We start from the raw sequence: 72,089 nt of genomic DNA, 5'->3' as shown, positions 1-72,089 counted from the left end.
AAATTTCAAGTGATTTGTATTGTAAAAAAAAAATGAAAATTCAAATACGAAATGAGGTCGTGACCATCAGATCGGCCCAGATTCAATCTAAGTCAATAGCTGACAGGATCTTTTCCCTATATGGGAATGTATGTTGTGCTATAATGTCAGTCAATGGCCTGTCAGCCAATGGCCCAGATTGAATCTAAGCCGATCTAATGGCCACGACCTTATTTTGTATTTGAAGTTTCATTTTTTTCTACAAATCCAAATTACTTGAAAATTTTAGACGTATATTTTACTCATCACAACGCACCTAATGGAAACATAAAAAAAAATAATATGTAAAATATAAATTGACCAAAATACTTCAAAAATTTGAGGGTATTTTGGTCAATTTTTACTTTTTAAATTATTTTTTTTATATTTTTATTAGATTCCATTATTTTTTAAAAATATACGTTCAAAATTTCAAGTGATTTAAATATGTATAAAAACAATGAAAATTCAAATACGAAATGAGGTCGTACTCATTGGAATGGTCCAAGATTCAATCTGGGCCGTAGGCTGATACTGTAGCTGTCAACCCGTAGGCTGACAAGATTTTTTCCCTATATAAAAATATATATATGGAAAACGTTTATATAAGGATGCAACCTTATAATGTAGAACTACGGATGCACGTCAAAAATCTAACGGAAAATATAGTTTTAATGTTGAAATACTCTTTGATTCATCATCTCGACATCGAGATGCATGACCATGAAAAATAAAAAGATTTTAAGTCTAAAAAATAGTGCATTTTACAATATATTATCTACACCGTTCATTTTCAAGATTTTCATATGTTTATAGATCTACTTGATTTTAAACATTTTTTAAATTTAAAATTTTATAATTGAATATAAAAATTGATTTTGACATAATCCTAAAAACATTTTACATCAAAATTATATACCATGAAAAAATTTGAAGGTGCACCTTAACTTTACACCTACAAATGAATCCATATGCCAACTACACCATATATATATATATATATATATATATATATATATATATATATATATATATATATATATATATATATATATATATATATATATATATATATATATATATATATATATATATATATATATATAATCTTTGCCCATATAAAGAAAAGATGAGATTAGCTCACTAGCTCAAATGAACATATGAGCCTAACAGCCCAGATTGAATTTGGGCCGATCTGACGATCACGGATGTCCTATAGCGTTTGAATTTTTTATTTTTTTTAAAAATCCAAACAACTTGAAATTTAGGTGTATGTTATTCTCCTCAAAGCGCACCTAATAAAAATATAAAACAAATTATTCGTGAAGACCAAATGATCAAAATACCCCTCCGAATATTTTTAGGGGTATTTTAATCAATTTATTTAATGTAAAATATTTTTTTGATATTTTTTAAAGATTGACCTATTTTTTATGAACACACAGCTAAAATTTCAAGTGATTTGGATTTGTAGAAAAAAAGCTAAAATTAAAACACTATCGGACATCCGTGATCGTCAGAACGGCCCAGTTTCAATCTGAAACGTTGGGCTCATATGTTCATATGAGCTAGTGCGCTAATCCCATCTTTTCCTATATATATATATATATATATATATATATATATATATATATATATATATATATATATATATATATATATATATATATAGGGTTTGTCTAGAGTTAACAACCCCTCAAAATACAAAGGTTAAAGTTATAAGGGGTTGTGATGGGTGTATTTATCAAAAAGATCATTATTTTTGTTTAAAAAATTATTTTAGTAGTAACTTAACTATTAAGAAAAGGCAAATTTGAAGTTTTTACATAAAACACATTGGCATTTTAGAAGTTAGTGTTCTTAAATTTTATCTATAAAGTGCTCTTGCTTTTTAGTAAAAATTTTAACTTTACCTTCTATAGAGATGACAAAAACACTCATTGTCTTGTAATAATATTTACAAAATTACTCTTACTTAATGATAAAGATATCACTAAAAGTAACTTTTTTTAAATAATAGACTACAAAATTAGTAAATCCACCCTTCATAACTCTCTCTATCTTTAACGTTTTAATTTGAAGGGTTTTGAATTTTATATTATCCTATATATATATATATATATATATATATATATATATATATATATATATATATATATATATTTGGAAGATACTACAAAACGTCCTATAGGAAAAAATAAACAGTGATTTCGCCTACCCCCATCACCATTCAAAGTCCATCGCACAGTCACGATTATCTGGTAGTATTTCATTTTTCAGCTTTTTTACAAATCGGAATGACCTGAAATTTGAAAGTTGTGTTCATAACAAATAGGCGAATCTATGAAAAATATAAAAAACATATTTTACATGAAAAACATTGACCAAAATAACCCCGAAGTATTTTGATCAATTTATTTTTCGTAAATTATTTGTTTTATATTTTTATTAGATGCACATCACTAAGATGTACACATGCTCCAAATTTTAGGTCATTCTAATTAATAAAAACAAAATGAAAAATGAAATACTACCAGACAATCGTGACCGTGCAATGAACTTTTGACAACGATAAGGGTATACGAAAACACTGTTAATTTTTGCCTATAGTCATTGGGAAAAAATTTCCTATATATATATATATATATATATATATATAAAGAAGATGTTACAAAACACCTATGGGCGAAAATGAACAGTGATTTCTCCTGCCCTCTTCACCATCTAAAGTTCATTGCACGATTACGATTGTCCGATAGTGTTTTATTTTTCATTGCTTTTATACAAATTGGAATGGCTTGAAATTTGGAGAGTGTATTTATAAAAAATAGGTGAATCTATGAAAAATATCAAAAACATATTTTACATTAAAACATTGACCAAAATACCCCTGAAATATTTTTGAGGTATTTTGGTCAATTTTGTTTTTACGAATTATTGCATTTATATTTTTATTAGGTGCAGCTCACAAAAAGTACACATACTCTAAATTTCAGATCATTTTGATTTGTAAAAAAAAAATGCAAAATACAACACTACCGGATAATCGTGATTGTGCAATGAACTTTGGACAGTGATGAGGGTGGGCGAAATCACTATTAATTTTCGTATGCAACTCTTATAGATGAAATAAACAGTGATTTTTCCTATTGTAATCATCGTCCAAAGTTCATCGCACAGTCACGATTGTCCGGTACTGTTTCATTTTTTTTCTACAAATCGGAATGATCTGAATTTGGACCGTATGTATATCTTAGTGAGGTGCACCTAATAAAAAATATAAAAAATTTAATTTATGAAAAAAAAAAACCAAAATACCCCCAAATTATTTTTGGGTATTTTGGTTAATTTTTTCATGTAAAATATTTTTTTGATATTTTTTATAGATTTGTCTATTTTTTATGAACACACACTCCAAATTTCAGGTCATTCCGATTTGTAGAAAAAAAAATAAAACACTACCGAACAATCGTGACTATGCGATGAAGTTTGAATGATGATGACGATAGGCGAAATCACTAATTATATATATTAGAATGATATATTTTAATACAACACTGATCATTTAATTAAAAGAAATAGAAATACTATCTTCTATTTCTAATTCAAAGCTGTTATCAATTTACAGTTGCCTTATGTTTTAACATAAACCTATTAAATTTGAAATGGAAGGCATCTCTTAGAGGTTTTTTAAATTCTTTGAAAAACCATTATCTTATTAACCTATTTTCTTTAGAGTAAAAGTCCTTTTCTATCCATTATTTGTCAATTTCAAATTCTTCCTTTCGAATTACATTGACAACAAAATCTAGATCTGAAGGAGTTGGTTCATGTTCTTCTATTTCAGAAGAGCCTGGGGTCTCAACCCTATAAACTGGTTGTTGTATCTGGTTTGAGGTTCTATTTAATCTTTGTATAACGGCCCATCTATGAGAAGATAGTCTCTCATGTTCTGACTATGGAATTGAAGAAGTAGAACTTCTCGGAGGTTCCTTGACACTAGATTCAGCTATTCTTAATCTACTCGGGTAGGTCTACGATAATACATCCGAGTTTGGGATATTGGTCTAAAGTTTTTCCCATAATCGATCCTATGTACTTCTAAGCTTTCAGTTTTGAAAGCTTTCTCAATTTGTTTAATTTCTTCGTCAGGTGCTTTTTCTAGGACCTGAACATTTCCATTTTGAGTTTTAGCGGACTGAGCTTTATCATTAATGTTCAATTTTCTCAATCTTTTGACTAATTCATCTATGAGCTCACTGCTTTTCTCTTTTTTATTTATTCCTTGCAGGCTAAATTTCCCTGCTTCTATTGTTGGAGGAGGTTTGAATAGAATATAATTTTAGACATAACTGAGTTACAACGATTTTTGGGTTGCTTAAACTATATCTCAGATTTTTATAAAGATTTAGCAATTGATGCAAAACCTCTATTTCTTACTCAGGAAAATCTATTGTGAATTGGAATATTGATGGTATGGCAGAAAACACAAAGAATAAGGAATGAGTCCCCCATGTTTGTTTTTTAGCCTGGTTTTTACCTTTTCAGCAAATAAATGTAGTAAACCGACTATAAATTTCTCTTTCCAATGATCTGATTTACTATCTTCTCTTCACAGTAGTCATAAGAAAAACACATCTTTGTACCACTTATAATGAGACAGAAAAGGTAAAAACCAGGCTAAAAAACAAACATGGGGGATTCATTCTTTATTCTTTGTATACCTTGGGCGAGTTATCAGCAGAAATTTGTGCTGAAGGTCTGGCATTATGTACATACTTAAAACTCCGAAGGCAATTAAAAAAGCAAAGAATAACGGGGAGGAAAGAGCTAGGAGATGTTTGTGAACAATTTAGATTTAATACTTTACCCCCTTCAAAGCCTTTTCCTAAGAAAAAACATGATATCAGAAGAAGGAAATTCAAACCTTATCAAAAGGCAAAAGAAAAATCTCCAAAAAAATTTTAAAACATAAACCATCCTTCAAATATAAGGGAAAAAGGAAAATCCATGTTTATTACAACTGTGGCAAGGTTGGCAATTATAAAAACAAATGCAGAGTTCAAAAAAAAATTAATTCTTTAGAATTAGATGGCCATATTAAAAGGCAAATATTTGAGATACTCCAGATTGAGAATGAAACTTCAGACTTTTCTGAGTCAGAAGAAGAAATGTTAATATGGAGAAATCAATGATGAAGATATCATTTTCAGTAGCTCTGATTCAGATTCGGATTCTAGAGATGACCCAGACAAAGAAAAAGAAAATTGCCAATGCAACTAATATAAGGCAATAATAGATATGAATGGATTGAATATCAATACCCTTACAAAAGAAGAAGATTTAATTGTAGACCTTATTGACAAAATAATAGACTCTGAGGCTAAAAAAGAAGCCTTAATAAAATATATCAAGGTGTCAAAAGCACCATCGAGAAAACCAAATTCTTCCCTTGTCCCTACAAAAGAAGACTACAGCTTTCAAGATATTTTGAAAAGAGTACAAAATAAAACCCATACTGAAAAAAAACCTTCAATATCTGAGCTAAGTTATGAAATCAATGAAGTCAGAAATGAATTGATAGCCTTGAAATCAAGAGTCCAATCTTTAGAATTAGCTCAAGATCCAATCCGAGAAACAATTGAAGAAGAAAATATAGAAGAAGAGTTTGATCAGCTGATAACTGAGCACAATATTCCCATACCACCAGAAGTTGAAGATACCCTTCCAAACTTGAAACTTCTAAAGCTGTTATGAATATAATAGAAAAGGTTCAAACTTGCAAATATGTAAACCTAGTAGATAAAATTATAACTCAAAAATGGTTTACCAATATCACAATTGTAGTACAAAAAGAATACAGTTTCTAAACTATCGTACTAATAGATTCAGGTGCAGATTTAAACTGCATTAATGAAGGATTGGTACCAACCAAATATTTTAGCAAAACTATTCAAATCCTTAATACATCAGATGACAATAAGATGCTGATAAACTACAAGTTAACTGATACTGTAGTTTGCAATAATGGTGCTTGCGTCAACTTTCCATTTATAATGGTGAAAGGTTTAAGCCAACTTGTTATCCTAGGGACTCCATTTCTGAATATGCTCTATCCTATAAAAATAGATGATACAGGAATAGAAGCTAGCATTGAAGGGCATAAGGTAAAATTTACTTTTATTGAAAATCCCAGAGTCCGTGAGATTAACAAAATCAGAGATACAATTTCTTCTAAAGAAACTTTTTTTGTTCCATCTAAAAGAAAAAAAATATATTAAAATAGAAAAGAGAAATTGTCTCTTCTAGAAACACAAAACAAAATCAAATATTTAAAAATGAATATGAAAAAGGATATATGTGCAGAAATCGCTAATGCTTTTTTGGATAGGAAGAACCACATAGTAAAATTACCATATGAACCAGACTTTAGGGAAAACAAGATTCCCACTAAGGCAAGACCCATTCAAATGAATAATAGGCTATTTGAAATATGCAAAAAGGAAATACAAGAATTATTAGAGAAAAAACTAATAAGGAAAACTCATCACCTTGGAGTTGTTCGGCCTTTTATGTAGAAAAGGCATCAGAAATTGAAAGATGAACTCCTAGATTGGCAATAAACTATAAACCACTAAACAAAGTCTTGAGATGGATTAGATATTCAATACCAAACAAAAGAGATCTTTTAGATAGACTAGTCAATGCTTGTATATTATCTAAATTTGATCTAAAGTCCAGATATTGGCAGATCAAAATTGCTGAAGAAAATAAATATAAAACTTCCTTTAATGTTCATTTTGGGCATTTTGAATGGAATGTCATGCCATTCGGATTAAAAAATGCACCTTCTGAATTCCAAAATATCATGAATGAAATTTTTAATCCTTATACTAGATTTATAATTGTCTATATTGATGATGTGTTTGTTTTTTCAGAATCAATTGAGCAACATTGGAAACATCTAAATAGCTTTTCAAAAGCAATAAAAAATGTTGGCTTAGTAGTCTCTGCGAGAAAAATAAATCTTTGCCAGACCAAAATCAGATTTCTCAGTCATAATAGGAAGGATCATCCCTATAGACAGAGCGATAGAATTTGCATCTAAATTTTCGGATATAATTTTAGACTGAACAGAGTTACAACGATTTTTGGTTTGCTTAAACTATATCTCAAAGTTTTACAAAGATTTAGCAATTGATGAAAAATCTCAATTTCAAAGGTTAAAAAAGAATCCTCCAGCATGGACCGATGACCACACTAGTGCTATAAAGAAAATCAAAATAAAAGCCTAAGAATTATCATGTTTGGCACTTTCTAATCCTACGACATTAAAAATAGTAGAAACAGATGCTTCTGAACACGAATTTCGTGCTATATTAAAACAAAGGGTGCATAACCACACCAAGAACACTTGGTTAGATTCACGTCCAAACCCTAGAACCATGCTCAACAAAACTACTCCACAGTAACAAAAAGAAATACTCGTCATTGTTCATGCTATTACTAAATTTTAAAGTGATTTGCTTAATCAATCATTTCTTTTGAGAACTGACTATAAAGCAGCTAAAGACATTCTTCAAAAAGATGTAAAAAATCTGGTTTCCAAGCAAATATTTGCACGATGGCAAGGTATTCTTTCTGCATTTGAATTTACTATCGAACATATCAGTGGACAAAATAACTTTTTGCCTGACTTCTTGACTCGTGAATTTTTGCAGGGCGGACAACAGAAGCAACCAAAACCGAAAACAAGCGATGGACATCGTTCTAAGTCCAAGATCATCCCTGGCATCCCCATCAACACAAAAATCCTTAATAAGAAAACAAATACAAGATATTGATTTATCCCCCTCTCAAAATCAAATTTGCACTCAAACTACTAATGCAAAATCTATCTACCTTGACATTGCATATATACCATTGCTGGTCATTGAAAATGAACATCAGTCTAAACCTCCGACTGAAATTGCCGCCTTATATCTCAGGCAACATATACATCCAAATAATGGGGATAGATTTAGGGATTGGTATGAATGCATCTTAATAGAAACATAGTCATTTTTTATTGTTCACCATTCACGAAACAATGATAATGAGATAGCCAATTCCAAATTTTAAATAAAAAAGATTCTCACCTACAAAGACTGAGGACTGGACCCTTTAAAACCCGAATTATCAAAGCAAAAAGATTTAAAATCAAATCCTACCATTATTTTGAATAGATGAAAGCCTGTGATGAAGTCTTTACGTACCAAATATAAAAAATTCCCACAGTTGGTACATACAGTTTAAAATAACTGTTCCAAATGATTTCCTGAATTGGTTTAAAATTGGTTCTCCATATGAGGATCCACAAGCCAGATACTTCCAACAAAATACCAAATATCTCAAAGAAAATTCTCTGATTTTAATAAGCAAAGTTTAAAAAGAAACTTTCATTTATACTTTATGGCCCTTTATCAGATCTCATTGATCTTAAAATGGGAATACCAAATCTCATTGATCTTAAAATGGGAATACCAAATCTCCATTAAGTGGTGGGACAGTTACAAGAATGACTCTTTATCTCCTAATAAAATCAAAATGAAGTTTATCTCTTCCCCACCACCTCCTTAAATGGATATTTCCCACTATGTGGCACTCCTCGAGCATCAAAACCCAGCCATGACCGAAAAAGATCTTAAACTCAAGCTCTGGGAAGCCCTCGAAGTTACTGATGACAACATATCCACCCAAAGTGAAGATCCTGAAGACTACACTCCTCTCAATGAGGACGACTGTTACGGCATCAAATTTCTTTCAAAATAAAGCAAATTTAGAGGGGGAAGATGACTCAAAACTTTATCCAGGAAAAGTACCCCCGAAAAGCCACCGACAATCACTGTAACAAAATCACTGTAGCAAAATCATTGTAGCATGTTGCTGTAGCAGTTAATGTAGCAAAGTGTGGTTACTATAGCCACCGACAGTCACTGTAGCGGATTCGAAACGTTTGAAGTCTGCAAAAGTCTATAAAAGAGGAGGAGCTCAACCCATTCGACTATCTTGGAGTTTTCTTAACCTCTTTGCTCAGCCTCTCTGCTTAGCCGCTTTGCTCAGCCTCTCCGCTTAGCCTCTTTGCTCAGCCTCTCTGCTTAGCCTCTCTGCTTAGCTTTTCTGCTCTGCTCTCTATTCTTTGTCTTCTCTACAACTCGCTATAGTATTCTCTCTACTTTTTAAGTCTTTTCTCTGTATATCTGACGGTGTATCAAGCTACCTAGTATAGTGAGTGTAAAATTGTGCTATGTGTGATTGTTTTTAGGACGAGGTTCCTGCTTACATCCCGAAACAGTTAAGGTTTTTTACAAGTTTCTGTATTTGTCAAATGTAAGTACCTCTGTCTTCTGCTATAAGATTGTTGTATGATTTCTATTATTGATATTATCTGCTTCGTTATCTATCCTATTTTTTTTTTCTGTTATCTGTTATTAATTTTAATACTCTTGGGTTCAAATGGTATCAGAGCCATTGCCCTGAGTAGATCAGGTATAGCACTAGTGGGAACTCTCGCTTGTGACCTTTGGGTGTGGTTGGCCGAAGCAAGACTCTCCGCCCACTAGTGTAGGGTTACCTGTGTGCTGGTACCCTGTTGGTTTTGAAAGGTACCTTTTGTTGGCTGCCTGAGCCAGGTCCAGGGTTACCACCGGCCAGATCGAGAATGAAATGGGGAAGGACTCAATTGTTTCTCCTTGAGAAGTCTAGTAGGTTTGGAAAGATTTTTCTACCATGTTTACTCAAACTTTAGGATTTCAATATTATAATACTTTGCTATATATTTTAACCATTTGAAGAACTTTACAGTTGTCTTATGTTTAACATAAACCTATTAAATTTGAAATGGAAGGCATCTCTTAGAGGTTCTTTAAATTCTTTAAAAAACCATTCTCTTATTAACCTGTTTTCTTCAGAGTAAAAGTCCTTTTTTTATCCATTCTTTGTTAATTTCAAATTCTTCGTTTTGAATTACATTAACATCAAAATCTAGATCTGAAGGAGTTGGTTCCTGTTCTTCTATTTCAGAAGAGCCTGGGGTCTCAACCCTATAAACTGGTTGTTGTATCTGGTTTGAGGTTCTATTTAATCTTTCTACAACGGTCCGTTTATGAGAAGATAGTCTCTCATGTTATGACCGTGGAATTGAAGAAGTAGAACTTCTCGGAGGTTCCTTGACACTAGATTCAGCTATTCTTAGTGTGGTTTTCGTGGATGAAGGAAATCTAATTTCTATTTTCTCATCAGAATATTCAATTATTTGTTCAGGGTCTTTGTTTTCTGAAGGTTCAATTCGGGCCTCTGATTGCAAAGACCATCTCTCAGGTAATTTTACCTGGGATCATGCAACAGACTTGGGTATTACCAGGTTTGATTTTTCCATGTTTGTTTGGAAAAATATTATTTGTCCTTTGGAGTCCATTTGCCTTGCATTTGGACATAAGGTATTCATTACCTTGTAACATATTCGGTAGACAAAAGCTAAGTTTTGTGATCCTGGGTCCATATCAAAACCTTAAGTTTGAAGGTTTAGAGTTAAGATTTTTAAGAGGTTTGGATCTGTCAGGGTCACTGAAAAGTTTGGAAAACAATTGAAGTAAATGGGTCCGTTATAGAGACTCGATTCAACTATTTCAAGTAAGGAATTAGTGAAGCGTTTATGTCTGCTATACCTTAAACAGAGCAAAACTGAATTATTTAGCCATGTTTTAATTAAAGGTTTTACTGCTATTTGGACAATACCAATGTGTAAATATTTATATTCCTTCCTCTTATGATCTTCAATCATTTTTGGAGAGAGTAGTTGAAATTTATCCGGGGTTTCTATGATAGAAATACTTTGTTCTATAGTTTTAATAGAAAAACTAGTTTTAAAATCAGAAGTTCCTTTACTATATATATCTGAAACAGATACATTATGTATGTTTCAGTTTTGAATTTGTTTTTCTATGTTATCAATTATTATTTTCTCACAGTTATTCACACGTAATGTACTACTAGTAGTAGCTGACCCATTAGATAAAGTGCTAATAAAGTTTGCCATCATAGTTCGAGTCAATCGAAAACAGTCCCTACATTTTCTTGGCCCTTCCTTGGCCTTAGTGATCTTTGGGTCACGACGACTTTGAACTTATTACTGCAAACTAATCTTAGAATCTTGTAATAGTTCAGGTTCTATTAGTACTATAGTCATACCACTGTATGAACGTGGCTCTGATAACATTTGAACCCAAGAGTAATAAAATTGGTAAGAGATAACAGAAAAAGCAAATAAATGTGGTAAGCCAGCTATAAATTTTTCTTTTTAATGGTCTGATTTACTATCTTCTTTTGACAATAGTCATGAGAAAAATGCATCCTTGTACCACTTATCATGAGACAATGTTGGGAACTTAAGATTAGATAATAAATATTCAGACCTTGCTATCAATAGGGCAGTACTTCCTATAAAATGGAAGGTTATAGTATATATTAATGTGTTAACTGCATCACCCTCTTGTATTATGTTTTCTTGGCCATTTTTTTGTTTGACCATCCATTGTTTTGTAGTATTTAATATTTGGTTTTTCGAATTTTCATCCATATGGAAGTCCCACTAGCCTCTTAGCTAACCAGTGAATCCACAAATTATGGCTTTGGCTATCTCATGATCATGATTTCCGCTAGCCTTGCTGGCAGTGGCATACATTGTCATGTGTTTCATGAGATCTAGGATTTAGTTTTCTACCATACCATCAATATTTTCCTGAGTAAGAAACTCAGACTGATATTAAGTCTTCTTCGATCTGTAGGTCTACTGGGGTAGGTCAACGATAGTAAATCCGAGTTGGGATACTGATCTAAATTTTTTCCCATAATCAATCCTATTTACTTCTAAGCTTTCAGTTTTAAAAGCTTTTTATCAATTTGTTCAATTTCTTCGTCAGGTGCCTTTTCTAGGACCTGAACACTTCCTTTTGAGTTTTAGCGGACTGAGCTTTATCATTAATGTTCAATTTTCTCAATCTTTTGACTAATTCATCTATAAGCTTACTGTTTTCCTCTTTTTTCTTTATTCCTTGCAGGCTAAATTTCCCTGCTTCTACAGTTGGAGGAGGTTTGAATAGAACAACTTTTTTCTTCGTTTCCAAGCTTATGGGTTCAGGAGTTGTTTTTAATTGGTTTATGGCTTTTTCTATTCCGATGGTTTGTTTTTCTATTGTTCGAATAAAAGCGTTTGTATAATTGTTCTATTCAATGATATGAGGTATTCCATCAATTTTGGCCATGCTTTGGTCACTTTCTTTTCGTCCTAGTTTTAAAGGTGAGGCTCTAATTTCAACCTTTTCACCTAACTTTTCCGCAGTGAGTCTATACATATTCGCTTATAGGCGTTGGATACAAAAATGAACAGTGATTGCGCCTACCCTCATTACCGTCCAAAGTTCATCGCATGATCACGATTGTTAGGCAGTATTTTATTTTTCATTTTTTTACTAATCGAAATGATCCGAAATTTCGATCGTGTGCACATATTAGTGAGCCGCACCTAATAAAAATATGAAAAAAATAATTCACAAAATATAACCTGACCAAAATACCCATATAAATTTACAAGGGTATTTTGGTCAAGTTCAATTTTGTGAATTATATTTTATATTTTTATTATGTACGCCACACTAATATATACATACGCTCCAAATTTCGAGTAATTTCGATTTGTAGAAATGAAAAATGAAAATTGAAACACTACTGGATAACTTGACCGTGCGATGGAGTTTGGATAGTGATGAGGGTAGGTGAAATCACTGCTAATTTCCACCTATAGGTGTTGGGAAGAGTTTTCCTATATATATATATATATATATATAGAGTAAACCTTACATAAGCTGTCTAGCTATAATGAATAATATAGATAGAATGGGAGCCGTCAAATCTTCATCATACGGTTCAAAATGTACATCGCTATTTTAATTTTATAAGTTTTTATATAAACTTGATTAATTTGAAATTTTGGGTGTATATACCTAACACTATTGCGCATCATATAAAAATATAAAAAATTATTTTTAATAATTTAAAATGACAAAAATACCCCCATCATTTTTCAGGGGTATTTCAATTATATAATTTTTATTTGTGCACCTTATTTTTTAGTACACATGTCTCATTATGTTTCAATTTATAGAAAGATAATTAAAATTAAAATAGTGATATGCATTCTTAACCATATGAAGATCTGATAGTTCTCATTCCACCTATAATACTATTCATTATAGCAGGCCAGCTATTGTTAGCTTTTCCATATATATATATATATATATATATATATATATATATATATATATATATATATATATATATATATATATATATATATATATGTGTGTGTCTGTGTGTGTCTGTGTGTGGGGAATGATTTCATGCAACGGTTGTATAGTAGTATGATGCAACCATCTTCAAAAACCATATTAAAGACATTTGTTTGACATGAATTTTTAAATGTACACTTTTTTTTATTCTGAAGAACAATCATAAAAAAGAAAATTTTGAAAAAATGCACTAGAAAGTTTTCATTTTAGCCCAATTAATATAAGCCATCTATTTTATTCAGATGGTTAGATATAGGCCTCAAAAAAAAAAATTTATTCCCAAATTTTTTATATAGCGTTATCAAAAAGAGATTAATAGTGTAATTTTGAATTTGTTAAAGCCTAAAGGTAGAAATTCACCAATTGGATGGTCAAGATTTATTGTTGGATGGGTACTACTTTTTACTATATCTAGGATGCAAATTAAATATAATTTTTTTTAGGATTAATTATGAGGATGAAGAGAATGTGTGCGCAAAATTTGGAGTCATACAAATGCAAAAAATATGGCTTTCTAGAGGTGTGGATGTATTATATTACTATAAAACCGTTGAATTAGATCATTGCCTTATATACATATATATGAAAAAGTCTTCTCAACGCTTATAGGCGAAAACGAATAGTGATTTTGTCTACCCTCATCACCGTCTAAATTTCATCGCATGATTATGATTATCGAGTAGTGTTTTATTTTTAAAAATTGGAATAACCTGAAATTAGGAGGATATGTACATCTTACTGAGGCGCATCTAATAAAAATATAAAAAAATTATTCATAAAAAAATGACCAAAATACCCCCAAAACATTTCGGTGGTATTTTGATCAATGTTTTTCACGTAAAATACTTTTTTATATATTTTTAAAAATTCCCCTATTTTTGATGAATACATGCTCTAAATTTTAGGTCATTCTGATTTACAAAAAAAAAATGAAAAATAAAACACTACCGAACAATCGTGACTGCACGATGAACTTTGGACGCTAATGGAGGTAGACGAAATGGCTATTCATTTTTTCCTATTGGTGTTACGTAGTATTTTCCAATATATATATATATATATATATATTCATAATACCAACCGTGGTAAAATGCCAATGGATATAGTTCCAGCCAATTTATCACTCAGTTCATAATCTTCACCAACTAGAAATTTGGTACCATATTCTCCAACTGACCCAAATAGTTCAGTTTATCCCACATACTCAAGCCAACCTCCTCAATCATCTCCTCGCACACCATTATTTTTGCAGTCTTCGATACCCAGAAAACCCACATTCAAATCTCAATATGAAGCAACCACTTTTATGGATGATATCATAATAGAAGATAGTCAAGTGGTTGAAGACCCAAATATATTAGCCAGACACTATATATGCGATAACTTAAACCCTTCCTTTGGCATAAAAACCAGAGAATGTTTTGAAATGATATTGCTTGAGACTGGTTCAGTCACTATAGCACATTACAATCAAAAAAATTCTAGAATAATATCATATTCCAAATTACAAATAAGAAAGGTTTTACATTTCAATGAATGGGGTTCAGATTCTTCCAAGGCAAAAAGATTAATATCCCCAGAATTCCCAAATAAGCATTTTAGATATTCCGAATATATTGAAGCCTGACACAAAGTCCTTACTGTTCAAAACCAGTTTTATTCTCATACCTGGTTCTTACAATTTAAACTCCCAGTTACAAATCCATTCCCAAACTAGTTCAAAGACTGGTTTATGATTTGGGGTTCCAGAACCCAAACAATGCTTAAAACCTTACAGTCATCTGAAGATAAATTCATAGAATTCAATCGGAGCAATCCCAATTTGCATTATCATTTATATTTTATTACATTATATCAAGTTCCATGGATATTAAAATGGTCATATGCGATATCTCCCAATATAACAAATAATTATCAATATGTACCATGCTTGGGAAAGCAAATTGCAGTTAAATGGTGAGACGTTTTGCCTGCCACCAACTTGAGCCTGATAATATTATTCTCAAACAAATACTAAACCATATTGGAGCATAGAGATATCATGAATTATATCTTCTAACTACTAAACCAACTTTAATCACATTGACTTCATTTTTTTAGGGAAAAGTTTCTATTCTTCCCCTAGAGCATAGAAGATCTATGCTTTCCCTACCATGCAGCCGTCCAATTTTGATCAAGAGTGCCATTTACCGTTTGATCTTAGATCCAACGTCTCAAAGTATTTTTATTTTTAGTTTTTTTTACACAAATTGTATGAATGTGGAAATTTGGTACGTGCCATCTTCTCATTGGGGTGCGCCTATAAAAAAATATTAAAAATAAATTTTCGATAAAATAAAATGACCAAAATACCTCTTGATACTTTCGGTCAATTTATTTTATTAGAAATATTTTTTTGCATTTTTCGCTAGTGCAGTTTAATAGAGGATTGGACGTACAAAATTTGGTGTCAAACTAATTTATATAAAAAAATGAAAAATAAAATAATGTAGAGATGTGACATTGTGATTGAGGTAATCTTAGCAAGTTGGGTAAGAATTGGATAAGAGAAAGCATAGAAAGCTGGCCCTCTTTTTCATTCCAAACAAATTTAACAAAAACATATCTTTTGTAAACCTTGTCCTCTTGTCCTCTCTCTTAACGTGATTTTCTCAAAACTTCTCTCTTTCTCTCTCTCTTTATTTCCCCAACTCTCTCTCCACGTGTTTTCCCAAACCCCTCACTTTTTTCCCAACCACTCTCTCATTATGCAAATGCAAGCGATCAACTCACCACTATTAAAAGGGTGGTGATGAACTCTCAACTACATCGGCAAGCATACAAGCATCCACCCCTTTTCACCTAAAACCTGTAATATGCACAACCCGATTGTCTTTCTCTCACTACTTTATCACTCATCATGTAGTCGAGGGGGCCGAAATAAACTGAATAGAAACGGCCCCCACCATGACTGCCCGCTTGTGAAAATCTCTCTCTTCAGAGGCTTCTCTGAAGATCTCTCTCTTCATAAGCTTCTTTTCTTTCTAGAGACTTTTTCTCTCAAAAAGAAAATGATTTTTCTTTCTTTGTCGTCAAAACATCCGAGATCGAGTAACATCCGAGATTGAGTAACGAAAAACTTGATGATTATCATACAGGTTGGAGCAATGGAAAACTCCATCATCAAACAAGATCAAGGAACGGAAAACATGATCATCAATCAAGATCGAGAAATTCGATCGTCTTCATCTCCTCATCTGGAAACGGAACTCTTGATCATCGACTTTGATCTAGAAATTCGATCATCTTCATCTCTTCATCTGGAGACTGGAACTCTAGAATCAATAAGACCATAACTTCCCTTTGCATAGTAGTTGCACTGAGCCAGAATTTGGATTTTCTTTAGCGGTTACATTAGAGGTGTTAATTTCATCTCTACTCATCTCATCCCCATATCTCCTATACTCTCTCCCTTAAGTTGGGTGCGGATGTGAAGAAATACCCAACATGCAAAATACAATTGTTTTTTTTTTTCTCTTTTGAGTACAATCATACAAAAAAAAATGCCAATGAAATTGGACTTCTAGACAATAGCCCACATCTTAAAAAAAATACTTCCTTTTTTTTTTTTCTGTACTTCATTTTTTTTTTTTTTTCTTGCAAGATCCCCACTGATCAGCATCGTGCTTGAGAATATTCTCTTGACGTCGTATTTGCCAATGTCGAAATTTGTGACGGCGGAGACACTTCGGAACTTAATGGCTGCGATATCGTAGGCCTCTCTTCCTCTGGAGAGAGAATTTCCCTGCTGTAATCGGACGCATATGCACCTTCTCTAACCTCAAAACCTTTTCTACTTTTCTTATGATTATTTTATCTCTCATCAATGGAGCTCTCTCCATCACTTCTAGAGAGTGACGATAAAGACTCCTCTGAGGAATGACGTGGCTTTTTCCTTCTTTATCTCTTCTTCAACCTCTCTTCATCACTTGAGTTATCATGGTGAGATTTCTTCTTCTTCTCTCAGTGGGTGGACCGGAGCAAATCAAAAGTGGGTTGATGCCGAGCCCACTAGGCACTGCACAAGCCTAATTGGGTGTGGCGGAGTTGTTTATGTGTGTGAGATAGGAACAGATATGTGGGCCTAAGACAGGGGTGTGTCGGCCTCGACGGTTTCTGAGTGAGGAGTGTCGTGCTCGAGTCTGGTGATTGCAGGGTCACCGGCATTGGCTTTCTTCTTCGTTTGCTTGGTTGCTGAGCTCTGATTTGATCTGACTATGTGTCTTTGTATGGAAGGGTCTTCTGATCACATCGTAATGGAGCTGTGTGCCGATGTTGTTCCTCACACAATGCTTGGATTGGCTCAAACGAGCTGCTTCTTTGCAAAAGATTCAAAATTTCCTACTTTTAGGGTCTAAGACAGGGACAATGGGCCCTCTATACATCACGTATATCGACATCTTATAGATAATGCTGGAAAGGGTTTGTAGTATTTCCTTGGCATGAAGAGGCTTTGCAATATTTTCTTAACAAGAAGAGGCATGCTTCATTAGACCTCCTTTTTAACGGTGGGGGTAAGGTTCGAGGGGGTTCAGATAATGGAGAAGTGCTTCTTGGAGATTGTTTCTCTCTCTAGCTCTTATTCATCATATTCACAAAGTTCACCAATTTCTTTATTGGAGATGGACAATTGGCTCTCTGGAAAGAAGTCAATAGCACCACCAATGAGATCAAATAATGATATATAGCAACATACATCCATATTGATGTAAATCAATATAAACCCAAGATATCTATATCCCAACCAAACCACCACAACACCTACAATCAAACCTAAAGAAGGAAACATACTCAAAATTATAGAATAACCTAGAGAGAGAAATACACCCCAAAAAGAGGTTTTCATAAGTGAGCATGCGGGGCTACAAGACGAACATACCGGCATTGAAATACCGAGAAGGGGTGTGAAATGGAGACGAACCTTGTCTGCGCAGTATTGGCGATATATCTTCTGTTGAGGGGTGTGAAAAACTTCTAGAATTGGAGGCAAATTATATGACAAATTATATAGCATTATCGAATATCTATGCAAGGTCAAGAAGATTGGAAGAAGTGGGGAGAGCGAGATCCAAAGCGATGTTAGGCTCACCCAATTAGAGCCATCTCGCACGAATACAGATGCACGCAGTGGAACTAGGAAATATGGGAAACAAAATATAAGCCAAAATTGATGTGTGTGTTTGTGTGGGAAAATATACAATAAAGCAAATAAATAAGAATGTCTTGGTTCACCTTTTCATGCTATATCTACGGGAGAATCAAATCCACTATAAACTTTACAAAGGTCATTCAAGAAAACAAGCTTTCTTGGCTCTCTAGTTTCTTCTAAAGACTTTCTCTCCCTACTCCTTAGGTAGGCTTTCTTAGTTCTCTAATAGGCTTTCTTGGTTCTCTAGTTTCTTAGAGTGACATTCTCTCCCCAGTTTTTTTGAGATTCGTCTTCCTCTTAGAAGCTTCATTTCTTTTACAGAGGTTTTATCTTTCTAAATGAAAGTGTTCTTTCTTTTTTCTACAAAAAAAAGATCCCTCTATTTTTTTCCAATACAACCAAGAATAGTCAAACCTTCTAAGAGTCTTCACATTTCATTGCCTTTTTGTGTATAGGCAAGGGATAACTACTAAATCATCCATAACCTCCTAAAAGGAAGTCCAACTCTATGTCCTTTTATAGAAAGAGATAAAAAAATATTTCCCAATACCAAAACATACGCGAGATCCTATTTTTGTGGTATGGTGATTTGGTAATAAATCGTCCTCTTCTACTTTCCCAAACTACTCTTTCAAGATGAAAAATTCCAATGGTGTCCCTCCCTCATGGTATGGGACACCCAAAGAAATGGAGTTAAAGAAGGAGCCTGACGTAGTCGGATTGAGGCTAGGAACCAAGTTAAAGGCGCCTTGATGAAATCTAAAAAAAAAATGGCAAATGAGGAAATAGATTTAAAAAGGAGCCTGGATGTAGGGGGATTGAGGTTCGGGGCCAAGTTCATGGGTTTTTGTAGGGGATTAAAGGCTCCTTGATGAAATCTATAAAAAAGATGGAAGGTTTTAAAGAAGATTGAGGTCAAAGGCCATTGATCGGGCAAATGTTCGTTTTAGAATGAAGAGAAATAGGTTGGGAAACATAAAGAGATATTAGGAAAAGAGAGAGGGAAATGGAGAGAGGTTATTGAAGAATACGTGAAGAGAGAGGATAAGATTTATCATTTCTTTTTAAGATTTGTTTGGGGTAAATTAACAAGATCAAAATGGATAAAGTTGGTCAAAAAGTTAAAAGATATAATACATGACATGTCAATGCCTCAAGATATATTTTCAAACCTCGGTCTATTGAGAAATAAAACTTAAAATCAGGGGATATAGAGAATTTTTTTCAATAAATAATTGAAGGAAAAACTTTACATACGACCCACCCACATATAAGTTATATGTGAACCTTGCTCTTAGCTGTCCAATATGAGTAACTCTTGAGCATCAGATCTTGATCCGATGGCGCAGAGTAATTCATTTTCATTTTTTATTTTATAAATAATTTTGCAGCAAAAATTGAAGCATGCATACATCTATTAGAAACACACAAGATAAAATTAAAATAAAAATAAAAATGCTTTCTATTATAAAAATTAACAAAATACCCCTAAAACTTTTTCGGGCATTTTGATCATTTGATTTTATCCCAATTAAAAAATTGCATAGGGTTGCAACTTTAAACAATCCAATTAAGGCGTACCTCTAAATTTAATCATAAATGTAATTTTGATATCATCTCTAATTATAAAATTTTAAACTCTAAAAATGGTTCAAACCAAGTAGATCTATATATACATGAAAACCTTGAAACTTAACGGTCCAGATAATGTGTTGCAAGGTACACTATTTTGCGGACTGGAAATCTTTTTTTCTATTCTTATTCATACATCTCAATATTGAGATGATCAATTTAGAAGATTTTCCCACTTCCAAATAACCTTTTATGATAATTTTTGAGGTGCACTTTTAATTTTACATTTTAAGATTGCAACCTTATATAAGCTTTTTCCGTTTGGAAAATAGTTCTCGTTTGTTTCTATATTCTAGGATTATTTAATAGAAAAAGTTTATAGGGAGGCCATGCTCTAAACAACCCAATTAGAGCCTATATCAAAAATTTTGCTAAAAAAGGTTGTTTTGATGCCCAAATATCCTCAAATTGATCATCTTGAAATCAAGATGCATGGACTTGAGAAAGAAATAGATTTCAAGTTTTGAAAATAGTACATCTTTTAACTCATTTTTGGACCATTAATTTTTAAGTCATTCAAGTTTTCATAGACACGCGCGATCTAAACCATTTTGAAGCCGTTAATTTTAAAATTAAAGATGAAAATATATTTTAAGGTTAGTCAAAAATTTCTTCTACTTAAACCACATTTCCCGACACTATTTGAAGGTGGGATCTAATTTGATCGTTTAGAGCCTGGGCACTATACAAGCCGCACCCTTATTTAATTATGGAAATTGGAATCGAGGTCGACCAATTACATGTGGGTCACTTTTTAAAGCTTAAACTTCATAAAGTATATGCTCCTGCAAAAGCACATTATAGACTAACACTCTCGAGCAAAATACCTCTTAAGTTGAGCTCCTCAACCAAAAATTTTCATTTTTTTTTATTGAGATTATTTTATGGGTTGTATAAATTATATCTCTAAAACTTAAGATTATATCTCTAAAACTTGAGATCTAAAGAGCACCCTCAGCATGTATTTGGCTCTGGGGGACTAACTAAATAGCATACTCTAGGGGATTAGGAAATCTTTTGGCTATTAAAAAAAAGTAAGAGCCAAGCAACCATATTTTCATTTTTTACAATAAACATACTTTTATTTTCTTTGTATTTCTAATAATTGCCATATTCATTTTCAGAATATTTTCTCCAGTTATCCCTTGTACAAAAACTTCAAAAAAAACCTAGATTTAAACAAGCTAAGAAATTCTCAAGACCGGGATTGGGCATATTATTGTAGATAATCATCAAGAGGCACTAATTTACAGGGCCGTGCAGTGCTTTGATCAAATTACACGTTCAATACAATGTTTAATAAAGGTACAATTATCAATCTTTAATAGTCAAACTAAGGTACACCTCCAAATTTTATTAAAAAATTATATTTCCCTACAAGAAATCGAGTTGAAAATCTATTTTCACCTCTATGAAGTTTAAAAATTCAAAATTAGTACATTTCTATAAACACTTAAAATCTTGAAAATGATTACTACGGTACAAGATGCATTATTTTTAGAATTAAAATCCTTATCCTTTTTAAAGGTATCTTGAAATCAAAATAACAATTTCTGAGTTTTTTCATATCACAACCACTGGTTTTTTAAGATGCACCTTATTTTTATGGTTTGTTTGGCTCCATAAGTAAACAAACTCGGGTTTCGAATAAAAACTTTATTATGCCCAACTTCGGTTACTAAAACGGGAAACTGGATAACTTTGAATAGTACTAATTAAATCTCATATTTGGATCACTTTTTTCAATAACCTAGTTTTCTATTAGGGGTAATTTAGCATGCATCAAAATTCGACAGGAAAACATTTACACATGCAAACAGCTTACATGAAAAATTACTTAATCACGCCTTTTCCCATGTTCGGTAAACATAGTCCGAAACATGCATAAAGAGAGAGAACACATCAAACTTAAAATTTTGATATAGTTTTCTCCTCTAAAAATTTTGAAACAAATTTTTTTTAAAATTTAAAAATTGATATAATTAATCTCTTTATAAATTAAGAGAAAGTTTCTCTCTAAAAAATTGAAATTCGACGTAATTACTCAACCTAAAATTTCTTAGACTATTTCTCTCAGTAAATTTTTTGAGATAGCTACCCTCTAAACCATTTCAATTAATTTAGCTCTCTAAAATTTGATACAGTTGCTCTCTAAAATTTTAATATACTTTGTCTCTCTAAAATTTAAAATTTAAAATAGTCTCTCCCTAAAATTTTTAAGTTGTTTTTAATTTCTCTCTTTAAAACTTTTAAGAAACATTCCCTCTCTAAATTTAAAAATTGCGATAATTTCACTCTAAAATTTTTGAGATAATTTTTCTCTAAAAATGTTCAAGTAGTTTCTTTAAAAATTTGGATATAGTTTCTTTCTCTAAAATTTGAAAATACTTTCTCTCCCCAAAGTTTTTACATAGTTTCTCCAAAATTTGATATAACTTCTCACTCCAAAATTTTAAGATAAATTCTCTCTAAATTTTAAAATTTGAGATAATTTTTATCTAAAAAGTTTACGATTATTTCTGATTCTAAAAATGTTTATGTAATTTTAAAATATTTAGAAAGAGATGAACCTCCTTATATAATTTGAAAGTAATGGAAAAAAAAATGCTTTGTTGTGTCTCTCTCTTTCTCTCTCTAAAATTGCATAAATGTTTTGGGTTCGAGCTATCACTTTCTCTCTTCGGCCCGGTAAGGTACCAATCAGTCTCAACCAATACATTTTAGGCTTTATCTCTCAGCTAGGAAATCGATTCCTCGCCATTCCTTTGTTTGCTATTTTTTATTTCCATGTGTTTTTATTTATTTACTCAAAAAAAAAAGATTTCCATGCTTTCACTTCATAGTTTTGTTTTTGTTGTTTTTTTTTTTGTAGAGTTTCATGCATTCAATCTGTTATTATCAAACTTGTGTTTACATGGTGTTACATATTTCCTTTTATTACTTGTTTGGCCTTCATTTCATGCTGGTGTTTACATGGTGTTACATTTTTTTTTTTATTACTTGTTTGGCGTTCATTTCATGCCTATGTGCTACTTTGCGATCTGTCAGTGATGTAATATGTTTAAAGGCAATTAGGTTTGGATGGTACTTTCTTTTTGATATGTAGGGTTTTAGATAAAATTATAATGACAATATATTATTATTTTAAGCACTATCACTATCAATTTTCTCTTTTTAATTGAGGATTTGAATTTTATGAGAAAATTACTTGTGCATTTACATGATTCTAAAATCTGTGTACTATGATATAAAAGTTTTTACTTAGAAAATTATAATTAATTATTTTCAAAATATAGATTTTTTAAAATTAAATTTATTTTATTTTCTAAACTCCTTCAAAAATAGGTTATTAAATCATTAATGAAAATTAAAATCGTCAAAAATTCAGAAATAAAAATTGAAAGTATTTTAGGAGCACCTTTTTTTCTATTAATAATTGAAAAATATTTTAAAAAATATTATTAATTTATAATTAAAAATTCTAGAATTTCTCATACACATTTTTTAAGCAAAACAAATTATGTTCCACATTATAATTTATTGAAATTTGAAAAGAGTTAGGAAACAAAGCTCTTTGCTTATTCTTATGCAGCTAACATGTAAAATATTTTCACATATCCCAATATTTTACACGTCTATGATTTTAACATGTAAAATATTGGAGCTTCTTGAATCCCATGGCAATTAGGATCTCTATCGTTTTAAACCGACGATTATTTACATGATTATTTATGTGATCATTTATTTTATTCTTACGTATACATAATCCAACTAGTCTATCCAAAATTTTAAAATACTCTCTCTCTATAAGGTGAAATTTGATATAATTTCTCTCTCTTAAAATATTGAGACAGTTTCTCTATCTAAAAAGTTTTTTTTTTTTGGGGAAATTGGGCACTATTACCTAAACTTTAGTTCTTCAATATATTTATAATGTGACTACTAAATGTTAATGCTAACATCATGATGTCAATATTATACTGTTGATACTATCATTATCATTTTAGTTTTTCTTCAAATTAAGTTTTATGACTATCAAAGTTATATCATTGGGTATATTTTCAATTAAATATATATAATAAGACTATCAATGTTTTTTTTATAGAAATTCAATAAATTTATTATCGAGAGACTAGAAGGAAATTACATAATCAGAGACATAAATCTCTGTTTAAAAAGTCCTACCCTTAGCAAAGTAATCCGCCAACACATTGGCCTCCCGAAAAACGCACGCGAAAGAGAAATTAAAAATATGTAGCAATACCAATCTCAGCTCCCAAAGCAACTTCTTCTCCCCCATGCACCACTTGACGACATTCAAGGAATCACCCGCAACAACGCATTACGGACCTAAATTCTTCGCCACAAAAAGTTTTATGCCATGAAGTAGGGCCAAGAATTCATCATAGTTTGTTTTTTTCTCCCAAGAAGACATGCATACATAAACACTATATTTCCATCCCAATCTTGCACCAATCCTCCAAAACCAGTGAGACCAAGGTTCCTTAAGGACCTACCATTAAAATTAAGCTTCAAAACCCCCCTCTAAGGCAGAGCCCATCTCGCTTTAGGCCTACATTTGATAAAGCCCAATTAGAATAGGTTCGATAAGTTTCTCATAACATCAACTTCAAAGATATCTTTCCCAACTTTTGTAATCGATAAATACTGCTAGATGGAGTATAAGATCTTTACCAAAATTCTTTCAAAGGGCAAACTTCTCCCAGTGAAAAATCTTTTGTTCCTTTCCTTCCAAACCTCCCACAGAATCACACCTCCTGCAATTTGTCAAATCACCAAACTTGTCTTTGGTATAAGGGGCAATAAACCCTTGACTTCCGGTGGTATAACCAAGGCCACCCTAATATGATAAAAAAAACTACAGCCGTATTCTAAAAGTAAAAGGACAATGAAGAAACAAATGAACACATGTTTCATTATCACCCTTGCACATTAGACGAAAATTTGGTAGAATCCTACATCTCTAGATGAGATTATCAATAGTTAAAACCTTATTATGCTTTGCCAACCGCAAGAAAGCTTACACCTTTAGAAATATCGACAATTTTTAATTAATGGCAATTTCAAGCATCGACCACCTCCACCAATCATGGAAAAACAACTGAAACATTGATTTAACCGAATAGGTACCATCTTTATCAGTGTCCCAAACCACCTCATCAATTGCATTCTGAAGTATGCATACATCATTTAAAAACGACAACCACCCAGTAAACTTCAAGAAAAAGTCATCTGGAATCTTATTGTAGGGAAAATTAATTTTCCACACAACCTAATTACCCCACATCTCAAAAGTATCAGGAATAAGAACATTGGGATTATCCATCCTTTGAAAACAACTGGAAAAACATATTTCAAGGGTGATGAGCCTAGCCATTTGGGATGCTAGAAAGAGATTTTGTTGCCATTACCCATATTCCATTGAATGTCCCTATGGATGAAAGATTTACATGAGCTAATAGATCTCCAACAACAAGACATCCCTCTAGTATCATTTCTTACCCCAACCGACATCTTATATCTATCATCTTCATACTTTGAGGCAATCACTTTATACCAAAGCTGAAATTTATAATTTAAACTTCTTCACCACCATTTACAAAGTAAGGCCTGATTTACAAAATTAATTTTCCCTATCCCCAAACCACCTTCCCTTCTAATTGTGCACACCCTATCCCATCTAAAAAGATAAAACTTTTTAGAAACCACAGATTAGCCCCAAAGGAAATTTCTTATTAAATTTTTTATTTTCCTGGTTACCGATGATGAAATCTGTAGAATAGACATTTGATAAATTGGTAAGTTAGATAAACATGCCTTTATCAAAATAATCCTACCCCCCAATGAGAGGTATTTATATTTCTACAGATCAAGCTTAGCTTCTATCATTTGGATTACTTTATCCCAAATAGCCAATGAAAATCGATCATTTGAAATAGGCATACCCAAATACGTAATTGGAAAATGATTCACCTTAGAATCCAGCACCTCAACAATCTCAAGGACCATAGATTCATTATAATTTATGCCAGTCACTGCAATTTTCTCAAAGTTAACATTAAGACCTAAAGCGACTTCACACCATTTTAAGAAAGCAGCAAGATTGATAACTTGGTCCAACTCAACGTCACAAAACAACAACGTATCAATCGCTTATTGTAAATGAGAAATACAGGGTCCCTCATTCGGCAGTTGAAAGCTAGAAAAATGCCCTTTAGTTTCAACATGGCGTACAAAAAAGCAAAAGCATTCAGCATAAATAGTGAAAAGAAAAGAGGACAGAGGATCACCTTAACGAAAACCCTGATATGTACTAAAAACACCAATCGAGCATCCTTTATAAAGAATGGAAAAGTATGCAAACAAAAGGCACCCATAAATCCAGTTTCTTCGCCTGTCACCAAAGCCCATATTCTTCATAATTTTCAAAAGAATACTCCATTCAACCCTATTTTAGGCTTTTTTCATATCCAAATTAACCACAACTTCAAGATTACCAATCAAAATTCTCGAATGAATACATTCCTGTGCAACCAAAATGCCATCAGTTATCAATCTATCCTCAATGAAAGTTGACTATGGACCTATGATTATAATCCACAAAACCACCTTAAGTCATTCTGCAAGCACCTTAGCCATAGTTTTATAAAGACATGATAGGAGGCTGAAAATTCTAATATCACCTAGATTAGCAATGATATACCTTTTATGAATAAGGGCTAAAAACGTGGAATTAACCCCTTTAAATAATTCGCATCTCCTGAGGAAAGCCCTAATCAAATCCAACAACTCGCTACTAATCAAATTCCAAAAATTATAGAAAAAAATGAGAGGAAACCCATCAGGCCCCGGTGCCTTATCCACTGGCAAGAAAAACACTACTATTTTAAATTCTTCCATAGAAACATCTCCAACCAAAAAAGATAACAACTTTGAGGGGAGAACTCTAAAGCCCACCGTAGGAAATCAATGTTATACTGCTAATGTTAGTAATTTTTATAGTCATTAAAGTTATATTATTAATCATATCAATAATTAATAGCTATTGAAAGGTAAAACTATGGACCGCAATAAGAAATATTTTTTTTTTTCTTTTTTCTCTGTCTTTTTGCTTGTTTACTAAGGTCTATGTGAATTTTTTAGTCACTAATGTTTTTCACCTATTTTCTTATATATATTTAACAAATTTAGCTACGCATTAAGCACCATTGTCCTTTAATTCTACCCTACCAATTCTAAAGAATCCATGATAATCCATACAAAGAACAATTTGCAGATGGAAGTACACTTTGATGTATTGAATGAGCAACACATATAGCATTAAATTCTACTTTTACAAATACCCCATAAAACTTCATTCTATTATAGCACTACACCAAAAACGGCATGAAAGTACACATTAAACATTGAAATGGGGGTGAAGATGTGTACCTTGTAAAAGAGAAACACATGACAAATTGAATGGATAGCCCGAAAGTTAATACTAAAAAACCACAAAAAAACAAATACTAACTTTGAATTCTAAAAAAAATAGGCAAAAAAAAAAAAATAGGGAAAATTTTTATGTAATTGAAAGATAGTGTTTAAGTTTCTTTTTACAAAGAGTTTCAAATAAGCACAACATGGAAAATTTGCACAACATGGAAAATTTTCCAAAAGCAACCTAAATTTTTTATATTTTAAAAAAACGTAAAAAAGGAATATGTCATTAACAAAAGTTGGAAGCACAAAAATTTCAACAATTAAAAATATAGTGTATCAAGATTTTATGTTCTACTTTTATGGTAGGTACAAAGTTCAATTTTTCAAAAAAGGAATAAAGTTGGTTTTCTTTTTGAAAAATAACCGAAGATGATAAAAGTAAACTTATAATATCCAAAAATATTATTGAAAAAGAAAGAACTATTGTTGAATAAAAAAGAAATAACAAATATATTTTAGGTCACATAAAATACTGAAAAAAAATAGCTTAGGTCACATGCAAAAAAGTTTTGCAATAAATGTGGATACAAGTCCAAAAGAAAGCCATTATATTTGCTTTCTAATAACAAAAATATAAAAAGACAAAGTCCATATAATAATTAAATGGATGGATCAGAATAGTGTAAGTTGTATTTTAAATATGGACTAGCTTTCTATGCCTCCCCTAGAGTATAGAAATTCTATCCTCCCCCTTATTGCACCGTTCATTCTAAATAGAAAGCTAAGATTGCCCCAATCACAATGTCACGTCTCTAAACTAGTTTATTTTTTATTTTTTTTATATAAAGTATTTTGACACAAAATTTTGAACGTCCATTCCTCTATTAAACTCACACTAGCGAAAAAATATAAAAAGAATATTTTCAATCAAATAGAATGACCGAAATACCTCTAAAAGTTTCAAGGGGTATTTTTGTCATTATATTGTATCAAAAAAAAAATTTTAATATTTTTTATAGGTGCACCCCAATGAGAAGATGGCACGCACCAAGTTTCATATTCATATAATTTGTATAAAAAAACAACTAAAAATAAAATACTTTGAGACATCGGATCTAAGATCAAACAATGAGTGGTTTTCTTGATCAAAATTGGACGGCTAGTTGATAAATGGGAGGATATAACTTCGATTCTGTAGGGAAAGCATAGAAACCTTTCCAAAAAAAGTCCACATACGAATTAAATAGATGGATCAAAATAGTGCAACACATAAAATTGATGATGACAATTTCAATCAATTACCTCAACAATTAAAAAACCAAATGTTAAGAAGAGATGCAACTAAAAAAATTAATTTGGAATAATGTAAAAAGGTCAAAAAGTACAAGAGAAGGTAATGAGCTAGAAATTATTGTCTTTTAAATTAATCTCTCTTTTTCTCTCTCCACCATATCCCCACTCTTTTCCTCTCTAACAATGTATATAGAGACACACCATCCCCGGCTGAGGGAATCCTAAAAAACTGAAGACCTGAGACCAATGCTTTAAAATGCAGGATGCAGCCCTGATGCGGTGGGGGGTCGATGCGACGATGCGGCCTGAATGCGGGTGCATCGCGATGATGCAGTCAATAAAAGTAAAACAATTCTAAAAAATCTAAAACAATAAGTACATGCATAGAAAAAAATATGAAGGTGATATATATGATAGTAAGTATATTAGTTTAATGATTAACTTCAAAACTATTAGCTGTCGGAGATTCAGTATCTAGTTATCCACTAACCCCTGATAGAAACTAGAAACTTGAAACCAGCTTCATAAAGCATACAACAATCAACAACTATAAGCACACACAACCATCAACAACCATAAGTACAACCATAAGCACAAAATAGTGATATTACAAAATACAAACCAAAAGTCAAGATCAAGAAGAGTTAATGGTTAATAACTTAATACAATCATCCATTTTGAGAATCAATTTTGAAATTTGAACTTCATTTTTTTAAAATATCAATCAAACATCATCTTGAGAGTCGTCATGCGCATCATCAATATCATCCTCGACGGCCTCCACGTATTCTTCTTCATCGGTCTCCTCTGAGTCAGCTTCTTCTCGACTTCTGAAGCTAATGTGCAGGTGCGACTAGACCCAGCAGCTCCTCTACTCCTTTGTGCTCTAGTGTTACATCGATCTTCCTCATTAACTCGTGTTGCTAGCTCGACATCAAGCCATGCAAGATCCTCACCCTCAAAAACATGCTCTTGTCTTGGATCCACGATCCACTCACTTATGGAATCACCATCAGCTTCATATAATTGAATAGGGTTGAGCTTCGTGCGATTTTCATACCTCTCCTTAAGCCGCTCGTTATACCGCACATAAACCAAATCATTAAACTTTTTCTGCTCCAACCTATTTCTTTTTTTTGTATGGAGCTTTGGTAGAAATTTGAAATCAGATAAACTAGATTTTATATTAGAAAATTGTAATTCAAGAAATAAAGATTAAAGAATAAAGAGTAAAGTACTTACATGCTCAAATGCACTCCAATTGCGCTCACAACCAGATGAGCTACATGTGAGATTCAACACTCGAATAGAGAGACGTTGTAGATTTGGTGTCTCACTTCCATATAATGCCCACCATGCAGCTGCATAATATTTTATAATTTAGAATATAGTTAAAAATTAAAGGCATAAAATAAACAATGGAACTATACATAAAGTAAGAGACAAGTAAGATTATTTTTGGGCTTTTGGCCTTTACCTGGATATGTAGTGTCTCTATTTCGAATGGCAATATCTCTCCTAAAGTTTCCCAAGGCTAACTTGAACTTAATCAATTCAATGCTCTGGATCTCATCCTGGATATCTTTGTCTGGCACCAACCTCTCCAGCACATCTAAGAACCCACCATTTATTACATGATCTGACTCAATGAATAGGTGCTTGTAGTGAAGAGATGGGTTTAGAAAATAACCGGCTGAATGGAAATGCCTATGAAGCTGGGTATCTCATCTCCTATCAATAATTTCAAGCATAGCCTTGCACATATTTTCATCATCTTTTAAAACATCTTCTATTTCAGTTCTTGCCCTAGTCATTGCCTCATGTATGTAGCTCATGGCGGGCTTCGCATCACCATCAACCAGTCGAAACACTCTCACTAAAGGGCGAGCCACCTCCAATGCAATAATTTTTTGACTCCAAAAAGATGTATTCAAAATAATTTTTTCAACCTTTCTCCCATCCTTAAGCTTTGACCATTTGCTTTGACTCCATTACTCTGAAGCAAACATGGTCCTCAAGGCACTTTTTTACTTGGCTAGGCTTCGAAGAGTGAGAAATGATGTGGCAAATCTAGTGATACCCGATCTCACTAATTTTCTCTTCTTTATAAAAGACCTCATCATGCTTAAGACTATGGTGTGATTGTAAATAAATCCAACAACAAACATACCACTTGAAATCACCCCAATAAATAAAGATGTTGTACCCATTTCCTTAAGCATAAGATTAGCACAGTGAGCTGCACAATGTGTCCAAAACATATGCTTCCTTTTCACAGTCTAGAAATGCCCAACTGTAGCATAGTTGACACCATTGTCAGTCATAATTTCTACCACATTTTGCTCCCCAAAAAAATTGACAATCTCATCCATCAAGCCAGATAAGTATATACCATCATGTGACTTGTTTGATGCATCAATAAACTTAACAAAAGAGGTACCTGTCGGGCAGTTAACCAAAAAATTAATGAATGCCCTTGATTTCCCATCGGACCAACCACCACACATAATAGTGGCCTCATATCTCTCCCACCCTTCTCTCTGAGAAATCAAAATTTTATTCACATCAAATACAGCCTTTACCAAGGGCTCCCTAACATCATGTAGTGAAGGAGGAATAAGTCTTGAACCATATTGCCCAATTGCCAGGACCATACACACAAAACTATCCAGAGTTGTAATATTAAAAGGAATGTCGGCCATGTAAATCCATTTTGCAATTCACTTATATACCGACTTCTTTTGTTCTTTCTTATATTTATTGTCAATTGTAGTTTGTTTTATTATTTTCTTTCTCTTGAACCACAATTTCAAGGCTAGGGGTGAAAAAAGAATCCATTGGCCCCTTAAAGAGAGGTGTTCTTCTCTCAGCACTACCACCAATATTTATAACCCTCTCTCTTGAGGTTGGAGTATGCGTACCCTTGTGCCTCATCGCAACTTCAGACATATCATCATCATCATCATCATCATCATCATCATCATCATCATCATCATCATTATCATCATCATCATCATCATCATCAACATAATCAAATAATTGCATATCATCAAGTACTTCCTTTCTTTTCTTTTCTTTTTTCTCTTTATCTTTTTCAATCTATCCAAATATTATCTAATCTCCTTTTTTATATCATCTGTAGCTTGTGGGGACGCTCTTACATTCGCAGAAATTCCGGCTAAATGATCTTTTTATCGAAAAATACCACCCATATAAATATTTCCACAGAGCAAGCATATCACACAATTTCTATCTTTTGGATGTTTTAGTTTAGCATATTTCCAAGCCAGATCCTTGTTACTAGAAGTTTGGGAAGAAGACATTGCCCCAAAATTAAGTATAATAGTATTATTCTACAAGAAGGAATAAAAAGTTACCGACTCTGTGAAATAGTGATTGATTTCTTCACGACCTCTGAAATCCCCAATTTCTTATCACAAATTCACCTTAACATCCCCAAATCAACAATAAAAGGCATCAAATGAACATCCAAGTATTAAACAACCACCAAATCGAAGATTTGGATGAAAAAAAAATTTTCACCAAATTTTTTTTTTCCTTTGATAGTATGCAAAAAAAGCCACAAAAGTAGCTGCAAATCTTTGATTATGGGGTATAGTAACCCCCCAAACAGTTTCCCTAAACATTGGAACCAAAAAGAGACCAAAATAGAAAACAAATTTCGTGGAAACAGATGCGGGCGAGATGCGGTCTGATGCAGCCATGACGCGGCCTGATGCAACGCATATGCGGCCGCATCTATCAAAAGCGTATATGTGCCGCATCTATCAAAAGCGTATATGTGCATGAACGGGATGCGGATGCGAGCGCATCCCACATGATGCGACTGCATTTTAAAACACTGCCTAGGACCATTAGAATTGGAAGCTATCCCAAAACAAAAGATCAGTGGATCACCAGATCCCTAAGAAATCAACCTGTACACAATTCTGACGCTCAGAACCATAAAAACACTCACCTTGAAGCCCGAGCCTTATAGAGCCTTCAAGAATCAATCTTTTAGGCCCAAAATAGATTTGAAATGAATGTAACAATCACATAGCAAAAAAAGCTACACTTAAAATTGTAAGCTCTAGAAAACTCAAAAATAAATAAATCCATTTTCCCAATTTACTAGCTAAGAAAACATATTGTTCATTAATAATATTACAAAAAAATTACAAAATAGTTAAAAATATTTCAGATGGAAAGCTTTTTATAAAATAAAAATGAGAAATACTTGAGCACCCATTTGCTATTTTCAAATATTTGTAATTTTTATCATAAAAATATAAAATTAAATTATAGAATAAGCATGAAATACAAATACAAATTTCTAAAATTTCTAATCATGAATAAAATAATTGTTAGTCCTTGAAATTTTGGAAATTTATATTTTCAAATGTAGAAATTTGGATTTTTCTTATAGAATTTAAAGCTAGTGATAAAAAATATTGTATTTAACGAAACTTCCGAATTTTGTCTAGGATTACTTTGAAAACTTGAAAAAAAAAAATGTCCAAAAAACGATTATTAAAAATAAAAAATAAAATAAAATAAAATAAAATACGTAAAAGTTAAATAAGGTTATTGGTAGTCGTTTAGTGCGAGGAAGTATATTGCATGAGAATTCAATGGTTGAGCTAATTGAACAGTACATCGAATCAATCAAGAGACTTTCTAAACTTCCACATTGGATAATTTGAGCGTCTGCTTTGCTTCATGCATTTTTTTTTAGAGTAATTAGGAAAACTGCATTGCTTCATGCATTGTTATTAGAGTAATTAGGAAGAGTAAATATGAATGGATTGATTTATGAGATTCATTGGGTAAGGGAAAGGGAGGAGGGGGTAGAGATACCAAAAGGGCTTTCAAGCACAGCGGCTCCTCCATTGTAGGGTGCTAACATAATTGGAGGCCTTTGAGTTTGGCTAGAATAAAAACACTAGAAATATTGGGTTCTCCTCTAGAATAAAAACACTAGAAATATTGGGTTCTCCTAATTTAAAATTTTAACAGTACATAAAAGATAGGACAATGAACCTGTAATGATGAATATCTTAGATGAGAGGGAAAAATATCATAGTAATTATGAAATTATAAAACACAGAAGATATTATTTTGCATATAATATACATTTATAGATATATTATTCTAGACATGTGGCCTTTCTTCATGATCTATTTTGAAATGGATATTTTACTTAATTTTTTTAGGTGTATATAATCTCTAACATGAAGATCTCTACTATGTAAAAACATAAACTTTAAAAACTAGAAAAATGATTAGTTCTGAAAAGAAATTTAGAATATTGATTACTAGTTCTTTAGACCATTCTAAATCCATCTTGGGACGTGTGATGCCTCCGGGGACACAAACGTAGTTATGCATCCCCCAACACATATAACACCGTTCCAATATTTAATTAGGATTCTAGATGTTTTTGTAATATAATATTTATAACAATATTACAATTATGATTGATATCTATAATCACTCCAATATATTGGCACAAATATGAATACAAACACTTAATCCAATAAAAAAAATGAATTCTCATCATTTAATTACTGCCGTTGAATGATATTGCAAAAAAAAAAGAGTAATTATATGTGAAATTGCGAATTTATATAATTGTGATTATAATATTACCAAAGATTATTAGTATTACGCTTAATTTTTATAATATTACACACCTATCAAAAAACAATTTAAGGTAACCCAAATCAACTATATAATAATAATTATTAGTACATATTAAATTAGTATTGTACAATTATAATAATTAATTATTTCATTTATCAAAATTTTGTAATCTCATTCCAAAGATTTTTAGTAGAACTTAGGCTCGAATTCTTCATCTTGAAATAGAAAAATCTCCATACCTGGACAAAACATTGTTGAATCTACCTTTTCACACCAAGCAGAGAAGGGATCCAAACGCAACACCAAGCAGAGAAGGGATCCAAACGCAAGTGCATCACCAAGTTATGTATTTCCTCTGTTGAACAACAACATCATTTCATCTACTGAAGCTATTTTAAGCTACAAACTGTAGCACTACATATCAGCTGCACTTCCCTTTTGGTTACTTGTCTTTGTCATAAATCACATTCATTTCCCTCAGATGTAGATTTCACTGCATCTTTCAATTGTCACAATGTAATTAAATGATGCTTCTAATTATCTTGCAATTTTCAACCAATTAAGAAAAACGGCACATCTTGACTGATAGCAAAAGCATACAGAAAAGCAAAGTGCAATGCCATGAAAGAATTATCCTCAAATGGTTCTCTCAACTACTGTCAATGTGCCTACAAGACAAAGCCATCAGCAGATGGTTCCCATGAATGATATAATGCCGAACTTGCAACGATAGGGGGCAAGGGTATACTGTAAACTACCGGGAGATAAGTACTCCAATTGCCAAAGTCACTATTGAACATCTTAGCGTCAATTGCTATAATTTTTGGACTACAAGATTTTCAGCTCAATATCAAGAATGATTTCCTAATAGTCATTTAGGTGAAAACATTTACAAGCTCCTCCTAGAATTTTGATTGATACGAAAATTACACGTCCCTTACAAATGTGATTGATCAAACTTAAATATAATTGCTTTAAATGAGTTCTTTATTTGGTGTTGACAGATGTAATGCATGAGGTAGTTAAGATTGACAGAAAGAAGAGAGAGAAACATTGAAGCACATGAATGGGTAAAATGTAGATGCCTTTCTCTTTGTATAAATCACGCGGCAATGTGCCATATATAAATACATGTATATAGGTCAGCCTGCAAGTTACAGCAATCATGCATGCAGGTTAAACAGGCAAGCATCAAGATATAGAATATTATGTAAATGTGGCAGAGATTGAGTTTCCAAAAAATGCATGGATTTTTGGTCAATGGGCGTTCTCACCAGGATTTCCTTAATGAGCGTGAGGCCTATAAAGTCACTACATATTTCCTTAATAGCAGTGGGGCCCATAATAGTCACTAGACTCCTCCTCAAGGTAGAACATATACTATAATGGCCAGCTTGCCAAAAGTATCTTTTAGTTGAACTCCATTAGAAGCCTTAGTTTGTCAGCCAATTGATCCTCGGAACAAGCTAATGGAGTACACATTTTCTTTGAAAGCGACCTTTTCTTCTATAATATGATTAATATGCTCAGTTCTTTCATAAAATACAAAGTTTCAAGCAACGTAAAATTCAATTTGATTATCACAATGTAAATGAACAAGATCAGATACATTAACAACCATCTCTTGAAGAAGAGAACGAAGAAAAATTGTTTCACAAGCCACACTTGCCATCTCTCGATACTCGGCTTCCACTGAAGATCGAACAACAACACTTTTCTTCTTCCACTTTCAAATGACTACATTATCAACTACCATCAACGAACAAGAGACCGACCAACCCAATTTGCATCACAATAAGCCTATATATCAAGGTGACCGTGACAGGTGCAAAGTAGTCCACAACTTGAAGGTGAGATTTAGATGCCATAAAATGTAATAAATAACCTCCAGGTGATGGGATTGTGGTATGTGCATCACCTAACTTGCCATTCTTACAACATATGCTATGTCCGACTGTATGAGGGAAAAATAAATAGGTTTGCCCACTAATTTCTGATATGCACCAAGTTTATTCAAAGACGTTGATTGCCGGTCATACATTTTGTGATTAACCTCTATGGGAAATTATGCTAATTTGGCTCCAAGCATTCACATATTATTATGGATCAAGAGTGCACTTCCTTTGAAATAAAAAATCCTTTGTTTAGACCTTGCTACCTCCATGTCAAGAAAGTATTTAAACGGACCAAGATCCTTGATGTCAAAAAAGCTTCCCAATAAATCTTTTACTTTATGAATTTGGTGATTATTATCTCCAGCGAGCAAAATATAATCCACATATGCCTATAGTATTGTGGTAGAACAAGAATATCTTTTAAGAAATACATAACGATCAGAAACACTTCTCTAAAACCCGATCTGGAATATTGCCATACTAAATATTTCAAACCAAGCTAGAGCTAGTAGTTTGTATAGATTTTGTTAACTAGCAGACCTTCGATTTTTACCCTTGAGGATAGAAGCTAATGGGTCATATACACTTCCTTTTCCATATCTCCATAGATAAAGGCATTTTCATGTCTAATTGGTTGAGTAGCTATTTTTTATAGCTATAATAGATAAAAGTACCCGTATTCACTTTAATTTTAGTACAGAAGAAAAAGTTTTCTTCTAGTCAACCCCATATAATTGCGTAAAACCCACCAAATGAGCTTTGTATCTCGCAATCGAACCATTCGGTTTGTGTTTCAAAGTGTACATCCACCTGCATCCTACCGCATGTCCTTCTGGCCGATCAATTCCACCTGCATCCTACCGCATGTCCTTCTGGCCGATCAATTACACCCCAAGTTTGTTGCTTCTCTAAGGCAATCGTTTTTCCTGAATTATAGTTGCTTCTCATTGTGGATGAGTTAGTGGTCTGCAACTTTGGTGGGAATAGGAACAAATAATTAAAGCAAAGACATGCGCGAAAGAAGAGTAAAAGTGAAACATAGGAAACAAACTTACTGATAGTATTAGAAGTATAAACTCTTTAATATCTTCTCACAGTAATAGATAAATCAAGTTGAGAAAATATAAGGGTAGAAAGACAAGAAGCATCTGTCGTCGACTCAATGTCTTGAGGCCAATCAATCACATCAGACTTCCCCTTGTACTTTTTTAGGGTGTACACATTCTAGTTGTTCCTTAGTTGGATTACTATAACTATTTGGGATTATTGGAAGAGGAACAAGATGTTTGGGTGGCATAGTGGATAGTGAATCTCTAAGGGAAGAGAAATAAAGAATATTTTCAAAGAATATAACATTTTTTGAGACGTTTCGATTTAGTTATCGAATAATAACACTTGCATCATTTCTGAGAGTTGAATATCAACACACATGTAGTAGATAGGGGTCCTAGTTCAAACCTATCCAGTCCTAGGGTATGTACAAAGCATACAAAACTAAAGCTTTTTAGTAGAAGACAGAACAAAGGAAATGCAAAGCGGAGAAGTTTAAAAGGGTAATTGAGAACAAGTGTAAGCAACCTATTAATCAAATGGCAGCAATAAGAACTGCTTCATCCTAATGTCTTAGGAACCTCCATTCCAATTAAGATGGCTCTTATAACTTTTAACAAGTGTCTAATATTTCTTTCCACCACACCAATCTGTTGTGATGAATAAGAACATGATATTTGAATATCTATACAATGTTCAAGAAAATATTTTTTTAATCCGTAGTATAGATAATCTCATGCATTATCATAACGGAAATAATTGATTTGGGTCTATTACTAGGTTTGAACCAATCTTATGAAATATTTTGACTCTTGAGGGTACTTCAACTCTAGTTTTCATAAGATAGATCCAAATATAATGAAAGTAGTCATTGATGAATGATATAAAATACCAATATCCAAATATAGAAATAATGAAAGCAAGCCCTCAATCATGAATGATCAAGATTGAATGGCTTAAATTTTTTATTTTATTAGAAGAAAAAGAGGTTCTACAATATTTAGAAAATGGAAAGGTCTGAATCATAACCAATAACTATTAAAATAAATAAACTAATCCAGAAACAACATTTTTAAGGATTTTTAGAGACGTGGTTGAAACAAGTGTGCCACAAGAGTACTTGTACATGACTCCTAGACTCACCAATAGAAATGCATCCCTTGTTGAATTGGAAAGCCAATGATCGTCACAACTACCATCATCTTCTCATTATCAGATCATGCAAAACACAATGTTAAATTATAGTTTTTAAGTGAGGCTTTTAGTTCTTCTTTTTTTCCCATAAGGCTTAGACCTTTTTAACTTTTTCCTTTATATAAAGCCAAAAGACCCGCAGGAATATATGTTAATTTACTCCCTTAGTCAAAAAACCCCATTTAATGTTAATTTTAGGGCCCCAAATTTTAAGGATATAACCTCTTCAACCCATAGATTAACCTCAATCAAATAATATCTCTAATTTCATCCTCTATGCACTTGAAAAGAAAATATCCCAAGAGTGAATAGAGGTTGAGATCCTAAGTATTAAAAAACTCAAATTTCAATTTTTTCTTTTGAGAATAATCCAGTAATTCTCATATAGTTCTCAAAATTTTAGATTGAAAAAATCCTCACAAGTAAGCCCTAAAGGAGTAGATATACACTTTGCTCCCGGAGGAGCATAGTACACGTGTTTTTTCATAAACGAAGAAGATTTAACCACCTCTACCCAAGGTTAGATATTCCACATTTGTGTTCCATCCTGACATTTCCGATTCATTTTTATCCTCAATGTGGTTAGTTCCAGTATAAAGTCACTAGGACTGGGTATATTTCAAGTTTTGAACAGCCAAGCTTGATAATATTGCTCTGCCACATTCTAAGAGACATTGGGACTTATTACAATGCCATCCTCCATTTTTTTATCTTAGTGGATTTTACTGCTTGGGGATTCAATTTTTGGTTCAACAATGGAATCGCCCACAACTTGTAGAAGCATGGGTCCAATCCAACTCCTCCAAACTCAAGGTAAGCTAGGGTTAGCGATGGGTGGTAGACAGAAATAGTAAGAGGACATCATACCTTATCTCCCCTTTTGCGGGAATAGAAGGCAACGTGCACCACCATAGCTTTTAGAAGAAGGGGTCCCTGTGCTGTACTTTTGAATCTGTGAGAAGGATTTCACTCAAAGAGCGTGAGGACATGAGAAAGAATCCCTGTCCCCACCCTCTTTATCCCCCCTAAGATGCCTCAGAACCAGCCAATTCAAAACCTTTCACGCTACAGTGTCAAACCCAACAACCCCACGTGCGGGTTAAACGAATACAGAATGTGGCTCCAAACCTTTTTCCAACTGTGATGCCTTTGGTAGCCTTTGGACCAAAAGTCAAGAGTTCTCCACACCTCAAAAGCCTAGGATTTTGACCCAGCATTGAGGTAAATATTGCACGATCAAGCAATCCTGCATTCGTGGAATCTCTTATTTTCACACATATAAGAGCCCAATTTTACTTTGCCCACATTTGTAAAATTACCCTGACCTAGTAGAAATCTAAGGGTGCGTGGGGCCAGGCATAGGCCAGCCCTAGCCCTAGCCCTAGCCCTACACTGCCCACAGGGACAAATAAATAAATGAAGAAAAATAAAAAACAAATGAAGAGAAAGAAGAGGGGCTGGGCCAGGCTAGGCAGAACCAAGCTAGCACTAGCCCTAGGCTAGTCCTGGTGGCCCAGGCCCTAAATTTTTAGGCAGGGCTGCTGAGGTTTGGGCCAGGCCGCGTGGGCCCGAGCTGTCCGGGCCTGACCGGCCCTTGCCAGTCCCACAGAAGTCCACCACAATCATTTCCTCTTTTCCATCTTACTCTGAACGCTGGGCAGCCGGGTATTGGTGAGGCAGGCCCATTGCTCCATCACGAGGCTCTCTCTCTCAGCCGAGCCACCTTGTACAGGGATCAATGACCACCATGGTTAGAACCCACCCCGATGGACCCAAAGTGAGCAAAAGGCAATGGACGACTGGAGATTCCTAGGGCATCTGTGGGACTTGGACACTTTTGCCATGAGGTAATGATGGGCTCTTTAATGATAAGCATATGAAAGGGTCCTAGGATGGCATAAAAAATTATGTTTGACAACCACCAACTAAAATATGCTAGGCGGCTACCAACAATCCAAGGTTCAAATCCCGCATAACCAACGGAAGATAAAAAGAGACTCTTCAATTTCCACGGGAATCATCCAATAAATTCATTATATATCTTATCCGGAGAACTGAAACCACAAGTTTGTTATCACTTCCAAATGATTTCCCATGAATGTTTTGAGCTTTTCCTTTGCGGAATATGCATATGCAAACAGAGTAGTTAAATATCTATAGGTGCCTTGCAGCTTGTAAGATTCCCATCGATTGGTATTTGTACCTCATACGTCCCCCTACTTATCCCTGAGATGTGCCCCATGGAGATCCTCCCCCTCTTATCTTTTTATGCAAGTAGACGCACTCATAAAAAATCCATTTTGCCATTTGTTCACATAAGATTCCTGCAATCCACCTTCGATTTGCTTTTTGCATGAAACCTCATTGACTTGTTCCTTATACCAGGGTTGGTTCTTTCATCTCAGCGACTCTCCTCTCTCTCTCTCTCAATTAGGGACACAAACCAGCCCCCTCTTTCCGAAATTTATCGGATCTTAGATATTTGTCAGTCTGTCTCAGGTGTGGTCTTAAAGTTACCAAGGATAAGGATTTTGACTGTCAAATTAGTTTCAATCCCAAACAAAGGGAGTCCGGTATCTATGATTCGAACTGCCTTTCGACGAGAGGAATAAGGGATCTTAACCCAAGACGTGACATGATAAGAGGAATAGTTGTGTAGTGTAATACGTGGCTGGACCACAGCCATGAGGTACCAAGCCGGCCCTTGGAGTGAGCAAAGAGAGGAATTTGCAGACGTAAATCTTTTGAGGGAGAGTTGGGAATAGAATTCGCTGAATATCAAACCAAAAGGCATTACATTGTATAAGGACCACTTCCAAACGAATCCCCAACACATTTGCACGAGTCCTTTTCCCCTAATCATGAATCTCGCATGTGGGTAGCATGGCCACCCAGCGGCTGAGCAACTTGCAACGTATAAAGGGCCCCCAGGGCCCACTATCCGTTGGACCGGATCCACAACTGACCGCCCTTTAACACCTTTTGTGAATTCTTTCTATTCACAAAGAAGCTTCCGCTTTCATGAATATCCTGGACTAGTGTGCGAAAAGAAACCTTAACTCTAAGCACCACTTAAAGGATCCTAATCAAAAAATTTAAACCCAAGCCATAATTTTTAAATACCCCTAACCAAAATATGCATTTTCTTTTGGATAAGATGGGATTAGATATATAATAAATTCAATAAATTCATCATCCAATAAATTCATTATAAATTCATTGTATATCTTTCCATATACAATTAGGGGTTCTCCCTGGAATCACTCCTGGTCTTTGGGGAAATTGTATATTTAAAAGTCGGAAGGAAAAGTAAGCTTTATCCAACTATTTGGAGTCCGTTAAACCATCCCAAAAATATATAATAAAAAGAGGAGAAAAAATTAAGCAAGAGAAGGCATTAGAAATTTAATCGGTTTTAGCTCCAATACCATAAATACAGCAAGGCTAAAGAAATTTCATACAAAATGCCATGATTTATTAGCCCCTAAACCAGGGGATATACATAGAATCGAACACGGCTATCTTAGCAACTAAGAAACATTGGACCGGGTTACTGTCGGTGCACTATAATACAAGTGAGAACCAGAAGGCTCTAACAAGGACCTGCCAACTGTGGTTAAAGCTACAACTCAAAACATAAAAGTATTGAGGTTTTGTTTGCACAGATCGATGGGGTCTTTAACTTTTATATACATCAGGAACCTGCTAAAAATCTGATGAGACCTGACAATATCCCAAAAGAGACCACCTGTTGACTCTTGCCAGGCTAGAGAGAGAGAAAGGCTTCATGAGTCTGAGATAAATACACATAATTGTACCGTATGTCCCAGCCAGCTAATGCATTTGGAATATTATTGCTCACAGCTTCAAAAGCTTACTCTTCCTCTTCTGATCTTCTGATAACCATGAAAACCATCAGTGCCTTCTGAAGCACTAGTACTTTGTTGTTGTCAACTTATTAGAGGAACCCCAGCCTGGGAAGACGTCAGTGACCAGAAGACGAGGACGTGGTTCACTCGTGATCTCTTACATCTTAAGCCACAGACCTGAGTTTGTGTCCATTTTTAACTCCAGCTCATGGTGGAAGAAAACAGGAAGTATAATTCTAGAGAGAGAGAGAGAGAGAGAGAGAGAGAAAAGTCAGAATATTACGTCTCGGCTTAATGGTTTGGATCTATTTCCTTAAATTAAAACAAAATTTCTAGAGAGAACACAGAGGATTACAGGATATGGGGGGACTGATGGAATGGATTTATTCTCATCTCACACCAGGTAGTTAGTAAAAGACGAAGTCCGGAAAGAGAAGGGAATACCCAAGAATCACCAATGATGGTAATGAATAGCGACAGGAATTTAGAGAGAGAAAGCCCATATCTTCAAAAGGAATAGGATGTTATAAGAAGAAAATTCAGGTCAAGTTGGTAGCTGTACCATAATTAGGTTATGAAGTGAGACCAGACCAATCCGATGGAACAGTGTCATCCCTTCACTTCGCCCCTGATTCAGCTGCCTAAACCCCAATACAAAACTGATCAGGAAATGATGATGGGAAAGAAGAGAAAAGATAAAAACAGAATGATAATTCGGATTCGCTTCCGCTTATTCCTTGTCCAGATTCAAGCTTCAATCTTGTGGTTCCCAAAGAGCCGGGTCACTCATTATTCTTAAATGTACACTTTTGTGGTTTTATTCGCCAACTGGCGTTCCCCTCTTCCGACCCCATCGCACCCCCTTTTTCCAGTTTATAAGGAGGTGGTTTGCCAATCTCTGTTCAGCAGCCCACCCTTGACTCAAAGATCCTCCCTCACACTCACAAAGCAGAGTGAGAGAAATTTCTTTTTCATACATCTCCCTCTTCTCCCTCACCACATCATCTTTCTACGCCTCCAGTGCGGTTCAGCTGAAATCTTCCTTAAATTGTCTTCTCTCTCACATTTCACCCCCTTTTCCCATCAGCACAGCGTCCCTCTCAATCTCTATTACACCTCAACTCATTGCACTTCCAGTGAAGCTTCCTTAAATTGTATTCTCTCTCTACATCGACCCCTTTTCCTGCCCCCACCATCTTCCACTTCAAGAGAAGCATCCTTGACTGTGTTTTTTACCTAAGACCACTCCTTCCTTTTACCTGTCATCCTAATCTTCCTGAATTCAATCTTTGGGTTAAAGAAAGTTTATATTTTTCGCTTCCTGTTCCTTGCCATCTATTGCATTGCATTCTGAGTTAGAAGTGCAAAAAAAAGAAAAAGAAAATAATCACTTGCAACCTCTCCTAGTATCCTATCAGATCACATTTTTAGCTCTCAACCAAAAAAAAAAACTGCAATTACAATGGCTTCTGGTTCCATGAGTCGCTTCTCAAGCCCATCATGGACTGCCAAACAAAATAAGTCGTTCGAGAAGGCTCTCGCCATCTATGACAAGGATACCCCTGACCGCTGGCATAAGGTGGCCAGAGAGGTGGGAGGGACCTCTGCAGAGGAGGTCAAGCGCGAATATGAGCGTCTGATAGAGGATCTCAAGGACATAGAGTCAGGGAAGTTTCCTGACCCCATTTACAAATCTTCAGGTGGGGGTAGTAGCAGAGGTTCCAAGCTCACTGAGGATGAAGAAAGGTATACCTAAAATTCATTTCTTTTATGTATGTTTAGCATAGAGTAAATATGAAATTTGTTTGGTGGGTTATGTTTTAGTCCTACTTTCCCTGAAAATCCTGTTAAATGTCTAAGTCATCTGGTAAAAGATGATTCTCCATTAGAAATCATTTGAGTTCTTGAGTAGAAATGCCGGTTGAGTACTTGTTTGTTACAACTGAGGTTTTCAACTTACGCATATTTACCTCAGCTTGATCATCAGGCGAGCAAATATGCCAAGTCTTCCTTTTGGGTTCAATTGTGATCTCAAATTATGGGGGGGGGGGCCTACACCATTTTATTAAAATGGTCAACTTTATGAAAATGGACCTTTCCTTCAGGGTGCCATTTCTATTTGAATATAGGTAAAGTGGATAGAATCTGAATATACCATGCATGAATCAGCGGCCAATGTGGGCTGGTCAAGGCAAAGGGTCCAGTATGCCGATTGGATGAGATAGTTCCTCGTGGGTACTTAAACTAAAGGTGGCCATTTGCTCTGACCTGAGAATAGTTATATTTTATATGGCAGTTCGATCCACACCTTTATGACTTCTTATCCTGTTCCTCAAATAAAATTAGGAAAATCCTGCAAATCAGATTGAAATCCCTTGCCAGATCATAAGTATGATTTGCCATGAAATTTTGAGTTTGATTGTTAACCTACGGTATGATAGATCCAAAAGACTAATCAAACATATCAAAGTCTTGAGTTCCATTTTTACCATAGTGGTAAGAGGCCTTTTCCCCTCTGTTCTAACCCAAAAACATACATTACTGTGAACCTGTAACACCCATGGCTTGATAATCTCATCTGCCCCTGTGGTTGAATCGAGCAATCCAGACCGCTATTATGGGAAACCTTTTTCTTAGTTTTCACAAAAAATAAGGTAAAAATCAAATAAACCGTTCTCGTATGCAGGGGGTTTTAGAATATGTATTGTTCCTATCGTATTCAATCATCATGCTCTCCACTTCCATGGATTTTGATTTCAGTTTGAACATGGCAATGATACCTTTTCGCTTATTTGAGCAAAGACCATGATGAGATTGCACCATGCTCCCTAATTAACCATCAAAATAGAGGTGAAAATAAAAACATGTTCCCTAATAAAAACATGTTGGGAATTCTAATTTTTTTTTTTTTTTCCGTTTTTGTTTTGGAGTTAAATTTAGTTCTGGTTTTTTGTGTACAGGCTTCTGAGGCGTCTGAAACTGCAGTGAAATGGAAGATCGGTGAAGTTATCAAGTAGATCCCTGCATGTATTACTAAGTCAGAGAAGGAATCGAAGTATGGAGTATTAAATAGCAATCCCCACTGGAATCTACTCTTCATGTATTTTCTCTTTAAGTGTTACTGAATGTACCAAAAGATGAGAAGGAAAACTGCGCCTCATCTCTCTCTAATGTTACTAAAGCTTCTCTGCTAGTAAAAAGTTGTGTAGTAAAACTATTCTTAGATTGCATATATTCATAATGGACTGCACAATCAATGAAACATGATAATCAACTTGTTTATTAAAATAAAACAGCATAAGAAAGTTCTGAAATAAGTCTATCCAGCTAAATAACAATGATGGTAAGCATGATAAATCTACATCAATATGGCATTGCTGGGAAAAGAAAAATAAAAGGCTAGATCAGCTTGCTTGGACTTTAGGTACAAACTTCAGGGGTTTGAACATTTAACCTCCCCCACCCAATGGCATATATCTACCACTAAGTCAAAGCTAAAGGATTTGATATGGCATTGTAACATGAAGAAGCATGAAAATAATTCTCAGAGTGATAGAGATCCAATAAGAAGCAAAAAAAAACACTGATTGTACAATTAAAATCGTGGAGCTAAACTACAAAAATGGTAAACACGATAAATCATTTTTTTGGGTAAGCGGTGAACACAATAAATCTATGGTGATGGCATTTTAACAGACAGAAATATTAAATCCTCTGAGATCGATCTGACCTGGTAGCTCCAATTAAATGAAACATCTGATCTTTAACCTTTATTCTTGAGCTCTGCAAATGCAATATGAAAGAGAACATGGAAATGGCGTTAAGACATTTGCCATTTTAGGTGAAAACCCAAGAAATTCATATCTGAGGTCGCCATAGGGAATAAGAATCAGGTGAAAACTCTGAAACCCTATAAACGCTGTTAAACCGTTTAAACATTTATGAAGAAGAAATCTCCATTTAAGGCTGGAAATGGGACAGATGCAAATTGAGTGCAAATTGAGTAAGCTAAAATCCTGTAAATGAAGAGCAAACATCACCATATAGGGGTAAGAAGGTGAAAAGGATGAAACCCTAAAATCATAGGGTTTAGAATCGCCACTGAATCGCCACTTTAGGGCAAAATGAAGATGACTACGTTTCTAACAGGGAGAAGCAGAATTTGTAACTTCGTATAGCGTTTGATTTGGGGATGGGCGGGAAAATATTTGTATTTGAGAGTGCTCTCTTCGGGCCACCGTTTCGCGCTCTAAGAAGACGCGCAACCGTGTAATACGAAAATAATATCTCCTTATAAAATGGTCGCCTCAAATTTCATAAATATCGCAATTGCGCTTTGAGCATGAACCAGGTAAGGCTGGTAATGGGCTAGAGTAGGGCCCGGTTCTCAAACTGTGGTCCTAGTGCGGGGCTTGAGCTAGTGCTGGCCCATTTCTACTCGGCCAGGCTTGACGCTGTTTTTCTCTTGTTGTTCTTTTAATTTTTTATTCTATTTGTTTTTGGCCCAGGGCGGCCACCCTGGGCATGGCCCGTCCCTTTGAGGACAATGGTCAAGCCAAGGCCAAGGCTAGACAAACCCAGCCCCAACCCATTCCCATCCTTATCACAAAGCTATCCCCTTAGACCCAACTGGGGCATGATACATTTGCATGAATTTAAGGGAGACTTGCTCCTAAAACAGGTGTCACTCGTTGACTAGCTATATTTTTAAACGTTTTCATGATCAAACCAGACGTTGCACTGGTGAAGAGTCTGGTTCAGTAAAAAGCGATTTAATTGATAATAGAATAAAAAAATAGCATTTCTAAAAATATAAAATAAGAAAAAATTAGTTAAAAAAATGTTCAACTTTGTTTAATCAATCCAAATGGTTTAAACCGACCAATATCTCTCAAATTTTTAACTTGTTTTCAAATAGACCCAATTTTTGTACCAAACCACTCAAGGCACCAATTAGATATTAGACCACGCCATCAGATTTAATCTTAATAACTATGGTATCCACAAGTACGACCACAAATATGGACAACAGTAATGTTGAAAAAGTTTTTTTTTTTTTATTTTTTCCTTTTAAACGTTGACATTGGAGATGTATTATTCTCCTTCTTCTTTTCCTTTTTTTCTTTTTTCCTTTTTTTTTTTTCTTAAGCATTGGGAAGCTTAAGTCAACAAATTTATAATCTAACATTTTATATACCTCCAACCCTCATTTTTCTACGCTAGTGAATATACATGCTCCTCAATGAAAAATGCTATTTCTTGGGACAAGGGTGTAAATTGGGGAGCAACTTAGGAAAACAAAACATAAGATAGCATGTATAAAGTATGAAGCAATGATTCAATGCAATGGTTGTATTATAGTATAATGCAACGACACTTCTAGAAAACTATGTTTGTGATATTTGTATGACTCCAAATTTTGCACACACACTCTCTTCACTTTAATAATCAATCCCCCCCCCCCCCCCAAAAAAAGTTCAAATTGAACTTTAGATATGGTCAAAATGAGCCCCCTCTAAAAACGAATCTAGACTATTCATTTTATGAATTTCAAGATCTTAGCCTTCATAAACTCAAAATCATTTTTTTCTTTTTTATCATTGTTCATCTAATGATAATAAAGCCATCCAAAAAAAAATTGGAAATGAAAAAATCCTTCTAAAACTTAGATCTAAGCATCTCACCAAAATGAACGCCCTATGTTAATTGGGCTAAAAATTTACTTTCTAGGTTGTGTTTTCAAATTTTTATTTTTTTGTGATTGTTCATTATAATGAAAATAGTGTATATTTCAAATTTTGGATCAAACAAATAGCCATAAGATGGTTTTTTAAGGTTGTTGTATCATATTGCTATACAACGGTTGCATGGAATCATTGCCCTAAAGTATGAGTTCCTTTATAAACCATGAGTCAGTTGAATAGTTTCTTGGAGGTTGGAGGTTTGTCTTAAGTTTAGTACATGCATGCCCTCATATTTTCATGCTTTCTAGGGGTACATAGTCGGTATGAGATCTAATGGGTAAAAAGCCCCTTATAAATAATAAGAGAAAATATCATTTAACAGCTTGAAACCCTAAAAAAGTCTTTAAAGGGGTCAATGATCCCAATTAACATTTGAGGGGGCTATTTTGATTTCACTGCGGAAGCTTCTTAAAAGACTTAAAAATTCTAATCCACCCTTATTCATGATTGTAGTAGGAAGAACAATCATGAGTATTTGAGTAATTTAAACTAACTCCCAATAGGGCCTAATCGAATGATAAAGATACTCTTGTTTGTTGAGAGTTACAAACAAGTAACATAATATTCAAAATTAGTAGTAACTAGTTGAATTACGTGCGTAGCATGTAGAAATAAAATAAGCAATCATGACTTTTTTATATATAATGAACTAACTGTATTATATTATTATTATTTTTGTTATTAATTATTGAACTTATGAATGATAAATAATTGACAATAATATTGTACCATAATTCGAATAATGATATGCATTTTAGGTATTAAATGAAAACAAGCAATACCATAACAAACGATTTTGTTATAGTGTACACCATATGCTTAATAAGTTGTATGCTTTCTTCTATCAAAACTATATTATGTGCATTTGATAAAAAAAACAAACAAATCATTCTAATAACAAAAATGTTGACATATAAATGAGATCCAATAAAAGAAAAAGCAATGAATTAGATTTCATTGTGTTCTTGCAGCTGTAATCTTCTTTTAGACTTGGCTTTTATGGAATATCAGATACATTTGTCACCACGCATTCCACTATTGTTTGATTTTGAAAGCGTGGCACGCATTTCGAAAATATGCTTTGTGTTCAGGATCTTTTGTATTGTGTGTTGAACTGGATCTACAATATTTGCTTGTAAGGATTCATAAATTTCAGATGTAAGTATTATGGAATATATTATTTGTGATGGAAAACAAAACTAAGAATTATATATATGATGTAATGAACTATGTTGTCCATATACATGTTGTTGAAGACTGTGAAGTTGTTTTGCTATTATACCTCCAAGAGATGTTATGCTTCTTTACCAAAATTTGTAACTTTCAACTCGACGGTGTCATCTATTAGAGTACATTTGATACATTACCTATAAAAGTTTTGTGTTATCTTAGTTTTTCAGTATTTATATTAAAATTTTAATTTTAGTAAATGGAGATCTCACTTGAAGCCTGTTTTGATATTATCTAATTGGAACTTTGAGCAATGACATTTTGTTGAGCCAATTTGAGATGTTTTTGTTAAGCACTTCAAACATTCTCGATACCATACCTTGTCGTCAACATACACTATTGTCGCTTTGACTTGTTAAAAGATGTATTTGATCTATATAAATTTTAATAAAGCTTTATAACATTGTACAGTAATTAGTAGATGATAGAATATATATTTTCAGCTCATACCTTTTATAGCTCGATAATATCCATATTAATTATCTCTTTTATTGACTTTGTTGGGGAATCCCTTTCTCCTTTTTTGTAATGATGGCGACAGTGTAATTTGTACTATTTCACAATTTTCAAATTTGGATTATAAGAATTTATATGTTTAATTGTATGATATGCAGAATAATAGAAGATAATAATCTTACCATTAATGAAATTGAAGAAAAGTTTTGTTGTTGGATTCTAGTTTAATATCTTATTTGCGTTGTTGAGATTGATGTGCCTGTATAAAATGGAAGATTGTTAGTTAAATCCATATATATTTTTTATAAGCCATTTTTGACGTACTTGTATCCACGGGATGAATAAGGAGAGAGTCGGTAGTAACCTGGTTTTGTTGGTGCCCAAAACGCCGCCAGACCATTGGAACACTACAACAATAAGCCTAAAACTGGATGACCTCTGAAGAAGTGTCAAAATCATGTCAAATTATATGAAAGGGTAGTTTTTTATACCCTAAGGACACCTGTAACGTTTCGTCGCGTTCTGACAAGTTTTGATATGATCAAGACAAAATTGGGTTTTCAAATCCAGTTCCTATCATGCTGAAAATAGACCCCACAACTGCAACCCTATTTTCTGGGTCTCAAGACAGTACTAGACCACTGCCATTAGATTCAAAACTTTGAAAAGACCCCAGGTGCCAAATTCGACTCTATCAGACCCTCCGGGACCATTCTGAGTCTAACTTATTATAAAAGGTTGGGTTTTACACTATCGCTGTGCAACCTCAATGAACCAGTTTCCAACTGTGTTTTCTCATTTCGAGATGCTTTTCAAATGCTCATAACTTGTTCGTTTTGGGTCCAATTAAGCTTAAATTTGGACATGAGTTAGATCTAGACAACCCGATCGACGCGTCACAACGTGGCTCGAAACGAGAGAATTTCTAGTGAGAAGATAGGCTCGAAAACATTAAAATAAACATCCAATTCTTTGATAGGCCATAGCTCAAGATCCCAGTTTCGGATCATCGCAAGTATGGGTCCGTTGCGACCATGCTTTGAAGAGCTACAATTTTTACATATGATCAAAGGATTGATGACACGATTTTTTAGGTAAAAAATGACATACTTTTCGGTTGTCGGAATCCCATTTTTCGACGACTTCCTAAATTTCAAATATGCTCAAACAGATACCAAAATAGACAAAATTTATTGAAAATGATCATAACAGATACCCATTCAATTTGTAATAAAAATGAAGTCTTGGAACGCCATAGATCATGCCAGATTGGTGGTAGAAGAATTGCAAAGTTTATGCACTTGGCCGAATTTTAGGTTATTCCTTAAAAATCTGTTTCAAGATGACCAAAGGGTATCAAAATGTGTGCAAAAATTCAAGTATCGATTCTACGACGATTGATCGTTCGAATTACTATCATAGATGTCTGAAAACGCTCGCGAAGCCCAGTAATGTTAAGAAACCTCTCATGGAGGGATGGTTTTGTCATTTGTTGAAAGGTTCTTAAATGTATTTTGGTCATTAGGTCCAAATATGGGATTAATATTTTAATTCATTAAATATGTATTTTTCACAATTGTAGGTACTTTTAAGTATTCCACCCTTGTATAGTGGTTGCTCTATATAAGGAAACACAAGTCATTTGTAATGGAGCCGGAACATTTGAACATTTGAAGAAAGCTTTTGAATTCTTTGGCTTATTCTTTTTTGCTTTCCTTGCAAGTTCAAGGTTCAAGACGAAAGAAGAGAGAACATTTTCTAGAAGAGAAAATACCCCTAGAGCGGCATACATCTTTGCTTATCCCTTACTCCTTACAATACACCATAGAGTCCCATACTCCCTACACCTCATTACCTCATTCCACACCATACACCTTAGAGCCCTATTCACCACATCAATTAGCCTAACCCACCTTGACCCTAGCCTTGACCCACCAAACCCAAGCCTCTCTCTCTAATGTGCATGCAATGAGACCGATGGATGTGTACATAGGTTCAAGCTCATCTTAGGTTTATTCTCTCTTCTCTACCCCTCTCTATATCTCTCTTCTTTCTTCTCTCATTCACTTATTTCTCTCTCTTCCTTTTCTCTCTTACTTCTTCTTCTTCTCTCTCCCTTCCTCTCTCGTTCTCTCTCTCTCTCTCCTACCTAGATCAGGGTGGGTCTGAATACCTCTCCCCCTCTTTCTTTCCTTCTCTTCTCCTTACCCCCTGTCTCTCGTCTAAAGTCACCGACTCTCATCTAGGGTAGGCCTGACTTCCTTTCCTTGTCTCCCTCTCGTCTTGCTCTCTTACCCTTCTTATCAAATGATGGACCCGAGCCTTTGGTGGGCCCGTTCAAGTCCAACTCTTCATCCAATATGCTCTGACGCCATCCACACTGATTCATTTATCCGCCGTCACCCTACAGACGCACCTCCACCTGTGCCTAATCATGCATTCCATTCACATCTCCTACCCATGTCTAACTCGTCCCTCATCTCTATCCGTGCTTCCAGCTATTCTCTCGTCTCTCGCCTATTTGCGCCTGGCACCTACACTTCTATGCACACATAGTTCACCTATATTGTCTCCATCCGAGCCATCACACATACACCTCCACCCACACCTCTACCTTTTCCATCACACTTACACCTCCACCTACATCATCACACTTGCATGCCTCCATGCATGCCTAGCCACACCTTACGTCTCTACCCACACCTTCATCCATCCGCCCTTACACTGTCTTGCATGTCTCTACCCGTGCCTCGCTCGTCATCCCTGTTTGACCCTCACTCCATCCTCCCTAACTCCATCCGCCATAACTCCTACACACCCCTAGCACTCACTAAACCCAAGCACACCTCTATCATTCCCACAACCCTTACCTCTTTATCATCCTATCACCCCCTTTGATCCCATTAAACCTCCTTTAACTTGTTTATCTCCAAATCATACCTTTTTAATCCATTATTTTGCTTATTTTATCTTCATTTTTTATAATTATGCTACCCTCCTCCTTTGCTGGTTTGCTTCTCTCACCACTTGAGCACGGGGAGTCATCCTGAGAAAGTGTCTTAGGGCCCTAATTCTAGGATTCTTACTCTGGCCACCTTCTCACACAGTGAATTCGAGTCATAAGAAACGTTGATTCTCTTGCACTCAGTCACTCGAGTTGGAGTCATCCTGAGTTAGTTTCTTAAGAATTCTGACCCTTTCGCTACTCTAACCACCAGGTCACAACGTGCTTGGGTTGTGAGAAGCTTCATTCCCTTCTCTCTCATTTTCTTTCTCATTTGATCACTTTTCGGGGGCTCTTCGATTTAGTGACATAGTTGTAGGCTCAATCTTATCACTCCACTTTCTGAGCCCTCCGGGTACCAAGGCTTCCACCCTGGTGATTCCCTTGTCTCCAATAATACCTCTTGGGAGAGGTTACGCCGAGAGGCTGCCCGATTCTCTTTGGTCTCTTTTCTTCTTCTTCTTCTTCTCTCCTCTGAACCTCATCCACTCATTCTTGTTCTTTCTCTCTTCTCTCTTTTTATTATCTCCTTAATCACTCTAACACCAAAACTAGAGCCACTCACCTATAAAAAGGTACATCAGAGAGGAGTATATTCTATTTGGACTTCATTAGCAGTTTTCAAAAGAGATTTGAGGTGAAGTGTTGAGCTTCGAGAGGGAGCCATATCCAAATCGCGCTATTGGGCAGCCAAAGGCTTTGGTGTATTGATCTAAGAGAGCAATAGCTCGGGCTTATCCCATGAACTCACAACGCAGTGAGGTAGGTGCTTGAGTCCATCTCTTTCATCACATTAAATCCTCTCATAGTTTGACATACCTATCCACATGAGCCGCACGCGCGCTCGTAGAGGTCACACGATTGTTTGAGAGGTGGTCTATCGGACCCGAGTCCCCAAGGAAGCCCGGGCGAGGCGGATCCAAGCCTGACCAATATTACATAATATTCTTGTGGAGTTATCTTGTTTATGAATTCTTGTTTGATGCTACCTTAGCAATTTGTCCCCAAAGTGTTATCTTGATTCGATTATGCCTGTGTAAAAAATTAAATATAATTGTTATAAAAATTGAGTATTATTAGAACAAAAATATTTGTGTGAGTATTTGTATGTGAATTAGGTTAAATGAAAAAATAGGTAAAATAATGTTTATTTATCATCCATAAGAAATAAATCTCTTTTGCTTGACAGGGTGTTGTCCTTTTTCCTCCAAAAATTAATGAGAGGATCAGTCAAACGACTACTCCCAATAAATATGTGTCACTAATAAAATATCAATAGATATTTTGGTTGTGTAAATCAATGAATTGGATCTAGTTGTTATAAATTTTCTCACCTTTGCATGGTTTTACATTTACGAAAGATGACACATCTGACATAGGAAGAAATTAATAGGACTTTTTATATGGAATATCAACATCATTATCAAATTATTGGATTTTCGTATCATGAATTATAGTGAATTCATACTCATTTGATAACACCTGATACTCTTTCTTGCTCTTTTGTAATGACATTTTAGTTATTATATATACTGATTTTTTCTTTAGTGCAGATGCGAAGTGGTCGAAGTCATTATCATATATAATTCCTTCGATTTCTACTCCTAGTAAATAATTGAATATGCAAATTACCAAAAATAATTAGTTGTGAATTCGCCACTATAATATGGTATAAAAAAAACATGTGCATTTATTTCATATATATTACCTCTTTGTCTATAAATACTAGCTTCATGTGTCTTTGTTCAGATCCATCATCAAGTTCTTTTGTTTTTGTCCTTGCAAGTAACAATCTAGTATTTACGTGATCACATTTGTTGTACTCAAAGACCTGGCTGAGTGGTATCTCTCAATCTTCCATCCTATAATATGAATGAGATAACTTTTTCATATATAATAAAACAATTGAACTATTTTGAGCTTGTTGTAAGATACCTTTTTACTGGGAATCTATGAATTGTTGTAATTTCTTTATATATGATATTCTTTGTGAAATTTCCCTTTTGCCCATGCAATAAATATTTTGTAAAGTACACTTTTGTGTTTTCTTTTATTATATAATCCTCCGAAAAAACTCCAACTGAGGGGATTGTTTGTCCTTGAGCTTTGTTAATTGTCATGGCAAATGCAAGGCGAATTGAGAACTGCTTCCTCTTAAACTTTATTGTGTTAGTAAAATCTTCTAGTGGAAGTATCAGTATCTGTGGGAGGAATACAATATTTCATATGTGCTTGGCATCAATTATCTCAACGTCAATTGCATTTTGAGTGAATGCCCTACATAATAATTTTGTTTCATTATAGAGACCGTCTTTTGGGTTAAAGTTTCTTAACAATATAATCAGTGCACCAACTTTTAACTTTAACATGTGAGGGAAACCTCTTGGTGTTAGGCTATTTAGAAATTCCTCAGGATATAAATTATAAATATCTTTAGGCACAATATCGAAGTTGCAGTGGGCATATTCCTCTCCTGGAAAGATTGATAGTACCTCATCATTCAACTCATCAATAGTATCATTTCTAGTAGTCAATATTGCATATCTTGCTAAATTTGATTTTGATATTCCATTTTGAAAGACCTCATTGAAGATTATTTTTGCAAACCACTTATATGGATTTCTGCCTTTTGGTATTTTAACCAGCATCTCTTCTAGTATTCTTATGAAATCTTCAAATGTTGTTTCTTCAGTATCCTCTCCAATATAGAGTAGGAAAGAAGTAAATGACGGGTCAGCTCTTGCTCTCATGTTTTGATCTAGTTGTAGTTTAAGGACATGGGGCCATAAATTGAAACTTATCAATGAATTCGCTATAATTTCTGCTCATGTTCCATGGGGTACTACAAGCAGGATTTGTCAAAAGTCTCCACCAAAAACCATTATTTTTCGCCCAAATGGTAATGGTGATGACCTGATGTCTTGGAAGGTTCTATCCACCGTTCAAAAGCATACTTCATCATCATTGGTGATTCATCCGATATTATAATTCTACTATTTTTTATTTTGTTAGCAAGTTTGCTTTGGTTCGTTCTATTATACATAGAGCTTTGTATATAAAGGGACTTTGAACCTAGAATGGGTTGTTCTTCCATTAGGTAGGTTCATTACTGCTATTCCTAAGGAGGCTATAGGAAAAGCCAATAGATTGTTACTTCTCGCCATTGCATCTAAATAATGTGCTTGCATATCTCTTGGACGCCCAATGAATGAAGCTGGTAATATAACCCATTTACCAACCTTATGTGTCGGACTTCTCCATCTACAATGGTATCGTGTAGGCCTTGATAGCACTTGGTTCTTAACTTTTTATTGGTTGTCTTTAAAAAGCTGAAGGTGAGATGTCTCTATCTTTACATACATATCAACCAAATATTGTTGTAAGAGCCGTCTGCTTCGCAAAACACCAGGTATTATTTGCAATTTATATACATAATATTCACGGCAAGTAAGATATCATTTTCTTATGTTGGACTCATTTTCTCTTCTGAGTATCTTAGGATGCCATCATGTCTCACCCTGGGGGAAAAGTAATGGATATTGTATTGGATCATACTAACCTGTAATTTTTGATACTTTAATCATTCCTCCATATTGCCCTTGGACAACAATATTCTTACCTTAAATTTGCGCATCATTATCTGTTTATAACCAAACTACAACAACTTGTGATGCAATAGGTTCATTGTAAACTCTTTGATCTAGTATTAGGTCACAATTGAGAACTAATCGACATGGTCTTAAATCATAGTAATGAATCACTCTTCGAAGAACTGAGACTAGGGCTTACATTTATGTAAAATATATGTCAGGAGCTCAATCAATGTGGGGTTTAGCATATCCTAATGTTTGATATGGTTGCCAACTTCATTCTCTATATCATAGAAATATAATTGCAAGAACCTCGGGGAGTGTTCATTTGGGATTAGAGATGGAAGGCAATGGTTGATATGCCCTTGCACTTTTAAATTATTTGTGCTGCTTTTGTTTTGAGAACTTGTTTTATCATTTCCAGTGACAAACATAGTAAATTGGAATGCACCATTAAGTCCTCGAATATTCTTTTGGAGTTGGCTTGTAAGATATGATGATTGGGTAAATAATTCATAACGTTCATTCAGAGTATCTAGGTGAGTTAACTCCACTCCACCTCCTCCACAACAGTAAGCAAGAGGTTCATATTTAAATTTGACTGCATGACAATGTCGACAAATAATGGGAGGCTTGAGACAACACCCATTATCATTTTCAATAATACATGAGGTATCCTCAGAAGTTGATGGATGTATTTCATTATCTATATCAATATGCAAAGAATCTCTTCTCTCCTTGTGGTAAGGGATATTGTCATTTGAGAATTGGTTTGATGATGAAGAAATAGTATTTGTCAATGGTGCATCTAAAATGAGAGCAGGATCATAAAGTTTAGAGGTTTTTTTCTTTCTCCAAAAAATATGTGATCAAAATCGGTATAGGACGACAATGATTTTGAGTTCGCACCATTTTCATGGTCAATAATAGAGGTATCCTCAGAAATTGATGGATATATTCTGTTAGCTATATCCATATGCAAAAGATCTCTTCTCTTTGAATGGTTATGGATATTTACATTGGATAATTGGTTTGATGATGAAAGAATAGTATTTATCAATTGAGTAGAAACGTCTCGTGAAATATTAGTTTTTGCATTTTGATATTGTTCATATTGAAAATGCTGATATGCCCTTTCAATCACTCTCATATGAGCACAAGGACCTGAATATCTCTTTATTGATCTTTGTTTAAAGAATTATTACAAATTGAGTGGTTTTTAGGGTTACGACCCATTTCCTGTTATTGTATAGTTACTACAATTTTTTAATATATATTGTATACTAATTCAGTAAATCGTATAATAAATAAGATAGGAACAGATAAATTGTTCACTACATAAAAATGAACATATGCTTGATTTCATGGAAGTACAACATGCATGATAATAATAAAAAAGAAAAAATAAAAAAAGAAAAGCATATACATATGGGGCCAATTCTATTAACTTTTGGTAGTTTTATGGGTGCATGCATGGACTATTATATATTAAGAAATTGGTTAGTGGTTTTATCAACCATTTTATTAAATATTATGGTAAACAATGAGAAAATATAAAAATTCCTATTTTATTATTATTAGTATTACTACTGGCTATACCTTTATAGAGCAAAGAAATGACTGTTTCAGAGCGAGACCTTTGGAGAGAATAGCTTATTAGTGGTTGTTGGGCTTCTTGATTTTCTACAATTGGAAAAATGTTCAAAAACAAAATGAGATAATTAGGAAGCAATCATAAATATTAATAACAAATCATTCAACTAAGCAATAACTTTTGCTTATAATGTACAATAATTGTAAATTAATGTGATCACTTCCTTGGGAAAGAATTCTACAATCGATGGACTATGGAAGGCACATGGATTTTCAAGCCAACAAAATTTAGAAGTACGCCTTGGTTGTATAGTAATTTTCACCCATATGTCCATGTAGGATGATTCAAAACTCTCTCTCTCTCTCTCTCTCTCTAAAGGCACGTTTGTTTTTTTGAATTGAAAGAAATCTTTCTAAGTTTTCAAAAGTCCCACATTTGACGCTTAGTTTGTATCTAAAAGTTCAGAAAGTTATATTCCAACAAAATTCTCATCCCTTTGTTAAAACATGAAAGATTAAGTTCCTAAGGGAGAGGTGGGAACTTAATCTTTTATAACGTTTTTGTTGATCTCTATTCACTATGCATAATATAAATACGTAATATTAATATAATATTACTATAACATAGTATTATATAATATATAAATATCTTATATTATACTATACATAATATAATATATATATATATATATATATATATATATAGATTTATGGTGAACAAATTTTTTGATATTTTATTTTATGATAAGATAGCCCAGAATGGTAAGATTTACTTTCATGATATTTCATTTTCTAGTTTTTTTACTGATGATGGTAGATTGTTATTCAAAATCAGAATACTTATCTCTATTGTCACTACGCTTTGATATTTAAAATAAAAAATCTCATCTCTACCGTCAAGACCATATGATTCTCTCTTTTATCTCTTTCTACTCTCCCAATCCATAAGCTCCAATATATTTGCTCTCTCTCTCATCCAAGAATCTCTCTCTAGGGAATCAAGTAGTAAAGGCATGGAGTATGATCTGTCTCGATACGTATTATGTAATTAGGATCTCTTTCTCTCTATATGCTTATCTCTCTACATTATGCCGCTAAAATTTATTCTCTTTCTATCTCTTTATATTTTGCAGTTAGGATTTCTTCTCTCGCTCTCTCTCTTGCTCTTGAAGAAATGAACACCATAAATCAACAACCAGAAAAAGAAGTGAGCTTCGAAGGCGGAAAAGAATAAGAGAAAAAAAAAGAAAGAGGGGGAATAATGCAAAAAGATTTTCTTATACAATGGTCATTTTGGATTTTGATGTACCCCTTGCCATATAGAAAACCAAGGTTTGTGCTCACAGGAAGGGAAATATTTAAATGATAATCTGAATTTGAGGGGAGGAAGATGAATAAATAACAAAGAATATGGAAGCTCAAGTTGTAAATGCTACATACTAAGAATAGCTTATGGAAGGACCTTGAGATTCCAAGGGTAATGGAGTTTGCCGGAACCTGAAAATTCTAGAAACAATTGTTTGAGCGCTTTGGTTTGATCCAGCCTCTAAAGCTCACTCAATGCTTTTCTCGTCCTGCCTTTAGTCGCAGGAAAAACTTCCATTTCTATATAAACTTCGATATGGTTCTTTGCACCTTTCTCTCCGTTCATCGCTTCGATTTGGTCGATCGATACTTCAACTTGGAAAGTTCTCCTCATTCTCCCTTTTCTTTTCTTTCACTGGACCAAACACCTCGAGCAAGCCTAAGCCTTAGAGAGACGCCTCTTAAGCAGCTCTAGCGGAACGGGCCAACAATCCATTTGCATGTGAAAAGAAATCTGATAAATCTAACTTCTAGCAAAGACGAAGATAAACCAGCCAATTTCTGATGAAAGTATAGTTTTACCAAATCTAAGGAAAAAAAGATGTGTGGTTTCGGGGTTTTATTTCTATTTGAATCCCATTAACTAATTCCATATTAAAAGTATATATATATATATATATATATATATATATATATATATATATATATATATATATATATATATATATATATATATATTCATCTTAAATAACATTATTAGTATCAATAAAAATACTATATAAGCCGATGCCCATACAGTTTCAGCTTTGGAATATAATGATACTATATAAAGTGATATTAGGCCCAAATATATAAAATTGATGCTCATGCAGTTTTAGTTTCACAATGAAAACAATCATAGGATAAGGAAACATAACTACCCTTAAACCCATCTAGTAATTGCTTATATATAAAGTTATGGCTTATTATATGTCACTGTTTTTGGCAAAACATATTCTCTTCAATTTTTTTGAAAACTGGAGTGGAAGAAATCCATTGAACTGTACAGTATATTGAATGCTTGGTTCCAAGTCCTATACATACTCAAAACCTAATTTAACATAACAAAAGAGGGTTGGAGGCATTTAGTGTTTTAGACCCACAAAAAAATTAGATGGGTATTTCAATTTATCCATGAACAAAATCCTAAGATTGTTTTATCCAATATTTTACTATAAAAACCAGAAGAATAATATGAAGAGCATGCAATAACCATCAAAATTATGAACATTTAGTTAACCCTACTTCTTACTTCAAAGAGTCAAAACATTGATTAAAAAAAAAACTAAAAAGCCATAACTACATTAAATCAATAACACACTAAAACCCATAAATCAATAAATTTATGGAACTCATGCATAAACGGATAGAGAGAGAGAGAGCACACCTTGTTGCATGAAAAATAAAAAATAACGTACCTATTTTGAGAGGTTGAGAAGAGTCGGCGAATCTAATTGAGATATAAGACTTATAAAACACAGCGTGAGATACTTCTATTTATAAGACTTCTAAACTTAATTAGGATATATAATCTCTCTCTTAGCATGAGAGAGATATTTTAGGTGCGAAAAAGTAAGTATAGATTTTAAGATATAGGTGAGATATAGATTACTCTCTCTATTTATATTTCTCTCTCATTAGGATATAGAATATCTCTCTTAGCATGAAAGAGATATTTTAGGTAAAGAAATAATAAGTATATATTTTAAGATATAAGTACGATATAGATTACTCTCTCTCCCTAAAATATGCATGCTCTGTCTCTCTCTAATGTGCTCTGTCTCTCTCTCTTATAGGTACTCTCTCTCTCTCTTCCCTCTCTCTAATATGCTCCTTTAAGATATAAGTGAAGATATGCGATCTCCTAAAATTTATGATATAGAGTGAGATTATGAAAATCTTACTTCTCTTAAATTTGTACATGCAAGCTTCCTTTCCAAATGTATTTCCTACTTTTCTTTTCAATTACCTAAATTTTTTGGAATGAGTATAGAGATCTATGTCTCTCTTATCCTTTCCAACTCCTCCTGATGTAGTAGACTTATCTAAATAAGAAGCCTAGATATAATTAAATTTAGAGATTCCTTTATCTCTCTTATCTTTCCCAACTTATAAAGCATGAGACTTATCTAAATAGAAGTATAGGTGAGTACTTTCCCTCTATTTTAGAAGATATGCTATCTTCTCTCTTTTCCCTCTCTCATTCTTTATTATTTTAGAAGATTAAGTTATCTCTCTTCTTTTAGAGTTGGGAACCCTATTTTGGAAAATATGTTATCCCCTAAAATTTATGCGCGCTATCTCGGTCTCTTTTCTTTCTTCCCCTAAAGTATAGGTAATCTCTCTCTCTTCCCTCTCTCATTCTTCTATTTTAGAAGATTGAGCTCTTTCTCTCTCTATACCCAACTCTCTCCTTCTCTTCCCTCTCTCACTCTTCTATTTTAGAAGATTGAGCTCTTTCTCTCTCTATACCCTACTCTCTCCTTCTCTTCCCTCTCTCACTCTTTCCTATTTTAGAGGATTGTGCTCTCTCTCTCTACCCTTAGGGCATGTTTGATAACAGGAAGTTAGAGGAGGAAGAAAGAACATCCCCATTACTGTACAAGTTCCGTGTTTGATGCACGAAACTTATACAGTAAAGAAGTTCCACGTAGAACTTCCTTATTCCCTTATGCTTAAGAAAAAAAGTTCTAGCTAAAATGATGGAAATTAATATTGGAATTTGGTTCCTCAAACCCTAGTCTGCCTCCCTCCTTATATTTATGTTTATATTGTTATTGTATATTTGTATTTGTATTAAATTATATATTATATAACACAAAAAAAAATTAATAAAATGATTTATTATATTATATATTATATTACATTATATAAATATATGTTTTATATTTTATTGTATAATATATAATATATTTTATTATATAATATAATTTATTTATATAATAGATATTTATAATATTATATATAATAAAATATATTAATATAATATATATATAATACAATATATAATATATTTATATTATGTTATATATATATTATGAGTAATGATCCTATAGGACCGTCCCCCACCCATGTGTATAGGACCCCAAATGATTACCATTAAAGTTGGCACGGATCTCTAGAAAAGTTATCACATGGGTGTGAGACTTGACTTTTCTATAGATCCGTGCCAAATTTAATGGTAATCATTTGGGGTCCTACACACATGAGATCATTTCTCATATATTATAAAGGAAAAATATCTCGATGGGCCCCATTTTCAACTTTCATTTCTTCTTAAACCCAAAATTTCAAAACTTATATTCTAACCCCCCAAATAACTTTATCTATTTTTATTTCAAATTTTAACCCAAACAAATTAAAAAAGACATATTTTTTCTAACTCTCTCTCTCCTCACGTGTTTTTCTCTCTTCTTCTTTTTACCTACCTTCTCTATAGCTGCTTTCTTGCTCTTACTCTCGGCCTGCAATGGATTCACTATCTTCTGCCTCCATCTTCCTTTTCCGTGAAACCCACATCGGAAAAGAACAAGTCCTGGTTCAGGCAAGAATCATCGCCTCTTGTAGTTTTCCGACGAGCCATGGTTATATCAAGCGCACAACGGGATTCTTCATGGGCTAAAGATTCGTGGGAGAAACATGGTTATATCAGGTGTACAGCGGCGATCCATGGTTATACCATTGAATTCTAAACCCCTCTATCCATCTCTGCCTCTCTCTCTTCCGTCCATCTCCTCCCTTCTTTCCCTCTCCGGCTATCTCTTTAAAGCTCTGAAATTGAAGACTTCTTCATGATAAATTCTCTTGGGATGAGACTGGACTCTCATATTGGGATCAACTTTGATTAATAGAAATTAATGGAGGAAGTTTGTTTGCCTTAGGATGAGGGGCTTGTGGTATGTTGTAGTTTTATAGATTTATAGTGAAATTTAGGGGCAAATGGCTGGATTTTGGCTGGAAAGTGAGCAAAATAGGCTAGTATATGATGGTGATGGGGAAATTTGCTGGTTTATCAGATGTTTTCTTTTCTTGGGTTGAGCAGGGCGTTGGAATTTATTACCGGATGATTTGGCCAGAAGCTTTCGCCGGAGAATGAGGATTGATGCTTTTCTTAAAGTAGATTTCAGGGGGTTTGTGTTATGGTTCAGTTGAGATTCTCTCTTTAGCTTACATGTTTCTTCTTTTTCATTACTGAAACCTGAAGCCCAACATCGCCTCTTGTAATTTTCCCTCGAGCAGGTGACCGGGGTAGTGTAGTTTACCGACGAGTTGGTAAGGGGGGAGATAGAGAGAGAGAGGGGTTTAGGAGGTTGATCGGGGGAGAGAGAAAGAGAATCATGTCAAGAAAGAGAGGGATTTAGAAAACAATGTCTTTTCTAAATTTGTTTGAGTCAAAAAAATTAGTAAAAAATATGCTTAGGGGGTTAGAGATATAATAGAGTAAATTTCTATGTAATAAGATGGGTTTTGGAACCTGAGGTCAATGGAGAAATGAAAGTTGAAAATAGGGTCTATGGATATATTTTTTCTATTATATATCTATATTTAAATTATAATGTATTTTATTATATATTATATAATAAACTAAATATAAAGTACACTACATTATACATTATATTATGTTATAGATATTATTACCATATATAAATATATATTATTTATGTAATATAAGATATTTTAGTATATATATTAAAAATAAATATAAAATACACTCTATTATATATTATAGTATGATATAAATATCATATATTTATATTTAACTTATTACCACATATATTTATATATAATATATTTTTGTAATATAAAATATTTTATTATATATATTGATAATAATATAAAATACACTATATCATATATTATAGTTATGCTATAAATATCATATATTTATATTTAAATTATTACCATATATGTGTTTTATACTATTATATATAATATAATATATAATATAATATGTTACATAATATAAAATTTAATATTTTTTGCCGTATAATATATTTTAAGTATGCAATAGATGTTTACAATACAATATATATTATATATTGTGTTATGTCTGCTATAAAAATAATATTTAAATAATATTTAATATATAATATTTTAATAATATTTAATATATAACATTTTAATAATATTTAAATAAACGTGACTTTATATTTCAACAGGTTGTCAAACACAGGTATCTAGAACTTCTTTAACATTCCAGTAAGTTATCAAACATATATAGTAAGAACTTATTTAATAAATAACTTCTTTCCTCCCTGCAAAGAAAAACTTCCAATTTCCAGGAACATTTAGCTTCTAGTTATCAAAAAGACCCTTAGAGTTAGGGAGGTGTCCTACATCCTCTATACAATTAGGGAATGTGTCCTACAACGTCTATACAATTAGGGTACTTTTTTATTTTTATGACACGTGTCCACCCCTTAACTCTTGTTTAATAATATAGTATATATAACTATGGGTATTTTTGTCATTTAGGACCCAAATGCCTTACATATATCAAAGAAAACATCCTTAGTTGCTCCTCATGTTTGATCCTGGATAGTGTGCTACCTAATTGTAATCCTATATAAGTAAGATTATTTTTATCACTCATTTGGGGCCGCTTGACGCTTAGATTGTTCTTCTTTCTCAATCCTAAGAAAAAAAAAACAATTTAGGAATTTTTAAATTATTTTAAGAAGTACCTAAGTGAAATTAGAAACAATTTTTTTTCCAAATAATAAAAAAACAATTTTTTTTCTAAAAATTTCAGTACGGTAACTTTTAGGATCCTAAAATCCATCAATCAAATGCCCTTAAAAATTTATTTTATAATACAGCATGCACTCGCAAAAGCGTACGAGATGATTCCCCCCCCCCCCCACACCTTTCAATTGTGTTTCAGTTCTAGTTGGCTAAAGTCTATCCTTTTATTTGAGTTCTGACATGTGACATGGATAATAAGGCTAACTTTCATTTTTCGTATAAAAAAATTTTGATTTTTCATGAAAAAGGACTAAATCTTTGCACTAAAAGACAGTACGATATTAAGTCATTTTAAACAATCACTTGAAAAGGATATGCTATTTCTCGATTTCAATTTATTTTACGAGCATAATTCTAAAAGCTGAAATTCTTAAAAAGTTGATTAATAGACGTGGTTGAGTTAAAAACATATCTTTAAGTTAATATGATGAATTAATAGGTAAAATCAAATTTAAATTATAACTACAGCTATTTTCAATCCTAAAGTCATTGCATATGTGTTTGGGGTGAAAGTCAAATGCAAGAATAAACTTGAGATAATTTCAATAGTACTCGAACAGGGTATATTCATGTACAATACTTTATTTATTTATGACTTGAAAAGTTCCAAGGTACTTGTGGATACATTGTTAATTACACTCACTGTCTTGTACGATTAAGGAATGAGGCGTAAAAAGCATACGTTTAATCGGTTATAGATGAATCTACCGAAAGTACAACATGTCATTTGTATATAAAGGGTCTGCAGTTGTGGTCGGTAGTTCACAGTTGTGCCCGATATCCGGTAATTAGGAGTAGTGGTATGCTTGTCTACTTCATAAAGCAACACATAGCTTTGCGCAATCATCATGTCCTCGAGTGTTCATCCAATCTAAAACATGTGCAACATCAAACCTTATCTTGGCACAATATTCTAAAAGTACATTATGCTTCCTTCGGGGGTGACTTGAAGAAAAATGCTTACATTTCTATTTTACCCCTCCAGCAAGTGTAAATTTGTTTCTTTTAGAATGTGTTTACATTGCTCCATTCCTCATGGCATTTGGAGAAGAAGACAAAGGGGTATTTCTATCAAGGGTGAGGTTTGTATAAGGTTGCCTCCTTATACTGCACAAGTAAGGCACACCTATAAAATTTATTTAGAGATGTTTTTTCAGTGTCAAAAACCTTTGATGGCTTCAAAATCTCTTTTTATCCTCAGTTATAAAATTTAAAATTTAAAAAATGGTATTGATTGAGCAGATCGATAAACACTTGAAAATCTTGAAAAATAGATAGTCCAGATAACTTGTTATGAGATATACACTATGTTTTTTACTTGGAATTTTTTTTCTTTCATGTATTTTTATCTCAAGGTCGAGATGATGAGTTGGAGGGATGTCCTATGCCGGAATACTCTCTACTGTAGGATTTTTGATGTGCACCTTACTTCAACATATAAGGTTGAAACCTTATATAAACTTTTTCCATCTATCAACAATAAACTTTTGAGAAAGGTAACAAAAAAACAGCCTTACACTATAGATTTTATGCACCAGCACTCATAAATATATAGAAATGGGTGTACTCTTATTTGTAAGCATGCACGGGAGAGCGGCATAAGATAGTGTGTAGATTGACCAAAGAGTTTGTGAAGGGTAAATCAAAGGCCAAATGAAGCAGACTAGGGGATCAGTTTATATGATGCCCAAGAATTGAACTTTTATTTATGTGGGTTCAATACTTAGTTTGAACTCGTGAATGGAAAGAACGTGTGGCATTAAGAAAGACTTGTAGAACAAATAGACATTGCATTACAAATCCAGAGGAATTTCTCTTTTAGGATTCATGAGGCCGAATAAATGTTTTTACATGGTTTTTAGGTCATCCATGCAATATTTATTTTGCATGACATTAATGTGCTTCTTGCATCGAAATCGCGAACGTTTTGTCTTTGTACAACTCGATTAATTATAATGAAATGGCCACTCACTATCTGATGTTAGGCCAAGTGAGAATAGCACATCCATTAAAATAAGCTATCTGTAGATACCCCTTCAAAAATTTTGGCCAACGGAATCCTCAAAAACTTGTAATCATGTACGTTAGTCACCTTCCGAGACTTAAAACCTAGAACTTGAGTCATTTAAATACAAACTAATCATCCTAGACATCCTTGATCTTAAGAACATGAAAAACTGAATCTTAAAACCAATCCGACACCCCAAAATTTTAAATTGAGATACTGAAGTCCTCGCTTTGTAGAATGTTAAAAAATCTATCAACAAAATAAAAACAAACAAAAAAAAACACCCAAATCCGATGTACCGTTAGCAAGTTATTGCCTGGCCAAAATTTCTCAGGAAAATGATAAAATGGAAAATTACAAAAAAAAACCCTCCAAAATACACTAACTTACCTTCATCCAAACCTTTTATCTCACTTGTTTTCCAAAAAGTATACTTTCTATGCAAATACTCCCCAACGAAAAAAGTTCCTTCTTTTTTTTTTTTACAAAAATGCCCTTCCTCGTAAAAATGCCCTTTTCTTTTGACATAAATGCACGTTGGCAGTCTCAAAGGGAACTCCGACAATACATGCCTAGAGCCACAGCGCTATGGCAGTTGCATAAGGCGCTCCGGCACTGAAGACACAGTGCTCAGGCAGTAGCAGAAGGCGCTTCGGCAGTACACGTTCTGGAGACAGTGCGCTCCACCAGTCTCAAAGGGTGCTCCAGCACTCGAGAGACATCGTTCCGGTACTCAAGAAACATGCGTTCCGGTACTCAAGACACATGCGTTCCGGCAATGCATGGAGACGACATGCTCCTGCAGTTAAATAGGGCGCTCCGATAGTACTTGTCCTGGAGTCACATTGCTCTGGCAGTATTTGAAGGCACTCCGGCAGTATATGTTTTAGACAGTGCGCTCCGGCAATTGCATATTGTGCTCCGACAATGTGCTACTTGGGTATGATAGTCAGCGCCAATTGATTTTTTTGCATGGGAAGGGCATTTCCGTCAAAAAAAAGGGGAATTGTTTTGGTTGGGGCCATATTTGCATCGAAAGTATACTTTTGCAAAAAAGGTCTACATGCAGGTCGGACCATGTCGTTCATCGACCACACAAGTCAAGGCCCGTCGGGTCACAAGACTCATGGCGGGGTGTGCGGCCCAATAGGCATAGATGCGTCCAAACACATGAAGATTTTTCAGGAGGCTTCTAGGGTGATCTAGGCTAGTTCTTGAATACGTTTTGTTTAATTCAATGGTTTAAAAATCGGTGAGTCACAACTGAGGCACAATATCCCCATGCCGATTATTTCTGAAAACCAGAAATCACCTAGTTCTAGATCATTTCTGAAAATCAGGAATCACCTAGTTTTAGATCATAATCGCCGGTTCTGAACATTCCTAGTTTTAGATCATAACCGCATGTTCTTAACAATAAACCGCCTAAATGACATCTTAAATGCCGCCTATATGACCTCTTAACAATAAACCGCTATATGACATCATACACCGGTGAGAACTCGGTCACATGACAATTTCACTGGTTCTCTCCAGTTCTCAGTCACACTTGGCAAGCCGGCATTGCAGCCCCACGTTTTAACGCATGCATTTAATTAGGTATAACGACACTATTTATATTGATACTCATTATTGGATGTGCAATAATTGCCACAAGTTGCATTAAATTAAAATAGACATTGAATAAGTATCATTAATATGGAAAATTAATGCACTTGCCATGATGTGGCTTTATGGTTATCGCTTCTTTTTAGTTGAAGGCATCTTAGGTACCTCACGGGCACGCTACATTATTTTATTTTGTTGTAAAAAAATTAGAACCTCACGGGCACGCTACATTATTTTATTTTGTTGTAAAAAAAAAAAAAAATTCCATTTGAAATTCTATCTTTCTATTAATAATCCATTTTACTAAATTTATTCTAGAATCTAAAAAATTAAAATTTTGAAAAATTTAAGTGTTGTTTCGAAAATTGGTACATATTCAAATAATTTCTATATTGATAACCAAAATTTTATTTTATTTATTAATTTTTGCATTATAAATCATGTAATATACTATTTTTGTTGTAAAAAATAAAAAACAAACAGAAAATAATGTTGTTAAAAAAAATTTATTCCATTTGAATTTCTATCTTTCTATTAACAATCTTTTTTACTAAATTTATTCTAGAATCTAAAAAATTCAAATTTTGAGAAATTAAAGTGTTGTTTCGAAAATTGGTATGCATTCAAATAATTTATATATTGATAACCAAAATTTAATTTTATTTATTAATTTTTGCATTATAAATCATGTAATATACTATTTTTGTGTTAAAAAAATAAAAAATAAACAGAAAATAATGTTGTTAAAAAAAAAATTATTCCATTTGAACTTCTATGTTTCTATTAACAATCTTTTTTATTAAATTTATTCTAGAATCTAAAAAATTATAAATTTTAAAAATTAAAGTATTATTTTGAAAATTGATATGCATTCAAATAATTTTGATATTGATAACCACATTTTTATTTTATTTATTAATTTTTTCATTATAAATCCTGTAATGTACTATTTTTCTTACAGTTGTCAATAATATATTTTAAATTAGATGATATTATAAAATATTTTGGATTTGTTATTGTTTGTATAATAAAATAATTATAAAATGTTAACCAACAATTTTTATTTCAGTATATAGGATTATAGTTAGTTAGGTTTTAATAATTTTGGATTATAGTTAGGTTGTAATAATTTGAGTTTTTTTAGCGGATTAGAGTTTTCTACCAATTCGATATTTTAGTGGCCATTTTTTCATCGATTTACTCTACTCTTTATTGTAGTCCATGTATGATTGATATACTTTATCCATGATAATTCTATGATTTTTTTTTGTGTGATATAAATTTAATGGTTAACATAAGTTTATACAGGGAAAGAACGTTTTAATATTCACAAATTGATGAAAAAAATGAAAGTTAACCATTCATTTCTTATTACATTCCTAAAAGACAACATTTATAATTAATTTTAATAATTTCTTTGGATTTTTTTAAAGCTTAATTCGACCGAGTCGGACGATTCCCGATCCGAACGGCCGATTCACCGATCCGAATGGGTTTTTAGAGTGCTCGAACTAAAACACCGATCCATTTTTTGAATCACTAGTTTTATTTAGTTAAATTCTTAGATATGGCTTTTAAATATTTATATGGTGTGAGATTTCAGCTAGCACTGCCAAAAGATTTAAATGGGATCAAATCCTCCTAGATCTGTATGGATTTTGAATATGTAATTCATCAGGCCTCCACTTCTCTATGGATATATTCATATTTAACTCGTTTGACACACTTGAAGGGATCTCATCAGAGATCTCTACAGATTTGCGCATAAAACAATTTGGTATTGGTACCCACCATGGGGCTCTCGGGCTGCAAATTCACACCATTAGATCATTAAAAAAGCTCTCTATAATTTTCAATCTTTATTTTCAGTCATATTTAAAAAATTCATAAAAAAATAAAAGGCATAAAATCACAAAATAAAAACCCAAAATTTTGATCTGGTGCTTCTTGTATTTGTGCGAGACCCATCGACTTGTGCGATATTTGCTTGAGTAGAATTGACACACGCTGCCTGAATGGATTTTAACTCGCGCATTACATAGGGCTGCTTGAATTTTTTTTTTCGGTGGCCTATTCTCTGCTTGCATTTTTGCCCCCTGATTCTTCCCTACTTTATGTAGTGTTCTCTTTCATGTATCAAAAATATTACAAATTTATTATTAGATTAATTTGTTAGTATAATTTATTCTCCTTGTGTTTTAGCTTAGTTGCTTTCATATTATTTGTTTGCCACACACCCTGTAACGCTGCAACCACCACTTGTATGTTTGTTTTCCACACGTGAATCACACATGTGCTAAGTTAAAAAGCTTTCTTTCAAACAATTTTCGAAAGGAAAAATTACGTATATATCCGTTGTAGTTTCTGTTATTACCAAAATACCAAATAGTTACCGTTATTATTGAAATGTCCATTTTTTCACTTCATAACAAAACAATTTTAAAAAGATTTTTTTACCCTTTTCAATTTTTGAACAACTTGGAATTTGTATTTTTATTTTCGGTTGTTGAACAATCGAAAATAGGACTGCATATTCCAGAAGCTTGAGGGAATATGAACTCCTATTTTTGATTGTTCAACATCCAAAAATATCCTATTATTTTCGGCTATTGAACAACCGAAAGTAAATCAAAAGCTTGGAATTTACATTCTTATTTGCGGTTGTTCACCAATGGAAAATAATAGGACATTTTCGGATGTTGAATAACCGAAAATAGGATAATTTTGGATGTTGAATAATAAAAAATAAAACTGCGTATTCCAGAAGCTTAAATGAGCCTTGTTATTTTCAGTTGTTAAAAAACTGAAATTAGCTTATTTTCAATTTTTGAACAACCGAAATCCAGTCATTTTCGGTTGTTCAAAAATCGAAAAATGGTAAACAAATATTTTTTAAAAACTTTTCAGTATGAAGTGAAAAAAATGGACACTCCAGTAATAACGGAAGCTATTTGGTATTTTGGTAATAACGGAAACTACAACATATATATATATATATATATATATATATATATATATATATATATATATATATATATATATATATATATATATATATATATATATATTCCCTTTCCAAAAACACCCTAAAATGACATCGATGTCATGCGAGATCCATGCATGGCAGTTGGGGATACGCCAGCATCAATGCGAT

General features: G+C 33.5%; 2 protein-coding genes and 1 long non-coding RNA gene across 3 annotated transcripts; 1 reads left to right on the top strand and 2 right to left on the bottom strand.

Moving 5' to 3' along the window:
- Positions 1-29,549: 29,549 nt before the first annotated feature.
- Positions 29,550-31,169, bottom strand: LOC148782882 (uncharacterized). The gene is made up of 4 exons (XM_088860398.1): positions 31,130-31,169; positions 30,437-30,682; positions 30,202-30,320; positions 29,550-30,105 (listed from the first exon to the last, which is right to left on the bottom strand). The coding sequence occupies exons 1-4, from the start codon at positions 31,167-31,169 to the stop codon at positions 29,680-29,682; spliced, it is 831 nt and encodes a 276-aa protein (XP_088716524.1). The 3' UTR covers positions 29,550-29,679.
- A 4,917-nt stretch (positions 31,170-36,086) lies between these two features.
- On the bottom strand, positions 36,087-47,044 carry LOC110007434 (uncharacterized). The gene is made up of 3 exons (XR_016051092.1): positions 46,654-47,044; positions 39,612-46,396; positions 36,087-37,472 (listed from the first exon to the last, which is right to left on the bottom strand). It is a non-coding gene; the product is annotated as an uncharacterized LOC110007434 (long non-coding RNA).
- LOC18422647 (protein RADIALIS-like 3) lies at positions 43,521-45,827 on the top strand. Its single transcript, XM_006878517.4, has 2 exons — positions 43,521-44,359; positions 45,574-45,827. The coding sequence occupies exons 1-2, from the start codon at positions 44,076-44,078 to the stop codon at positions 45,599-45,601; spliced, it is 312 nt and encodes a 103-aa protein (XP_006878579.1). The 5' UTR covers positions 43,521-44,075; the 3' UTR covers positions 45,602-45,827.
- Positions 47,045-72,089: the final 25,045 nt, after the last annotated feature.

The sequence above is a fragment of the Amborella trichopoda genome, chromosome 3 (assembly GCF_054954075.1).
Source record: "Amborella trichopoda isolate Santa Cruz 75 chromosome 3, AtrichopodaSantaCruz75HAP2 v2.0, whole genome shotgun sequence".
In the NCBI taxonomy this organism is placed as follows: Eukaryota; Viridiplantae; Streptophyta; class Magnoliopsida; order Amborellales; family Amborellaceae; genus Amborella; species Amborella trichopoda.
The sequence above is the reverse complement of the archived record's forward strand: the minus strand, read 5'-3'. Positions and strand labels throughout refer to the sequence as shown.

Bases quoted from the DNA above. Each gene is read 5' to 3' on its own strand.
- LOC148782882 (XM_088860398.1), bottom strand. From the start codon at position 31,169: ATGGGTACAACATCTTTATTTATTGGGGTGATTTCAAGTG. The intron at 30,683-31,129 runs GTATGTTTGTTG...ATAGGAGATGAG, and splicing joins TATTGGGGTGATTTCAAGTG to ATACCCAGCTTCATAGGCAT. The intron at 30,321-30,436 runs GTAAAGGCCAAA...AATATTATGCAG, and splicing joins TAGAGACACTACATATCCAG to CTGCATGGTGGGCATTATAT.
- LOC18422647 (XM_006878517.4), top strand. From the start codon at position 44,076: ATGGCTTCTGGTTCCATGAGTCGCTTCTCAAGCCCATCATGGACTGCC. The intron at 44,360-45,573 runs GTATACCTAAAA...TTTTGTGTACAG, and splicing joins CTCACTGAGGATGAAGAAAG to GCTTCTGAGGCGTCTGAAAC.